General features: G+C 38.1%; 1 non-coding gene and 1 pseudogene across 1 annotated transcript; both read left to right on the top strand.

The window, feature by feature from the left end:
* Positions 1 to 11,618: 11,618 nt before the first annotated feature.
* On the top strand, positions 11,619 to 11,690 carry TRNAD-AUC (transfer RNA aspartic acid (anticodon AUC)). The gene has a single exon. It is a non-coding gene; the product is annotated as a tRNA-Asp (tRNA).
* Positions 11,691 to 57,022: 45,332 nt separating this feature from the next.
* On the top strand, positions 57,023 to 59,030 carry LOC781256 (UV excision repair protein RAD23 homolog B-like; annotated as a pseudogene).
* Positions 59,031 to 72,089: the final 13,059 nt, after the last annotated feature.

Genomic DNA, 72,089 nt, shown 5'->3' with positions numbered 1-72,089 from the left:
AGAAAATGAACCTCCCCTATGTGTTAGTCTGTTCATTAAAAATGGAATAGCAAAAGGAGAAAATAAATTGCAAGGAGTCCCTTAGCCGCCCTCGATATTCACAACATTCAGAGTTGGCTATTGAAATATGAAAAGGCAAACGTGGAAGAGCTGAAAATGAACAGAATCACAGCCCCCAGGTCTCCACTGGTCTGTTCCAGCAGCAGCTGCAGCTCCCCAATCCCAATAATTTAATGTTATGATCACTCTCTCATTATTAGTAATTTTATGCACTATGAACTTCCATGCTTTTCTCATCTACTGATCATTTATACCAGATTCATTCCCCAAATTCATCTGCTGTATTCCTCATCAGGCCTTCTCTGAAGTCATTTTCCTCTTCACTAAATTATCAAAGTGATTCCTTTCATTTCACCTATCATCTCTCTGTTTTATGGTTATTTACATATCTTATCTCCATGTTAAATCATTAGATTCTTAAGAACAGAAATCCCAGCTTACTTTGTTTCATATCCTTCATAACATCTAATCATATTTTTAAAGTTTTTTTATCTGTATGATTTTTTTTTTTTTGTAAAAAGGGATTCAGTTAGAGGCTGACATGAAGCTAAAATAAATGGTAATTATCAAAACATGTTTCAATTCTGGAATTCTGTAAGCGTAATCAAGGGTACCACCTCAGTTTTCCCTATGTTCATCCTTGTTCTTACTCTTGGTTGCATGCAGAATATATGGTATGTATTCCAAAAGATATTAGCAAGGGAGCTAATGAGACCCACATAATACACTTTTGATGAGTTAGACTCTGTACCACACATAAACCACAATGAAATGTATAAACTTCATAGCAACAATTTCTCACATTCTCAAATTGCAGAAAGCAGAGATGACGGGAAATGTCATAAAATTAAGAACAATAAAAAAATGCAGGAAAAAAATCACCCAAGGGTTTTACAATCCTCTCTCCATTCAGCAAAAATACTCAATCCTTTTCAGTGAAGGTAGTGAATATCATTTTGCATTTTACATATATCATATGGCTAATTACTTTTTAAATATGGAATTGACAGGATAGTTTGGGGTGAGACAATACTAATCTCATTTTCTGGGAAGTTCTAGAAGAATTTTTATAATCTATTATCAGCAACTTTTCAGTTGAACAGACCGAGTAAAATTTTCAAAATATCTCAGGCTTTTTACTTTGTATGGTATCACCTTTTCATTAATATATCAATAGTGGTGTGTCGTTCTTTCACAGCTTGAAAAATTGGTGCCTAATCTCAAAAAAACTTTTTTCCCCTGCCCTGCCAACAACCATAAGGGTTTTCTTCAATGGATTAAAATACTACTGCTTTATACTAAAGGGAAGTAAGGGAAAAGGGAAGTCGCTCAGTCGTGTCCAACTCTTAGCGAGCCCATGGACTGCAGCCTACCAAGCTCTTCTGTCCATGGGATTTTCCAGGCAAGAGTACTGGAGTGGGGTGCCATCGCCTTCTCTGATGAATGAGTCTACCTATTTGTAAAAATGTGACTGATGAAAACAGTGCAATCACTAGGTTATCACACTGTGCGAGTTCAGTTGTCAAGAGGGAGCAACTCAAAGGACATCACACAATCTATAAACCAGCTGGAAGGAGCCATCCAGACTTTGCCCTGCCGAACCCTTTCTGGGCGATGATACTAAGTAACATTTAAATTAAACTGGGACACAATATACCTCTTTTCTTTGAGATATGTTTATAAATACATAATTGGCATGACATTTCCCACATAGAAGCCTTCCCTGGTGGCTCAGGAATCTGCCTGTAATGCAGAAGACTCTGGTTAGAGCCTCAGGGCTTTCACTTTTTTTCCCCTAAATAGAACATATTAAATAAAATTTACAACATTCACTTTTCAATATATGGCACATTTGTCCTAAAAGTGTTTTTAAAATAACTTATCTGACAGGGGCAAAAGAAGGCCCTGATAATTATCTGATAAATGGCCCAAATTAGGAAATCCATGGACTGTAGCCCTCCAGGCTCCTCTGTCCATGGAATTCTCCAGGCAAGGATACTGGAGTGGGTAGCCATTCCCTTCTCCAGGGGATCTTTCCAACCCAGGGATCGAACACAGGTCTCCCGCATTGCAGGCAAATTCTTTACCATCTGAGCCACCAGAGAAGCCCATACAGCAAATAGAATCATAGAATCAGAGTGGACTTTCTTATAAGACAATCAAAACTGGCAATTACAGAGTAATTTAAAATATAATTTATAAGTATGTGTATAAATATATATTTATAAAAATGCTTTAAGTATAATTTTAAAATATGTCTCTCTTCAACCACAAACACAAATAGTCTATTTGCTTAAATCTGATTCTTATGTATAAAATTTCTAGCCTCAAAGTGTGATGTGTTCACTGGTCCATTGAAAAATATGATAAACATCTGAGAGGTGGGAAAAACCAAAATGACTTAAAATGCTATAGCCGCTACTTCCCTCCATTGTTTTCAGTCAGATAGTATAAATTAACTTGGTATAATTAGGGAAGTTAAGTCTAAGATTGTGATAGCCAAAAAAGATTGTTATGAGCCAAATCTAACTGAAATATTTTAATTATTACTTGGAAAAAGTTAACATATGAGTTTTATCAATAAAAACTAATCTGGAATAGCAATCTTAACTACTTTAGCAGGAAGCAAGGGGGAAATAGATTCATCCTTTTCAAATTACTTTCTGATCTGTGACCATCATGGAGGCTTTGAAATGAGCAGAGTAACATAATCTACCTCTTTGCCAAAAGCATTACATCAACCTGTCTCTATCTACATGGGTGAATCTTATGCTTGGGAACATTAATAAAATTATTAAGACAACCATCCTGAAACAATGGGCAAACCTGATTATCTTTTATGAACACCAATTTTAAATGCCATAACAAGAATCTGGTCTTCTCTTTCTTATATCCAACCATACTCCGGAAAGAGATTTCAGAATGGAAATCTTTCTATTTTTGTTTGCACAGCCTGAACAGGCATTTGTTCCCACAGATGTTCCACATTTACACACAGGAAAGAATGTTTGAAATCCACCTCCATCATTTACAAAATGATGATGATACTGACTTCCCATTGGGGCTTTGTTAAATGGTTCCAGATATTTATCATCTGTGACCATTGGGACTATCTGGCCTAGATTTGTCTTTTGTAGGTCCTCCTCAAAGCTCTCCCACCCTCTTCTCTAGGACAAAAGTGTTCTGCTTGGTGTAAGAAAATTGCTAATTATATGAGGACATTTCCTGGCTAATCATTAAAGGAGGTTTGTTAATGATGTTCTTAAAGAGGCTTACAAATCATTTAAAGGTAAATGAAATTATTTAACTGACAGCTTATGCATCCAAAAATTATTACTCTTTGTAAAATAGTAATGTTCAGGCATGATAAAATGGTATCTAACTGCACAGTTACTTTATTGTTTAGTACTTAGTGGCAGAAAAAAAGTTAATTGAAATATGAAAAATGTTTAGTAAGGATTGGTAGTAATTTACCAAATAATGTTGACTCCAGTCACTTTTACAACTTGAATTTGCTGAAACACCTAGCAATTATTTATACACAGTAAAAAATTGTTGGGTTGGCTAATCAATAAAACATTCACCCCTTCTAGAAGCACTTTTTAAACCCCAAGCAAAAACCAAAAAGGCTGTGAACACAACTGCACTGTTTTATTTCTACTGAATATACAAATCCCATCAAGCATTTAGATCTAAAAGTTTATAGACTCTAACACTCACCAGAAGCAATATAAGATCAGTGTTTTTCTACTTGGGCCCCTGCTGAGGTGAAGACCCTTTTAACTTGTTTGAAAATATTAGTATGTCTTAAAGGGCTCAAACTCTATTAGCTTGTTCATTAACACACACACCAACTGAGTCATAACTAAATGAGCAGTGGATTTAAAACATACCTTATAAAAAGTAAAGTGTAGGAGTACCTAAATGGTGATTTAAATGAATATGCTTCTGTAAAAGGAACTTTATTTTATTTTTAATTAATTTTTATTGGAGTATAGTTGCTTTATAACATTGTATTAGTTTTTGCTATACAGCAAAGTGGATCAGTTAGTGGAGGTGATGGAATTCCAGTTGAGCTATTTCAAATTCTGAGAGATGATGCTGTGAAAGTGCTGCACTCAATATGCCAGCAAATTTGGAAAACTCAGCAGTGGTCACAGGACTGGAAAAGGTCAGTTTTTATTCCAATCCCAAAGAAAGGCCATGCCAAAGAATGCTCAAACTACTGCACAATTGCATTCATCTCACATGCTAGTAAAGTAATGCTCAAAATTCTCCAAGCCAGGCTTCAACAGTATGTGAACCATGAACTTCCAGATGTTCACGCCGGATTTAGAAAAGGCAGAGGAACCAGAGATCAAATTGCCAATACCTACTGTATCATTGAAAAAGAAAGAGAGTTCCAGAAAAACATCTGCTTCTGCTTTATTGACTATGCCAAAGACTCTGACTGTGTGATCACAACAAACTGTGTAAAATTCTGAAAGAGATGGGAATACCAGACCACCTAACCTGCCTCTTGAGAAACCTACATGCAGGTCAGGAAGCAACAGTTAGAACTGGACATGGAACAACAGACTGGTTCCAAATAGGAGTATGTCAAGGCTGTATATTGTCACCCTGCTTATTTCACTTATATGCAGCGTACATCATGAGAAACGCTGGACTGGATGAAGCACAAGCTGGAATCAGGATTGCTGGGAGAAATATCAATAATTTCAGATATGCACGTGATACTACCCTTATGGCAGAAAGCGAAGAAAAACTAAAGAGCCTCTTGATGAAAGTGAAAGAGGAGAGTGTTTTAAAAAGCTGGCTTAAATTTCAACATTCAGAAAACTAAGATCATTGTATGTGTCCCATCATTTCATGGCAAATAGATGGGGAGACAATGGAAACCATGACAGACTTTATTTTTTGGGGCTTCAAAATCAGTGCAGATGGTGACTGCAGCCATGAAATTAAAAGATGCTTGCTCCTTGGAAGAAACGCTGTGATGAACCTAGACAGCATATTCAAAAGCAGAGACATTACTTTGCCAACAAAGGTCCGTCTAGTCAAAGCTATGGCTTTTCCAGTCTTCATGTATGGATGTAAGAGTTGAACTATAAAGAAGGCTGAGTGCCGAAGAATTGATGCTTTTGAACTGTGGTGTTGGAGAAGACTCTTGAGAGTCCTTTAGACTGTAAGGAGATCCAACCAGTCCATCCTAAAGGAAATCAGTCCTGAGAGTTCATTGGAAGGACTGATGCTGAAGTTGAAACTCCAATACTTTGGCCACCTGATGTTATAACTGACTCATTGGAAAAGACTCTGATGCTGGGAAAGATTGAAGGTGAGAGGAAAAGGGGACGACAGAGGATGAGATGGTTGGATGGTATCACCACTCAACGGACATGAGTTTGAGTAAACTCCAGGAGTTGGTGATGGACAGGAAGGCCTGTCATGATGCAGTCCATGGGGTCGCAAAGAGTCAGACATGACTGAGTGACTGAACTGAACTGAACTGATACATATGTTCCTTATTTTTGTATTTCCTTACCATTTAGGTCACCACAAAGCATTGAGTAGAGCTCCCTGTGCTCTACAATAGGTTCTCATTAGTTATCTATTTTATCTATTTTATATATAGTAGTTGATCCCTATATATATATATATATATATATGTTGATCACAATCTCCCAATGCATCCCATACCTCCCTTCCCCCTTTGGTATCCATAAATTTATTCTCTACATCTGTGACTCTATTTCTACTTTGTAAATAAGTTTATCTGTACCGTATTTCTAGATTCTACATATAAGTGATAATATATTATCTGACTTATTTCACTCTCTGTGAAAGTCTCCAGGTCCATCAATCCCTCTGCAAATGGCACAATTTTGTTCCTTTTTACGGCTGACTAATATTCCATTTTATATATGTACCACATCTTCTCTATCCATTCTTCTGTTGATTGACTTTTAGATTGCTTCCATGTCTTGGGTATTGTAACGTAAAAGGAATTTTAAAAGATTTGTTTTATATTAAATATTGTGGCTCATCTGATTTAGCATCTCCCTATTATTGTGTTTTTATTTACTGTCATTCTTATCACCAGTCTTGCTCTAGTATATGATTTTTTTAAAGAAAAAAGTACAAATCTTATGTTACTTTACAATGAACACTATTGTACAATGAGCTATTTACAATGAACACTATTAAAACTTACATGTTTCAGTTGACAAAGGAAAAAATTCTTTTAGATCTCCCAACAGGATAGACGTATTCTATGAGAATAAAAACTGGCATATTAAAATAAATTTATAGAAAAGTTGAATAAAGCTTAGGAAAAAATTCTGGAGAAAAGCTGCTTTTATTTAAGGGATTTTTTATGGTAACTTTTCAGTGATTTTTATTGTTTGTTATTTTTGACATTTCCTCAGTAGGGGAGTACATTTAGCCACATTTTACAAAGAAAGGAAAGTTGTGGGTGTTTATGTGTTTTGTCAGGAGTAGAGTTAGTGATCCATCACTTCAACTATCAAACCACTCATTAAAATTCTTCTTTTGCTGTCTCTCTTCTTTACTGTCTAATCCTTCATCCACAGTTACAAATTAGACTATAAAGATATGTCCAGTCTGCTTATTCCACTAGCTCTTTCGTCTGTTATATCTACTCCTTAGATCACTCCGAATATTCTCAAATACTGTGAGAATATTTCTAAAACTTATCTCATCCCATTTCAGTTCTCCAGGAAAATTTCCAACTCTTCTTTTATAGTTCTTATGACCTTTCCAACTATGAGGATAGAAGTTTAAGAATATGCACACCTTACTCTAGCAAAAATTACTTATAGTCCCTATACTAGCGATTCAAAGCCTTGGTGGGAAAAAGCTACGCTTGATTTACCATTATTATTATTTCTCAAGAACCCTTTGATTTTATTCTCAAGAAGAAAGATTTGACAGTAATTTCGAGAAAAAGTTGAGACTAATTTAGGAAACCTGGTTCCAAGGAGATTGTGGGACTCACTCTACATGAAGTACCTTAAATTGGAGGAAATTGTGTGTGTGTGTGTGTGTGTGTGCGCGCGCGCGCACGCATAGGGGACAGGATAGAGAGGGGAGAGGAGAAGGAGAAGGGAAAGAAGGAGGAGGAGTAGGTGTAAATAAACAGAAGTGATACGAGAATAAAAAGACACTATCTGTTTCCAGACAAGATTCCTCTTAAAAGTCATATGAAGGTGAACAAGGCAGAAGCCATAGTCTAAGTCATAAGTTTAGACTTGATGAAGATGAACCTTTTACTACCAGATTCCAACAAGCACATATTGATAAAAGTACATGTACTTTGAAACAGTCATTTATTCTTTGCATATTTTAAGTCTATTTTTTTTTTTACCCTTTTTCTCACTTCAATGATACCTATTTTAGGATGTGAGTTCTGCAAGGACAAGAAATTCATCTGTTATGCTTTCTTGGCACAGCACTGAGCACAGTAAATGGGAGTATTAAATAAATATTAGTGGAAGAGGGAAAAATGGAGGAGGAACAGTAAAGATTGGCTAATCCCACTTCCCCCTTTTATTGGTCATGCTATGAGGCTTGCAGGATCTTAGCTCCTCATCCAAGGAGTTAACCTGGGCCCTTGGCAGTGTAAGCACAGAGTCCTAAACACTGACTGCCAGAGAATTTCCTAATTTCACCTTTTGACCTATTCTTTATCCTGTGAAACTTTTCTTTTATGAGACTAAGTATAACCATATTTGTTTATCTTATATAAATTCCTGAAACTGATTCACTATACAAACGAATATTCTGAGTTCTTTCTTCCTAGATACTGCATAGGGCATTGAAACACTGATATTTTAGGAGTATCCTTTGCCTTGTAGAAAATTAGAATTCTGAATGACTTTGACAAGCTGAAGAAATAAATAAAATGAAGCTCCCAGGGAATAAATGGAAGATAATTTTATTTGTGAAGAAAAAAACCTGCAGAAGAGAATGCAAAGCATTTGTCACACAAAGATATCCATTAAAATTGTTTCACTGGAGAAAATCATAAAACTGTGAGACAATAAAGATCTTCTAGTCCAGTTCCTACCATCAATATATATGTACACTGGAATGCAGATAATTTGGATGACTTAACACAAATCAGAAAAGCTAATAAGCAGGAAAGGGGGACTGTGTTTTTGTTCTTGTGCTCTGCTGCTGCTAAGTCACTTCAGTCGTGTCCGACTCTGTGCGACCCCATAGACGGCAGCCCACCAGGCTCCCCCGTCCCTGGGATTCTCCAAGCAAGAACACTGGAGTGGGTTGCCATTTCCTTCTCCAATGCATGAAAGTGAAAAGGGAAAGTGAAATCGCTCAGTTGTGTCCGACTCTTAGCAACCCCATGGACTGCAGCCTACCAGGCTCCTCCGTCCACGGGATTTTCCAGGCAAGAGTACTGGAGTGAGGTGCCATTGCCTTCTCCGTTCTTGTGCCCAGTTGCGTCCAACTCTGTGGCCCCATGGACTATAACCCACCAGGCCCCTCTATCCATGAAATTTTCTATGCAAGAATACTAGAGTAGGTAGCCATTTTCTACTACAGGGGATCTTCCCAACCCAAGGATAGAACCTGAGTCTTTTGCATCTCCTGTATTGGCAGGGAGATTCTTTACCATTAGCACCACCTGGGAAGCAGGAAAGGCAGAAATAGATGCTAAATCTCCTGACTCCTAGACCAGTGCTCGCAAGATGGAGTGGTATGATGATAGAGATCCTTTAATAATAAATTATGGGATATGTCCAGTTTGGATCTCAACAATTTTAAGACTTGTGAAAAAATAAGGAGAACTTGGAATATTTATTTGTGGTTGCACTGGGTCTTTGTTGCTGTTGCATAATGAAGTAACTGATTACAGGTTTAGAAGTTTAGAAAGGGAGTTTCGAGAATCATAGTTATTAAATCTTCAGGGGAAACTTAATTACAAACTTCAAATATATGATGTTATTATATAGAGAATGGCAAGCAGATGTTTTCTCTTCACGAAAGTCAGAAAAAGAGGACACAGAATTGATGAAACTTACTATTAATAGTTAAGTATAAGGTGGTTTCCTGTCTAATCATGTGAGAATCAGTTGTTCTGGGGATATAAAATTCTATGAAAAATTTTGAACAGAAAAACAAATCTGAAAATCAATGGCATTGTGTCATTGATGGCATCAAATTTTTAAATAGTTAAGGTTTGTTTGATGCCATTTCTAGACTTTTAAAGAAGATCTTTGATTAATACACCTAAAAATTATAGCATCAAAATGGTAGTAAATCTATTTTGCTTTAGGAAAAGAGATTTTTTTTACCATAATAGTATAAAAGAAACATGTAAAGGTCTCAGTGTAATGCCATTCCCAAGTCCTGTGTTATATTACTCAGTTAGGTGCAATAACTCATTTTTCCTATAGGAAAGATTTACATTATCTTGAAATTAATCCAAGTTTTGTTTCTAGTAAATGGAAATTGTGACAAAGAAGTGTGGAAAAATACTTTCTTAAATGTCTCCATGTATTTTATATGACAAATGAATGGTATTTTTTGTAACAGAACTGATGCTTCAATATAACACTACACACAGAAAAAAACACTCACTTCACTATATCATCAATTCTAATAACAATTTAAGTTGGCTGATACACATACATTGTGAGCTACTCATTGACATGAAGACAAAATAGCATTCATGGCACAAACCATACATCAAACTCTGAAAATTAGTTTCATTTTCCAAGAGTCATAATTCTAGGTTTATATAATTCAGTAAAAAAAAAAAAAATTGTGTAAGAAAATATTTTATGAGTTTTTCCAAAGCAAAATTGTGTAAGCAACAAAAATCTTATGAGTTGCAAGAAGGGAAACATATATTCTGAAAATATTCTTCAACTATAGAAGGAATTAAAAATTGATCAAGGAAATAATCTTGATATTCTAAGAAATTTATGTTCAAAATTTTTTTTACCATTACCCTTAGTAAGAATTGTATTTTTATCCTGACAGGCACATTATTGTATATAAATGAATATCCACTTCACACACACCTGCATATGGATGACTGAAATAAGTTTCATGTATCAGTTATTTCTCTTACTTTTCCTAGCTGAAAAGTGAAAGTTGCTCAGTCATGTCCGACTCTTTGCAACCCCATGGACTATACAGTTCATGGAATTCTCGGGCTAGAATACTGGAGTGGGTAGCCTTTCCCCTCTCCAGGGGATCTTCCCAACCCAGGGATTGAACCCAGGTCTCCCACATTGCAGGCTGATTCTTTACCAGCTGAGCCACAAGGGAAGCCCAATAATACTGGCGTGGGCAGCCTATTTCTTCTCCAGTGTATCTTTCCAACCCAGGAATTGAAATGGGGTTTCCTGCATTGTAGGTGGATTCTTTACCAACTGAGTTATGAGAGAAGCTCTGTACATACATAATGACCATTAAAATTAAAATGTTAAAAGAACATAGGACTTTTATCTGTATCATTACCTTTCATATTTGGTCAATAAATTAAAATGCACTACAAGATAAGGTCTAATTTTTGTTTTGTTGTTTTCTTCTGATGTCTCTGTCTAGTTTTTATCTCAGATCAATGCTGGCTTCATAGAATAAGTTGGGAAATAGTCCCTAGTTTTCAGTTTCTGGAAGAATATATGTAGACTTGGTATTATTTCTTCCTTAAACATTTGGTAGAATTCACTCCAGAAGCCATCTGGGCCTGGGATGTTTATGGATATTTTGACCACATCTTATATTTATGTCTCTTAACTTTCTTTAGCTTCTTTTTTTATGATACAGTACTTTTAGTGCCCCTAGTAGCCGTGACTATAAATCTATTTTAAACTGCTTGAGACCCATTAACAACCATTTTCATATTCTAAACCATACTCGTGCCAAAACATGATTTAATAAGGTACTTATGACTACTCCCAATAGTACCTTATTGTCTTTTGACATAATACATTTTCAGAAAATAAATAGCCCTGACTTGTTACCTATTTGAAAATGTATTAGTTATTAGAAAGTAATAGTCTTTACAGTCCAATGCTAATATTGTTCAAACAATTTCATGAATCAGAGCTTGCATAGTAAATTTGATCCCTGTTTTACTTTGTCATAAAACTGATAAGAATTAAATACAAGCTCATTCAAAAACAAGGGAAGGCTCAGCTCGTAAAACTAAAGTGACAATTCCATAATAGCCCAGACATTCAGATTAACCATGCAGAATGGGATGGCAATAGCCTTTGTGTCCTGAAAATGTTTTAGAGGTGAAATTAGGACAATGCAAGTAAAGTGGCAAGTGTTCAGACTAGGAGGACAGTGTGCATTATTAGTATTCTCAGGTGCAATGTCGTCCAGGCTTCTCCCTGAGAAAAATATCAGTTCTAATTTTCCTTCTTTTTTATAAGAAGATTTTATAGAGAATGAGTGAGGTTAGGTTAGGTTTATCTACTATATTAGTCAGAGTTCTGTAGAGAAATAGAATTAATAAGATGTATAGTACACTATATATATATAATGGATATATATAACGGACTTCCCTGGTGGCTCAGACGGTAAAGCGTCTGCCTATCATGCAGGAGACCTGGGTTCAATCCCTGGTTGGGAAGATCTCTTGGAGAAGGAAATGGCAACCCGATCCAGTATTCTTACCTGGAAAATCCCAAGGATGGGGGAACCTGGTAGGCTACAGTCCAGGGGTCGCAAAGAGTCAGACACGACTGAGCAACTTCACTTTCACTTTCATATATATATATATAACATCCAGTAGGATGTATGTAAGCATGAGTGTGTGTATGAGTGTATATTTTTGAATATATATACTGAGAGAGAGAGAGCAAGAGCAAGAGAAATTTATTTCAAGGAACTGACTCACACAATTGTAGGGGATGGCAAGTCCACAATCAAAAAGGCAGGCCACCAGGCTGGAGACCCAGGGAAGAGTTGATGCTGTAGTCTCAAGTTCAAAGACAGTAAGAATGCAGAATTACTTTGTCTTCAGGAGACTTCAGTCTTTTAAGTCTTTCCATTGATAGGAGCACCACCCATCCCCCCCACCCCCAATATTTGGCTGCTTTACTTAAAGTTTGCTCATTTAAATGTTAATCATATTTGAAAAATACCTTCACAGCAACACCTAACTGGTGTTTGATCAAAGAACTGGGCAACATGGCCTATCCAGGTTGACATATAATATTAACTGTCATATCCATCTAGATTAGATACTTCTATTAGTCACTACTGTCATACCTGCCTTGATATGCTGGATAAGGTGGGTAGATATAACCCAAGTTAGATACTTTCATATTCTTTCAGAAACCTATCTGGGGTTATATTGGCATTTTTATACTCTCATACATCTGTTCTCTTTGGTTGTGTGTGCTAAGTTGCTTCAGTTGTGTCCAACTGTTTGCAACACTATGGGCTGTAGCCTGCCAGGTTCCTCTGTCCCTGGGACTCTCCTCCAGGCAAGAATATTGGAGAAGGTTGCCATGTCCTCCTTCAGAGGATCTTCCTGACCCAGGGATTGAACCAGCATCTTTTATGTCTCCTGCATCGGCAGATGGGTTCTTTGCCACTGGTGCCACATGGGAAGCCCTCCCTTTAGTTAAGACCCTGGAAAATAGAGGGAATAGATCTTTCCTCTAGCTCCTGAATAACCCTTATTTTATATCATCCTCTTTTAAAGACTCTTATTCTTACTATTTTAAAAGATTTCCTATTTTCTCTTCCTGTTAGAAGCTTCCTACACACACTATGTTTTCCCTTATCTCTACAGCACAGCTCTTTGATCTGAGTTAGCCAGGCTTGTTTTGTTATATAACAGAATAGTTTTGAAATTTAGAAAATCTTTTACTTTCTTAATAAAGTTAGACTAAGAGAAATTGGGCTTTACATATTTATTTTGGGTGTCAAAAGCAGAAGGTACAGATTCTGTATTTCTGCTATAAAAATTTTAATTCTCCTTTGGGCAATGGGTTAAAAGAGAAAAAGATCACACACAAGGACGTTAGCAAAAGAAAACACTCTAATCTGTTTAAAAATACATTTTCCTGTTACACAACAATTATGTACTGGGTTTTGGAAGATTTGAGAGAGTTTTATAGAAGAGTTGGGGAAGTACTGCAAGATGATTAACACTGGATTCGTCAAAAAGTTCATTCAGATTTCCTGTAACATCTTACAGAAAGACCTGAAGGAACATTTTGGCCAACCCAATGGGAATATGAGGGCTTCCCAGGAGGTGCTACAGGTAAAGAACTCTCCTGCCAATGAAGGGGACATAAAGAGACATAGGTTCGATCCCCGGTTGGGAAAGATCCCCTGGAGAACGAAACAGCAACCCACTCCAGTATTCTTGCCTGGAGAATCCCATGGACAGAGAAGACTGGTGGGGTGCAGTCAATAGTGTCACAAAAGAGTCAGACATGACTGGAGCAACTTCAGTTCAGTTCAGTCGCTCAGTCTTGTCTGACTCTTTGCAACCCACGGACTGCAGCATATCAGGCTTCCCTGTCCATCACCAACTCCTGGAGTTTTCTCAAACTCATGTCCATTGAGTCAGTGATGCCATTCAACCATCTCATCCTCTGTCGTCCCCTTCTCTTCCTGCCTTTAATCTTTCCCAGCATCAGGGTCTTTTCAAATGAGTCAGCTCTTCGCATCAGGTGGCCAAAGCATTGGAACTTCAGCTTCAGCATCAGTTCTTCCAATGAACATTCAGGACTGATTTCCTTTAGGATAGACTGGTTGGATCTCCTTGCAGTCCAAGGGACTCTCAAGAGTCTTCTCCAACACCACAGTTCAAAAGCACCAATTCTTCAGTGCTCAGCTTTCTTTATGGTCCAACTCTCACATCCATACATGACTACTGGAAAAACCATGGCTTTGACTAGATGGACCTTTGTTAGCAAAGTAATGTCTCTGCTTTTTAATATGCTGTCTAGGTTGGTCATAGCTTTTCTTTCAAGGAGCAAGCATCTTTTAATTTCATGGCTGCAGTCACCATCTGCAGTGATATTGGAGCCCAAGAAAATAAAGTCTGTCATGGTTTCCATTGTTTCCTCATTTATTTGCCATGAAGTGATGGGACTGGATGCCATAATCTTAGTTTTTTGATTGTTGAGTTTTAAATTAGCTTTTTCACTCTGCTCTTTCACTTTCATCAAGAGGCTCTTTAGTTCTTCTTTGCTTTCTGTCATAAGAGTGGCATCATCTGCATATCTGAGGTTACTGATATTTCTCCCAGAAATCTTGATTCCAGCTTGTGCTTCATCCAGCTGGGGCATTTCACATGATGTACTCAGTATATAAGTTAAATAAGCAGGGTGACAATACACAGCCTTGATGTATTACTTTCCCAGTTTGGAACCAGTCCCTTGTTCTATACTCGGTTCTAACTGTTGTTTCTTGACCTGCATACAGATTTCTCAGGAGGCAGGTAAGGTGGTCTGGTACCCATCTCTTTCAGAATTTTCCACACTTTGTTGTGATCCACACAGTCAAAGGCTTTGGCATAGTCAATAAAGCAGAAGTACTAGTCTTCCTGGAACCCTCTTGCTTTTCCTATGATCCAATGGATGTTGTCAATTTGATCTCTGGTTCCTCTGCCTTTTCTAAACCCAGCTTGAACATCTGGAAGTTCTTGGTTCACGTAGTGTCAAAGCCTGGCTTGGAAAATTTTGAGCATTACATTGCTAGCATGTGAGACGAGTGCTGTGCGGTAGTTTGCACATTCTTTGGCATATCCTTTCTTTGGAATTAGAATGAAAACTGACGTTTTCCAGTCCTGTAGTCACTGCTCAGTTTTCCAAAGTTGCTGGTGTATTGAGTGGAGCACTTTCACAGCATCATCTCTTAGGACTTGAAATAGCTCAGGAGGAATTCCATCACCCCCACTAGCTTTGCGCCTAGAATGTCTGGCTCTAGATGAGTGATCACTCCATTGTGGTTATCTGGGTCTTTAACATCTTTTTTGTTCAGTTCTTCTGCATATTCTTGTCACCTCTTAATATCTTCTGCTTCTGTTAGGTCCATGCCATTTCTGTCCTTTCCTGTGCCCATCTTTTCATGAAATATTCCCTTGGTATCTCTAATTTTCTTGAAGAGATCTCTAGTTTTTCCCGTTCTATTGTTTTCCTCTATTTCTTTGCATTGATCACTGACGAAGGCTTTCTTATCTCTCCTCGCTATTCTTTGGAGCTCTGCATTCTAATGGGTGTATCTTTCCTTTTCTCCTTAGTCTTTCACGTCTTTTCACAGCTATTTGTAAGGCCTCCTCTGACAAGAATTTTGCCTTTTTTTTTTTTTAAATTTTTAATTTATTGCCAAATATCAAAATGAATCCACCACAGGCATACATGTGTTCCCCATCCTGAACCCTCCTCCCTCCTCCCTCCCCATACCATCCCTCCGGGTCGTCCCAGTGCACCAGCCCCAAGCATCCAGCATCGTGCATTGAACCTGGACTGGCATCTCATTTCATATTTGACATTTCACATGTTTCAATGCCATTCTCCCAAATCTTCCCACCCTCTCCCTCTCCCACAGAGTTTCCATTTCTTTTTCTTGGGGATGGCCTTGTTCCCTGCCTCCTGTACAATGTGATTAATCTCTGTTCATTGTTCTTCAGGCACTCTATCAGATCTAATGTCTTGAATCTATTTGTCACTTCCACTGTATAATTTTAAGGGATTTGATGTATTTCATACCTGAAAGGCCTAGTGGTTTTCCCTACTTTCTTCAATTTAAGTCTGAATTTGGTAATAAGGAGTTCATGACCTGAGGCACAGTCAGCTTCTGGTTTTGTTTTTGCTGACTGTATAGAGCTTCTCCATCTTTGGCTGCAAAGAATATAATCAATCTGATTTCGATATTGACCATCTGGTGATGTCCATGTGTAGAGTTGTCTCTTGTGTTTTTGGAAAGGGTGATTGCTGTGACCAGTGTATTCTCTTGGCAAAACTCTGTTAGCCTTGCCCTGCTTCATTTTGTACTCCAAGGCCAAAATTGCCTGTTATTTCAGGTATCTCTTGACTTCCTACTTTTGCATTCCAGTCCCCTATGATGAAAAGGACATCTTTTTTGGGTGTTAGTTCTAGAAGGTCTTGTAAGTCTTCATAAAGCCATTCAACTTCAGCTTCTTTGGCATTAGTGTTTGGCTTGGATTACTGTGATATTGCATGATTTGCCTTGGAAGCGAACAGAGATGATTCTGTCATGTTTGAGACTACACCTAAGTTCTGCATTTTGGGGTCTTTTGTTGCCTATGAGGGCTACTCCATTTCTTCTAAGGGATTCTTGCCCACAGTAGTAGATATAATGGTCATTGGAATTGAATTCACCCATTCCAGTTTTGTCAGAACTCTTCAGTATGACAAAATGTGAAGTGACTTAGCACATAGCAATATAAAGACGTATAAGCTCGGGGGAAAATAGACTGAACAGTAGTTCAGAGGAAGAAGCAGTAACAAAAGCACTTTTCCCTGGCCCTGTTATAAGTTCAGTCACTAAGTCATGTCTGACTATTTGCGATCAGTGGACTGCAGCATGCCAGGCTTCCCTGTCCATCACCAACTCTCGAGCTTACTTAAACACATGTCCATCGATGCCATCCAACCATCTCATCCTCTGTCATCCCCTTCTCCAGCCTTCAATCTTTCCCAGCATCAGGGTCTTTTCTAGTGAGTCAGTTTGCATCATGCGGCCAAAGCATTGGAGTTTCAGCTTCAGCATCAGTCCTTCCAATGAATATTCAGGACTGATTTCCTTTAGGATAGACTGGCTGGATCTCCTTGCAGTCCAAGGGACTCACAAGAGTCTTCTCCAACACCACAGTTCAGAAGCATCAATTCTTCAGTGCTCAGCTATAACACAGGCCTATAACTATAGGCTATAATACAGGCTATAACACAGCTATAACGGAGGCCCTATTATAAGACTATGTAAAACCATGAGTGATATTTTGCACCAGATTTTCAGTAGGGGTTGGCAGGACTGTAAATGCATCTCTTGGATCCTCAACTCTAATTCTGTGGCTTTTCACCATGTGCAGGCTTGTCCTGACCTGGATCATCAGTTTCCCTACATTGGTTCCAGCTAACCTGAAGTTCACTATAAGGATAGCACTGTTTCTGCTTGGGGTTCATCTTGCTTACCTGATCAATAGGGGAAAATCTTCTTTCCTAGTTGTGCCCAAATGACCCCTTTACTTTGGCCTTAGGCTTCCCTATACTGATCTTTTATTGGTAACCTTTGTAAGCCTGAGAATGTGACAATGCACATCCATTTTGAATTAGAATGATAATTCTTTTAGGACTTATTATTAAACCACAAAATAAAGCCAGAGGGTTTTCACCTTTCTCCATTTACTTTGTTACTTTAAAAATGCAAGAAGGAAGAAAATCCAAATAGTAAAATAATTGTTGCCAACATTTTACATTGCTGTGCACACTAATTTTGATGCATACAGTAAGTTACTCATCTTGTGTCTATCTAATCATTTTTTTGGAAAATCTAACTTATTAATTTATACTTTTAATACAATTTTTACAATTTGGGTGTTATATAAACATATGTAAGATGAAATTATCTGCAGGGCTATTTTTATTCTGTACTCTTCTCTCTGTCAGAGATTTTTAAATAGTCAAGTTAAGCATTTCTCGGTCTGTAAGCAGAAAAGATTACCCTGAATGAGATGAGAAGGCGATAATCTTTCTATCTTAAGTAGGTAGTGCTGTGTACTTAGTCACTCAGTTGTGTTCAACTCTTTGAGACCCCATGGATTATAGCCCGCCAGGCTTCTCTGTGCACCGGGATTCTCCAGGCAAGAGTACTGAAGTGGGATGCCATGTACTCCTCTAGGGGATCTTCCCAATCCTGGGATTGAACCCAGGTCTCCTGCATTGTAGGCAGATTCTTTACCAGCTGAGCCACAAGGGAAGCCCAAGAATACTGGAGTGGGTAGTCCATCCCTTCTCCAGCAGATCTTCCCAACCCAGGTATTGAACCGTGGTCTCCTGCATTGCAGGCTGATGCTTTACCAACTGAGCTAGGTTAGCTGCGCCCTTCTGTCCTCTTCCTTGCTCAGTCCACTTACTTGATTGTCAGTTAGTTCATCAGTTTCCCCAGATGATTTCATGGCTTTTCAGATACAAGAAGTGCTCTCTTTCCAAAATCCCAGTGCTTCCCCTTAAATAATTCTATTAAAGTGCTAGAAGTCCATCTATTCAGCAGCACTAGAGCCTGAGTATTTAGATTCTTTCTTCAGACAGAACATAATAGTTATGACAACATGAGTGATACAGCTGCTATATTCATACAGCCACTAACATATTAGCAGAGATTAATCTGTTGCTTCCTTAATAATTTTTCAGTCTGAACACAGCTCAACTTCTCTTTATCTCCTGCTGATGTTGTTCTTGCCCGGAAGCTCACCATTCATTATATTGTACTTTCTTTTCCTCACTGAGGAATCCCATTACTGGCTGTTCCCATCAGTACATTTATATAAGATTCTTCTGAAAAATTACAAGGAAAGGGAGCCAATGACATTTGTCCTGTTGGCATGAATTTCTACCCACTTTAGTAGTCACGTCAGGACTATTGTGTATAAGGTCCTTCTTAAATAACTGCTTGGACATAGTATGATTTCTGGAAAAAACAACAACAAAACCAACTCTTATATACTTATTGTACAGCAGAAACTAACACAATATTGTAAAGCAATTATATTCAAATAATAAAATTTTTAAAGTAAAATAGAAAAAATAACAAAGAAGCAAAAGACCCCCCATTTCTTGCTGCTAATCTCCACAAAACAGAAAATTATATTCTGTGCAAACACATCACCGTGTAGCTGATTTCTCAATATTCTAACACCCTTTCAGTTTTCAGAAAATCCTCTTTCATGAGAAGATAGGATGATCAAAAATGTCACTCAGAAAATGCAATTAGTGATTTTCCCACCTCAGCAGCTTTAAGATTATACACTAGCCTGGACTTGTTTCCTCAGCATATTTTACAAGCTTTTTGGCTGCTCCTGACCAATCCATAATTTGATAGTTGTGGAGTCTATGTGATAGGCAAGTCCTAAATGGAATTACTTAAGACAATCTTATTTTGCTTCTGATGCCTTCCCTAGGTTATCTCCTTACGGGTACACATCCATCAGATTTTTTACTGTGCTACTTCCTATGAAATTATAGCCCTCAGCACATAGCTTTCTGATGGTTCTGATCAGTGCACTAAAACTGTAAGAAAGAACACTGGAAAAAAAATGCATAAAGTTCACAGTCTTCCTTTCATATAAACATAATAGGATGAAATTACCTGCAGGGTCATTTTTATTCTATATTCTCCCACTGTGTCAAATTCAGCTATATTGGACTTGGAAAGCTAAAGGTATGAAATGGTGACTATTTTTCTAAAAGCCATTTCTCTGGGCATCTCAGTGGTAGTCTCCAAGGTATATAGCAATCCTTTTCTGTTGAAAGGTCATTTCTCTTTCCTTTTTCATCTAATAATTTAACTGGTCATTTATTTGCTTGAAAATTGTAAAAGGCAGAACTAAAAGGTCCATGGATTCCACCATATTGAGTAAATACTATCTTATTTATGTGTGCACATATTTATTCACATATATACATATATATGTAATAATCCCGTAAGTATTAAAAGCTTCAAAGTACTTTTAACTTCCATATAATCCTCACAACAAAGAAGGTGGACATTATATAAATGTGTCAATTGTTAAAATTGAAGATAAGAAAGGTTAAGTGAGTTGTGAAACTAGGTCTTTTAGTATATTATTTAGTACATTCCTTGCCCCCACCCCCCCCCCACAATATCACTTCAATTCACAGCATCAGGATAACTTACTCATGTTAATATAGAAGCTCTAGATGACAATTAAGAAGATTCATAAATGTACTTGAAATGAACTTTACTATCATTCACAAATGTATGTATAAGAATTTGTTCAAGTCCTTGACAGAAAACTGAGATCAGAGGATATGGTAAAATGGATAGCCAAGTTTTGTTGTTGGGATTAGAGAAGCTTGGGGTAAAATGTCATAGATCGCATATGGAATTTGACAGTCAAGGAGAGATAATAAGAAAATGCCCTAGATGAAGAGTGAAATATAAAAAATGGATTTTCCTCATGCTTTGCCCTGGTAAGAGCATGCTTTTGCTATATTTATAGGGAATTAATTTTGATTATTTTTTCTAAAGTAGCATTCATGGCTCCAGTTTATATACATGTTATATAATCAAAACCTAAAAATAATTAAATGATCTGTTTAAATATCATCCTTTTTAAGAAAAAATCTTGTTGGACTATTTGTATTGAAATTCTCTCCACATGATGGAGAAAGAGGGGTTCAAGCCTCATCCTATTTTTATAAGGGCACTAATACCACCAGTATTAGTATTCATCTATGGATGTGAGAGTTAGACCATTAAGAAGGCTGAGTGCTGAAAAAATGATGCTTTTGAACTGTAGTGTTGGCAAAGACACTTGAGAGTCCCTTGGACTGCAAGGAGATCAAAGCAGTCAAGTCTAAAGGAAATCAACCCTGAATATTCATTGGAAGCACTGATTTCGAAGCTGAAGTTACAATCTTTTGGCCTCTTGATGTGAAGAGCTGACTCACTGTAAAAGACCCCGATGCTGGGAAAGACTGAAGGCAGGAAGAGAAGGGGATGACAGAGGATGAGATGGTTGGATGGCATCACTGATTCAAGGAACATGAGTTTGAGCAAACTCCAGGAGATTGTGAAGGACAGGGAAGCCTGGTGTACTGCAGCCCATGGAGTCATAAAGAGTCGGACACAACTGAGCAACTGAACAACAATACCATCAGAAAGGCCCCACCCCCATGACCCTGTCTAAATCTAGTTACTCCCCTAAAGCCCCTAGTGTTGTCACATCAGGGATTAGGTCTTCAACATATGAATTTGGGGGATAAGAGGACACAAACATTCAGTTATAGAAGGTAATACAAATTTTAAAAATCTAATGAATACAAAATAATGATTACAAATTTAATGATTTGAGGCAGGGGTGGTTTCTTATTTCCTTTTCTTTCAGACATGTTCACTACTTACTTGTTCAAAGATGAAAGTCTTAATGCTCATGCCTACCTTTTAAATACTGGAGAACCACAAACATGCTATACCAGAAAAGTACAGAAAATGCATTTAAGATGAAAAAAAGTAGAGTTATTTTTTAAACAGGATGGTGAATATCCTTGGGTAGGCAGAAATATGCAGGTTGTCTTAAAGAGTTTAAGATGCATTTTCTAAGGCTGACATGGTGGCACTGTAATTAGAAACAGGTGCATATAAATTAGAAAATGGAGAAGACTAATTGTTACTAATGAACCTTTTAAAGTAAAAACTTTACTTAATGAAATGTATAATTAAGCATTAATGGCCAAAAAAGATGGGTAATTTTTCACTCACACTAAATTGTGGCTTAAGGTGAAGCCTAATTTTTTACTAAATGCTAACAGCATCACTTCTCCTTTATGTTTATAGAAACAAGTAAAACAGTGATATCATTTTAGAATGCTGATTTTAATATGCATTGAAAAAAGTGACCATTTCTTGATATGAAAGTGATAGAGGGAGATGATAAGAACATTGTACCCAGGCTGTATTGTCAGACAGCAGTTACAGGATTTCTATAAGCAAAATGGATATCCCTCTATTTTAGAGCTAAAAAGATCTATGCACACAGCGTTCAAATCTTTTTGGATAGTTCTAGACATCAATTATTGCAATGCTTGTCACCCTTGGAGTCACACTGATTACCTGGAGAAATTAAAAAAAAATTTATACTCAGCTTCACCTGAGTGTTATTGATCTGAATGTTTGTTTGTAGGGGTGGGGTTCACCCAGGCCTGAATATTTTTAAAGCCCCTAAAAATATACTGAGTTCTGGGAAAGGACTTTTGCAGAGTTTTCTAATGTATAATATAGTATTATTTGCTTTTCCCTTTGCCAGGGATTCATTTGCCCATCTTCTACCCAGAGTTATTTATCCTTCACAGCCCAGTCCAGCTGTCATTCTGCTGGGGAGCTCTCCCACAAATTAATCACCTGAACATCACCTCTGTGCTACCTCTACTGTAGCTTGTAAATAATTATTGTCTTTAGCATACTCTTCCAGAATTTGTAAATTAATCCTGTCTTTTGTCAACCCTTTAAAAATTCACAGGTTAGTAGAAAAGGTAGACTAAGGAAACCAATTCAGCTTTGTATTCCCAGCAGCTAGTGGAGTGCTTGACCCAATATATGATTGTCGAATTGTTTGATGGAATATCCTCGATGACTCCTGCTTGTCGACAAGTTCACTTGATATATTCTTGTGATGTGTTTATGTATTCAGTAATTTTGCATACATGAATTCAAAATTTATGCCATTTCTATGTTGGCAGAGGCAATGGAGATGTGTTATGAAAAATGTGAACTTGTTTGACTAAACACTTTTAGTTTTCAAATTTGTCATATATTTTAGAAAGTTCTTATCACCATCAAAATTTATAAGGAATGGTAGTGTTTATGACCTTAAACCTATAATTTATTGCTTATTTTCTTGTGTTCTATAACCTACAGAGTAAAATCTATATTTCAATTCATGTCAAAGGAGAAACATTAACCACAAACTTCACTTTTTTAAACAAAAGTGTAATTCATTTTTTACATTGTGGACATATATATTTTTACATGAGAGTCAGCCATTTTGTGCTTGAAAGAGGACTGTTCCTAGAAAAGTACAGATTTAATTTTATTTCAATGAGAAATAAAGTGTCACAGGCTAAAATTTTTAAAATCTCTTTAGGAATAATAAACTACTTACAAGATTATTTAAATATTATTTTTCAATTATTAAAAAATAGCCCTCCAGTTGAATGATGGTACATCTATAAAATAGAGCTGTCTAAAAATGTTTGGAGTAATCTTCAAAATATATCATTAATTAAAAATACAATGAGCAGAAGAATGTGTACTGTAAGTTTCTTCTCAAGTAAGAAGTATTGGCTTGTGTGGTGAATATGTATGTGTCTGTGTGTGTGTGTACTGCTAATGTTTTCAAAAAGAAACAGAGCCCAAAAGTAATAAAATGATTACTTACAGGAATGTGGAGAAAAGTGGGAAAGAGACAGGGATGGAAGCTAGACCTCTACTAAGCTGCTTTGTTGCATAGTTTTGGCTTGGGAATCATGTAAGTATTTCATGTAGTTAAAAACATGATTAATTTTAAAGTTAATTTTAAAATCAACCTGTAAACTAGAAAACAAACAGAAGTTAAAGAACTTAATTGTATGTCACAGAAAACTATGCAAAGAATGATTTTCAGTGCTTTTTGAACATAGTATTTTAACTTTACATGACTAGTGGGATATACTGTAAAGACAAAGGAAACACAAAGAAATATTAAACTGCATTCAGTGGTACTACTGCTGGTGATACTGGCATTGTTAATCTAAAACTATTATTAATAGACACATAGATACTGAAAAGCAAATAAGTAATTATGTTAACATTAGGAACTAGGATATTCAGAGTAAGAGAAAAAAAAAAAGAGAAAATATCAAATTAAAAAGTTAAGTAAAAATCCTGGGTTAACTTGAATCGGAGATGCATATACTTATTTCTTCTTCTCTATCTGAAAAAATATATTTTCTAGCTTTGTACACTGAAAAACACTAGTGGCAATAACCACATAGTCACAATGACTATTCTAGAACTCAGACAGAAGCTTCTAAGTCCCATTTTCCACTAAAAGAAACCAAGGCTCTTTAGAGAAATGACTGATTGGAAGTCAGGGCAGGAACTGTACAAGATGAGCCTGGGACATCTTGTCAGGCAGATAAAGGAAGCTATCCAAGCATATTATGATCATGTCAAAATTACACAGCAGCAAACCCGAAGGGCTCCCACTGCTCAAGGATGGGAGAAAAGAATAATGACCACAATACCGTGAAACACTTAATGATACTCAAAGTAAAATCAAAAAAGCGTAAAAGCAAAAACACAAACCTCTTGAACACTTTTGGAAGTAGCTAGGGCATCAACTCATTTTTTTGGACAATCAATAAAAGGGAGAATTCAGTTATTTCTTCTGTCTTTTCTGTACAGACATATTTCAGAAAATCTAATAGTTTATGAGAGAATCTCTTATTTATGGAAAAATCATTGCTATTAGATGCATGGAAAATGATAAATATTACCATTTTGTAAGACCTAATAAAATAATGGATCAGGACAACAATCATAAATGACTACTGGAAGCATTAAGTGAAAGGTTGATGGGGAACTTGATAATGGATAGGCTGTTGGAGAAGACTCTTGAGAATTCCTTGGGCTGCAAGGAGATCCAACCAGTCCACCCTAAAGGAAATCAGTCCTGAATATTCACTGGGAGGACTGATGCTGAAGCTGAAACTCCAATACTTCGGCCACCTAATGGGAAGAACTGCCTCATTTGAAAAGACCCTGATGCCAGGAAAGATTCAAGGAGGGAGAAGAAGTGGATGACAGAGGATGAGATGGTTGGATGGCATCACCGACTCAATGGGCATGAGTTTGAGTAAACTTCGAGAGTTGGTGATGGACAGGGATGTGTGGCATGATGCAGTCCATGGGGTCACAGACTGAGCGACTGAACTGAACTGTTTTTTTTTTTCTTTTTTTTTGAACTGAACTATTTTGACCCTTACTGATAGCAAAAATTTTTTTCAATCAAAAAACTAAAATAATTTAATTGATGAATTATTATCATTCATTTATTTTATTAACAAGAAGAAGAAAATGAGTTGGATTGAGCATTCCATAAACATACTTGTACTCTCATCTCAGTGTTTTTTTCTTCATATATATAAAATGCTAATGAGATCCATGCATACAGCTTATTGTCGTTGGGAAAGAATTAAACTAATTGGAAATAATAGGATTCAAAGCAACCATTTTGGACTTACTATGATTGAACCTTATTCTAATCTAAATCAAATGTTCATATGCACTCATGAATTGATCATTTAAAATCACCAAATTATGAGACATAATACACTTGTAGAACTTAAGAACTTTCGAAGAATGAAGTAAAAACACCAAGAAACCATAAGAGCTTATTCTGAGGAAGTGATAATTTTGTTGTAAGTCAAGACTTCTTGATTCTTCCAAAATCATGCTTTGCGGAAGGATGATGACTTCAATTAATTGAAAAAAATACAAGCAGTTTGATTGACATAAAAATGCATCAACTCTGGGGACATGAAGCCTGATAATAGGCAAAGTAAAACTTTAGATGGAGAAGGCAATGGTATCCCACTCCAGTACTTTTGCCTGGTGGGCTGCAGTCCATGGGGTCGCTAAGAGTCGGGCACGACTGAGCGACTTCACTTTCACTTTTTGCTTTCATGCATTGGAGAAAGAAATGGCAACCCACTCCAATGTTCTTGCCTGGAGAATCCCAGGGACAGGGGAGCCTGGTGGGCTGCCGTCTCTGGGGTCGCACAGAGTCGGACACGACTGAAGTGACTTAGCAGCAGCAGCAAGACTTCAGAGGCAAGGCTATTTTATTTCTAATTCCAGTTCTGTTATATATCTGCTTTATAAATTCTTAGTTGAGTTGCAACTTGGATTGTTTTGATTGTTTACAAAATGCAGTGACAAATTATATAACTTATAATTGTCTCCAGAATGTTTTATGCGTAAGAAAGTACTTTCAAGTACTTTGATTTTGGGGAGTGTGCTGAAAATTATATATCTTTAAAATTAACCACTCAAAAGTAAATGAAGAGGGAAAACAAGATGGCAGAGGAGTAGGTGGACATGGAGTACATTTCTCTCCATGGATACATCAGGAATACACCTTCAGACACAGAAGTGCATGCAGAACACCAGCTGAGAGCAGACAGAAGTACCTGACCAGTGGAAAAGAATATATAGACCCGCACAAAACTTGGTAGGACAAAGCAACAAGGGGGAAAAACAGGAGTGTTAGTAAGACTGGACCTGCCCTGGGCTGGTGGGGGAACTGAAGCAGGGGTCTGAGCCCCACATCGGGCCAATTCTGAGTCAGAGGAGAAACATTTAAGGCTGAGAGTGAAACAGCTGATCTGTGGCAGCCTAAATGGAATGAGAATCAGACAGTCCTTGGCGCAGCCATACATACCCCGGACAGGGATGCAGATCCGCTGGAAGGAGCAGTGGCTGGGAGCTGGAGTTCAGGGATGTGGAGCAATCCCAGGAAGAGGGCTGATGTTGACTGCGGAGAGATGGATGGAGGAAATGTGAGGAAGGAGACTGTGGGGGAAAATGCCTGTGGAGAAAAGCCGGAGAGCCATGGAAGCAAGGCGATACTGCTGAGTCACGCATAGTGGATGTGGCCATCACCATAGCCACTCTCTCCCCACATGCCAGCATTGGCAGCAGAACAATAGAGAGGCTGGCCCATCAAACGCCTGATGCACTGAACTACAGAGTAGGACCCCACCAAGGAGGCCCCTTTATGTGCCTGATGTGCCCAACAACAGAGAAGGACCCCAGGCAAGGGAGCCCACTAAGTGCCTGAATGGGCAGAGCTCCAGAGAGACTGGCCAAAGAGGTCTTCTGATCGCCAGCTACAAGAGGCTCAAAAAAAGACTGATAGGGCCATAACACCTGCAGCAGAGGCAGTCTGGGTCCCTGCAAAATTGGCACCACTAGGGTCCTGGCAAGCCAAGCAGCTGCACCACCTTCACGCTCAACTCTCACTGGGGCAGAGCTGCTACAGGCAAAAAAAGTCTCGTGTCTATGCGTGCAGGGTTGCATCGGTAGCGTCTGACTCTTTGCAACCTGTAGACTGTAGCTTTGGGGAAGGCAATGGCACCCCACTCCAGTACTCTTGTCTGGAAAATCCCATGGATGGAGGAGCTTGGTAGGCTGCAGTCCATCGGGTCTCGAAGAGTCGGACACGACTGAGCGACTTCACTTTCACTTTTCACTTTCATGCATTGGAGAAGGAAATGGCAACCTACTCCAGTATTCTTGCCTGGAGAATCCCAGGGATGGGGGAGCCTGGTGGGCTGCCGTTTATGGGGTCGCACAGAGTTGGACACGACTGAAGCGACTTAGCAGCAGCAGCAGCCTGTAGCTTGCTGGGCTTCTCTGTCAGGGAAGGGGTGGGGTTCTCCAGGCAAGAATACTGGCATGTATTGGCCAATACTGGTTACCATACCCATCTAGAGCACTGTATCTCCTGCCGCCCTAGCCGCCAACTCCCCTGAGTACCTGGTGTTGCCAGAACCCCTGCAACCCAAGCAGCTGTACCGTCTCCACATCTGGCCATCACAGGGGCAAACCCGAGTCTTCCAGGGCAGCCTCAGGAGCAAACCCCAGTGCATGACCCACATACAGAGGTGGAAATAAAACCACAATTGAAACCCAGGGGCAGTGTGGCTAAGGAAAAAGACCCAAAACCTTCCCACCAGCTGTACAAGCTGCAGATTAAATCTACATGATCAACTAGGCAGACTCTGTGTCTGTGGAATATATAAAAGGTCATTAAGAGCTCCCACAAAAGAAAACACACTAGTTCTGGTAGCTGTGGACATTGGAGGGAAGAAAACATAAGGGAAAGACCAGATTAGAATCTGAGCAGCTCCCACAACAAGTCCAGAGATCAGCACAGTGTTGGAGGGCATCTTAAGGAGGTGAGTTGGACTGTGACTCCCAGCAACGGAAAGGACTCTGACAGCAGTGACTCAAGTAAAACATTTATTATTCTGATGTTTTGACTTGTTCTGTAGATTCTTTTGGATTTTTTCTTTTTCTTTTTTTTGTGGGTGGCAAGGGGCTCATGTTCACTACAGATGGGAGGCCAGTTGAAGAGAAGGTGGCAGGTGGCACAGTCACCTTATACAACATGTCATACTGGTCCACCGTCAGACCAGTGATGGCCTCGGCTCCATCACCCCCCAGGCTGACTCTGGCTCCTGCCTGGCTCTGTCTGGTCACCACAACCCCTTGGGACCATTCAGAGGCATCACTGGAAGGTGTGTGGTTAGTTGAGCAGCTGGTGGTCCTCCCCATATCCTTGCTGGTCACAGGGAGGTCTCATTTCTCTGGTGGAAGGCATTCCTGACTCCTCTCATGAACAGGTTTCATATTGCTTTGTGGTGTTTCCGGAGGCTGGAACGGCTCGGCTTGTTCCTTGGGGCATCAGAAGGGGCTACTTTGTGGGCCCCCTGTACACCTCTGTACTTCCCTGGTGGCTCAGATGGTAAAAGCATCTGCCTACAATGCAGGAAACACGGGTTCGACCCCCAGGTCGGGAAGATCCCCTGGAGAAAGAAATAGCAACTCACACCAGTATTCTTGCCTGGGAAATCCAATGGATAGAGAAGCCTGATGGGCTACAATCCATGGGGTCGCAAAGAGTCGGACACGACTGAGCGACTTCACTTTTCTTTCTTTCTGTACTCCTCTGTACTGTTGGCTGGGGCGCCCATATCTGAGCTTCCAGTGGTGCTTCTGAGAAGCTGTAATAAAAAACAGTGTCCTCCCCTCTGTTGGGAGCAGGCCCATCTCACAGCGCTCCCCAGGCTCCTCCCACTGGTCCTGGAGCCGCCTCAACAGTGGCTGGCGCCATCCCCAGCCCTGGAGCTGCCCCACACCCAGCGTGCCCCCCAAACCGGGTGCCCAGGGATGGATTTTTTTCCTTTTATTTTTTTCCTTTCTCCCCCGTCCTCTGTCGTAGTTGTCAACTTAATTGGCACTATGAAATCTAATTAAGCTTTTGAGCTTTTTTTCTCAGTCACATTTTTTATTGTTGTTATAAACCTCTACCGCTATGTTGGACTTTTGCAGTTCTGTGGAGTTTTCCTTTTTTTTTTTTCTTTTATCTTTTTTCAATTTTAATTTTTAATATTTTAAACCTATTATTATTTTCTCTACAATATCTCTTTGTTTGCTTTTCCTACTGTTCTTTGCCCCCTGCAGTCAATCTTTGATATATATAAATCTTCTTTATCTATCTCTATTTAGCTTTTCATATCTGTTCTTTCTTTTCTTTCCTCTCAATGTATTTGCTAGTTTTGTTTTCATTGCTTTATTCCCCACTTGGCACCTTGCTTTAGTTTTGTTTTCCAGTTTGTGCTTTAGTTAATTTTGTTCTTAACTGGTAAATATAATTTTTGATTTCTTTGTTCACCAGATCAATCTATTGTACCTTATTTTTGTTGGACTGTTTTGACTTTGCTCATGGGTGTATATGTATATTCCATTATTTTTAACTATTATTTGCCTGCTTTTGTAACTGTCATTTGTCTGAGGTTCATCTTTGGTTTCTCATTTTTGGATATTTATTTTAATCTCACTTAATGCCATAACCAACCATTAGTGGAATCTATGTTCCTGACCAAAGACCAAGCCCTGAGCCTTCAGAGTGGGAGCACTGACTCTAAGACCCTAGACTACCAGAGAACTAACCCTAGGGGGTATTGAATAGTGAGAACTTACACAAAGGAAACCAGTTAAATACAAGACTCAGCATCACCTAACCATCAGCAGCACTCTGTGCTTGATGCGTCATCTAAACAATGAACAAAACAAAAACACAAACCCAATCATCAGCAGACAGGATTACCACCTCCCTCAGTCTTACCCATCAGAGGAAAAAACAAACAAACAAACAAAAACTCAGCACAAAACTCAACCTATACAAAGCTTACACAAACCACTGGATCAAACTTAGGAGGGCAGAAACCAAAAGGAAGAAAGAATCCAAACTTGAAGCCTGGGTAAAAGAGACCTCAAACATAGTAAGTTAAAAAAAAAAAAAATAATGAAAGGGCAGAGAAATACTACACAAATGAAGGAACAAATCAGAAACACAGAAGTCCAAATACATGAAGAAGAAATGGGCAAACTACCTGAAAAAGAATTCAGAATAATGATAGTAAAGATGATAAAAAACCTTGAAAACAAAATGGAGAAAATGCAGGAATCAATTAACAAAGACCTAGAAGAATTAAAGAATAAACATACAGAGACAAACAACACCATTACTGAAATTAAAAACACTCTTGAAGGAATCAATAACACAATATCTGAAGCAGAAGAACGAATCAGTGAGCTGGAAGGTAAAATGGTGGCTATAACTTCTGAGAAGTTATAACTTTGGAAAGGGAGATAGCAACCCACTTCAGTATTATTGCCTGGAGAATCCCATGGACAGAGGAGTCTGGCAGGCTACAGTCTATGGGGTCGCAAGAGTCAGACATGACTTAGTGACTAAACCACCATTACTTTTGAGTTCAGTTCAGTTCAGTCGCTCATACATGTCCGACTCTTTGTGACCCCATCAACCGTAGCATGCCAGGCCTCCCTGCCCATCACCAACTGCTGGAGTCTACCCAAAACCATGTCCATTGAGTCGGTGATGCCATCCAACCATCTCATCTTCTGTCATCCCCTTCTCCTCCTGCCCTCAATCTTTTCCACATCAGGGTCTTTTCAAATGAGTCAGCTCTTCTCATCAAGTGGCCAAAGTAATTACTTCTGAAGAGCAGAATAAAGTAAAAAGAATGAAAAGAACTGAGAATGTCTCACAGACCTCTGACACAATATCAAATGTAGCAACATTCGAATTATAGGGGTCCCAGAAGAAGAAGAGAAAAAGAAAGTGTATGAGAAAAATTTTGAAGAGATTATAGTTGAAAATTTCCCCCCAAATGAAAAGGAAATAGTCAATCAAGTCCAAGACACACGAAGAGTCCCATATAGTATAAATCTAAGGAGAAAGATGCCACGACACATACTAATCAAACTAACAAAGACTAAACACAAAGAAACAATATTAAAAGTATCAAGGGAGAAGCAACAAGCAACATACAAGGAAAACCCCATATGCTTAACAGCTGATCTCACAGCAGAAACTCTGTGGCCAAAAGGGAATGGCAGGATATATTTAAAGTACTAAAAGGGAAAAATCTACAACCAAGATTACTATACCCATCAAGGATTTCATTCAAAATTGATAGAGAAATAAAAAGCTTTTCATACAAGAAAAAGTTAAGAGGATTAAGTACCACCAAACCAGCTTTGCAATAAATGTTAAAGGGACTTATATAGTCAAGAAATAAAACAGAAGAAAAAAGATCTACAAAATAAACCCCAAACAACTATGAAATGGCAATAGGAACATATATCAATAATTACTTTAAATGTAAATGGATTAAATGCCCCAACCAAATGACATGAGCTGGCTGAATGGATACAAAAACAAGACCCATATATGTGCTGTCTATAGAAACCCACTTCAGACTTAAAGACACATATAGACTGAAAGTGAGAGGATAGAAACATGTATTCCATGTAAATGGGAAGCAGAAGAAATCTGGAGTAGCAATCCTCATATCAGACAAAATAGACCTTAAAGTAAAGAAGATTACAAGAGATAAGGAAGGACACTACATAATGACCAAGAGATCAATCCAAGAGGAAGACATAACAGTCATAAATATCTATGCACCTAACATAGAAGCATCTCAATACATAAGACAAACACTAACAGACATAAAAGGAGAAATTGACAGGAACACAATAATAGTAGACTTAAACACCCCACTAACACCAATGGACAGATCATCAAAACATAAAAGTAATAAGCAAACACAAGTCTTAAATGATACATTAGATGCGATGGATCTCATTGACATCTTCAGGCCATTCCATCCAAATGCAGAAGAATACACTTCTTAAGTGCACATGGAACATTCTCCAGGATAGACCACATCTTGGGTCACAAATCAAACCTCAGTAAAGTTAAGAAAATTGAAATTGTATCAAACATCTTCTCCAACCACAATGCTATGAGACTAGACATCAATTACAAGAAAAAAACTGTAAGAAACACAAACACATGGAGATTAAACAATACATTTCCAAATAACCAACAGCTCACTGAAGAAATCAAAAGGGAAATCAAAACATTTCTAGAAGCAAATTACAATGAAAACATAACAACTCAAAACCTATGGGATGCAGCAAAAGCAGTAAGAGGGAAGTTTATAGCAATATAATCCAACCTCAAAAAACAAGAAAAACATTGAATAGACAACCTAAATTTACAACTAAAACAACAGGAAAAAGAACAAGAACAACAACAACCAAAAACCCCATAATTAGTAGAAGGAAAGAAATCATAAAGATCCGAGCAGAAACAAATGAAAAAGAAATGAAAGAAACAACAGTAAAGATTAATAAAACTAAAAGCTGGTTCTTTGAGAAGATAAACAAAACTGAGAAATCTTTAGCTAGAGTCACAAAGAAAAAAAGAGAAGAATCAAATCAACAAAGTTAGAAATGAAACATGAGAGGTTATAACAGACACTGCAGAAATACCAAGGATTATAAGAGACTATTCAGTTCAGTCGCTCAGTTGTGTCTGACTCTTTGCAACCCCATGAATTTCAGCAGCCAGGCCTCCCTGTCCATCACCAACTCCCAGAGTTCACTCAGGCTCATGTCCATTGAGTCAGTGATGCCATCCAGCCATCTCATCCTCTGTCGTCCCCCTTTCCTCCTGCCCCAAGTCCCTTCCAGCATCAGAGTCTTTTCCAATGAGTCAACTCTTCGCATGAGGTGGCCAAAGTATTGGAGATTCAGCTTCAATATCAGTCCTTCCAAAGAACACCCAGGACCGATCTCCTTTAGGATGGACTGGTTGGATCTCCTTGCAGTCCAAGGGACTCTCAAGAGTCTTCTCCAACACCACACTTCAAAAGCATCAATTCTTCGGCACTCAGCCTTCTTCACAGTCCAACTCTCACATCCATACATGACCACAGGAAAAACCATAGCCTTGACTAGACGGACCTTTGTTGGCAAACTAATGTCTCTGCTTTTCAATATGCTATCTAGGTTGGTCGTAACTTTCCTTCCAAGGAGTAAGCGTCTTTTAATTTCATGGCTGCAGTCACCATCTGCAGTGATTTTAGAGCCCCCCAAAATAAAGTCTGACACTGTTTCCACTGTTTCCCCATATATTTCCCATGAAGTGATGGGACCAGATTCCATGATCTTCGTTTTCTGAATGTTGAGCTTTCAGCCAACTTTTTCACTCTCCTCTTTCACCTTCATCAAGAGGCTTTTTAGTTCCTCTTCACTTTCTGCCATAAGGGTGGTGTCATCTGCATATCTGAGGTTATTGACATTTCTCCCGGAAATCTTGACTCCAGCCTGTGCTTCTTCCAGCCCGGCGTTTCTCATGATGTACTCTGCATAAAAGTTAAATAAGCAGAGTGACAATATACAGCCTTGACGTACTCCTTTTCCTATTTGGAGCTAGTCTGTTGTTCCATGTCCAGTTCTAACTGTTGCTTCCTGACCTGCATACAGGTTTCTCAAGAGGCAGGTCAGGTGGTCTGGTATTCCCATCTCTTTCAGAATTTTCCACAGTTTATTGTGATCCACACAGTCAAAGTCTTTGGCACAGACAATAAAGCAGAAATAGATGTTTTTCTGGAACTCTCTTGCTTTTTCGATGATCCAGTGGATGTTGGCAATTTGATCTCTGGTTCCTTTGCCTTTTCTAAAACCAGTTTGAACATCTGGAAGTTCATGGTTCACGTATTGCTGAAGCCTGGCTTGGAGAATTTTGAGTATTACTTTACTAGCATGTGAGATGAGTGCAATTGTGCAATAGTTTGAGCATTCTTTGGTATTGCCTTTCTTTGGGATTGGAATGAAAAGAGACTACTATGAACAACTATATAGCAATAAAATGGATAACCTGGAACAAATGGACAGATTCCTAGAAAAGCTCAATCTTCCAACAATGAACCAGGAAGAAGTAGAAATTATGAATAACCCAATTAAAAGCACTGAAATTGAAGCTGTGATAAAAAAAACAAAAAACAAAAAACAAAAAACCTCCCCAAAAACAAAAGCCTGGGACCAGATGGCTTCACAGAAGAACTCTATCAAACATTTAGAGAAAAGCTAATGCCTATCCTTCTGAAACCCTTTAAAAAAATTGCATAGGAAGGCACACTTCCAAACTCATTTTATGAGGCCACCATCACCCTGATACCAAAATCAGACAAAGACAACACAAAAAAAGAAAACTACATGCCAATGTCACTGATGAACATAGACATAAAAATCCTCAACAAAATTTTAGCAAAAAGAATTCAGCAACACATTGAAGAGCTCATACACCATGATCAAGCTGGGTTTATTTCAGGAATGCAAGGATTCTTCAATATATGCAAATCAATCAATGTGATACACTATGTTAACAAATTGAAAGATAAAAACTACAGGATCCTCTCAATAGATGCAGAAAAAACCTTTGACAAAATTCAGCACCCATTTATGATTAAAACTCCAAAAAACTGGTATAAAAGGAACCTACCTCAATATAGTAAAGACCATATAAGACAAGCCTACAGCAAACATTATTCTCAATGGTGAAAACCTGAAAGCATTCAGCCTATGATCAGGAACAAGACAAGGGTGTCCACTTTCACCACTATTATTCAACAAAGTTCTGGAAATTCTAGATACAGCAATCAGAGAAGAAAAAGAAATAAAAGGAAGCCAGATCATAAAAGAAGAAGTAAAGCTTTCACTGTTTGCACATGGCATGACACTGTACATAGAAAACCCTTAATATAGTATCAGAAAACTGCTAGAGCTAATCAGTGAGTTTAGCAAATTTGCAGGGTACAAAATCAATACACAGAAATCACTTGCATTTTTATATACTAACAATGAAAAATCAGAAAGAGAAATGAAGGAATTAATCCCATTCACTACTGCAACAAAAAAGAACTAACTGTGAATAAGGCTGAGTGACAAAGAATTGATGATTTTGAACTGTGGTGTTGGAGAAGACTCTTGAGAGTCCCTTGGACTGCAAGGAGATCCAACCAGTCCATTCTGAAGGAGATCAGCCCTGGGATTTCTTTGGAAGGAATGATGCTAATGCTGAAACTCCAGGACTTTGGCCACCTCATGCGAAGAGTTGACTCATTAGAAAAGACTCTGATGCTGGGAGGGATTGGGGGCAGGAGGAGAAGGGGACGACAGAGGATGAGATGTCTGGATGGCATCACTGACTCGATGGACGTGAGTCTGAGTGAACTCTGGGAGTTGGTGATGGACAGGGAGGCCTGACGTGCTGCGATTCATGGGGTCACAAAGAGTTGGACACGACTAAGTGACTGAACTGAACTGAACTGACCTAAGAAGAAAAAAGAACTATATACAGAACATTATGAGACACTGATGAAAGAAATCAATGAGAACGTAAACTGTTGGAGAGATATTCCATGTTCCTGGGTAGGAAGAATCAATATTGTGAAAATGACTATACTACCAAATGCAACCTACAGGTTCAATGCAATCCCTATCAAATTACCAATGACATTTTTCACAGAGGGTGAACAAAAAATTTTACAATGTATATGGAAACACAAAAGACCCTGAATAGCCAAAGCAGTCTTGAGAAAGAAGAATGGAGCTGAAGGAATCAACCTTCCTGACTTCAGATTATACTACAAAGCTACAGTCATCAAGACAGTATGTTACTGGCACAAAAACAGAAATATAGACCAATGGAACAAGATAGACAGCCCAGACATAAACCCATGCACCTATGGGTACCTTATTTTGACAAAGGAGGCAAGAATATACAATGTGGCAAAGACCCTTTCAATAAATGGTGCTGGGAAAACTGGACATCTACATGTAAAATAATGAAATTAGAAAACTTCCTAACACCATACACAAATATAAACTCCAAATGGCTTAAAGACCTAAATGTAAGACCAGAAACTATAGAATTTATTTACAGGGTAGTTATGGAGAAACAGACATAGAGAATAGACTATGGACATGCAGGGAAGGGTAGAGAGGGTGAGATATATGCAAAGAGTAACATGTAAACTTACAGTATGATATGTAAAATAGATAGCCTATGGGAATTTGCTGTATGGCTTAGGAAACTCAAACAACTCTGTATCAACCTAGAGGGGTGGGATGGGGAGGGAGGTTCAAAAGGGATGGGATATATATATGTATATATATACATATATATATACCTATGGATGATTCATGTTGAGGTTTGACAGAAGACAGCAAAATTCTGTAAAGCAAAATCTTTCAATAAAAAAGAAAAACAAAAAATGAAATGCAGAAAAAAAAAAAAAAAAGAGAGGGAGAAATGAAAGATTAAGTGTGACCAGGAGGTGGTTTTAGGTGTGTACATCTCTCAAGGCCCATTTATCTTTGATGGGTTTTGGTATCACGATTTTAGATAATGTTTATTTTCAATGCAATGTGTAAAATCATATCCATACTCTTTTGTGATCATTTCTCTCATTTTGGATAAACATGATTGGAATTGCTCAAAATGGTTGGACTATACCTATTTCTTATCTTCTATAGAACACAGAGAAACAATTCAATTTCAATCATCTCTACAGCTACCTCTTGGGTTTTAAATAATTAAAAACAACAAATATTCTTTTATCATTGTTTCTTTACTTGTGAACTACTGTAAAAATCAACTCAATGATTGCCCAAATTACTCCCAAAGGATCATACCTTCATCCTGTGTCTTATTTTTCCAACTAAAACTACATTTTATACATCAGAGATTTTAAGAGTTTGTACAATATATAATTCATGAATTGATTCCCCATAGCTAAACTTACTTAATTCTAGTATCATAATTGTAGGACTAATCCTAGAAGACCAAATGATGATGTTGTAGTAGGTGAAAGAAAGGAATCAGTATTTTTGAGTATTCGTTCAGTGCTAGAAATTTGATAGAGCATTGTCTATCTCAAATAATCTTGTGATAATCTTATGAAAAGGATATAAATATTTCTACTTTCTTCTTTAAGTGAGCAGAAATGGAGGCTTATGAGATGAAGCCATTTAAAGTTTATACAGCTAACAAAAAGGAAGTCTAATCTTAGCTGTGATTCCAAAACTATCTCCTCAGCTCTATCAATTTCCTTACATGAACATTGACACTGTTTTCTACTTTCCAATGGCCAATATTGACAGACCCTCTTCCTCATTTCAGTTTCTTAAATGAAATATTACTAGATGGATCCTCCAGGGACCCTTACTTTAAGATATTTTGGGAAATTTGTACTCAATTGGAGATATATGATTTGGCTAGAGAGATATTTTTTACAGACAATAGTATGAGTTTCCACCATTACTCAATTTTATCCTAGAAGGAGTTTCTTTATTTTGATTTGAACACCCAGAATTATTCAAGTACTTGCTTATCATTCTCCTGGTTCATCAAGTTCTTAATAATTTGTATCATGTACTATTTTAGCTTTTCTTGGGTATCGTGAACACAGTATTTCAAATAATATAAAATATCAAGAGTAATACATTGACTATATTTTTCTCATCCTCCATCAAAGAAAAAACACAAAGGGGATGCTAATGTTCACTTCTTGTGCTGTGCTGTGCTGTGCTTAGTCACTCAGTCATGTCTGACTCCTTGTGATCCCTTGGACTATAGGCCATCAAGCTCCTCTGTCCATGGAGATTCTCCAGGCGAGAATAATGGAGTGGGTTGCCATGTCCTCCTCCATGGGATCTTCCAAAGCCAGGGACCAAACCCAGGTCTCCCACATTTCAGACAGATTATTTACCATCTGGGCTACCAGGGAAGTCCAAGAATACAGGAGTGGGCAGCCTATCCCTTCTCTAGGGGATCTTCCTAACCCAGGAATCGAACCAGGGTCTTCTGCATCTCAGGCATATTCTTTACCAGCTGAGCTACCAGAGAAGCCTGTTCAGCTCATATTTAGGGTTATTTTGCAGACAATAACTACTATTTTATCTAATGGGAACAAAATAATGAGCTAGGTAGGAATAGAAGAATGTCTCTAATAATGACTGTCTCCCTTATCAACATCTGATTCCTCCATAGTCTACAGCATATTGATACAGTTTATTGAATAATTTCTGAGTGAGTTAAGGATTAACATTCACCAAATGCTTGTTCAAGTCACTTGGGAAAGGCAGAAAGAGGTCAAGTGATTTCCAGTTACTACTTCATAAATAATATGGTTCAGTTCAGTCGCTCAGTTGTGTCTGACTCTTTGCAACCCCATGAATCGAAGCACGCCAGGCCTCCCTGTCCATCACCAACTCCCGGAGTTCACTCAGACTCACGTCCATCGAGTCAGTGATGCCATCCAGCCATCTCATCCTCTGTCGCCCCCTTCTCCTCCTGCTCCCAATTCCTCCCAGCATCAGAGTCTTTTCCAATGAGTCAACTCTTCGCATGAGGTGGCCAAAATATTGGAGTTTCAGCTTCAGCATCATTCCTTCCAAAGAAATCCCAGGGCTCATCTCCTTTAGAATGGACTGTTTGGATCTCCTTGCAGTCCAAGGGACTCTCAAGAGTCTTCTCCAACACCACACTTCAAAAGCATCAATTCTTCGGCACTCAGCCTTCTTCACAGTCCAACTCTCACATCCATACATGACCACTGGAAAAACCATAGCCTTGAGTAGATGGACCTTTGTTGGCAAAGTAATGTCTCTGCTTTTGAATATGCTATCTAGGTTGGTCATAACTTTCCTTCCAAGGAGTAAGCGTCTTTTAATTTCATGGCTGCAGTCACCATCTGCAGTGATTTTGGAGCCCCCCAAAATAAAGTCTGACACTGTTTCCACTGTTTCCCCATATATTTCCCATGAAGTGATGGGACCAGATTCCATGATCTTCGTTTTCTGAATGTTGAGTTTTAAGCCAACTTTTTCACTCTCCTCTTTCACCTTCATCAAGAGGCTTTTTAGTTCCTCTTCACTTTCAGCCATAAGGATGGTGTCATCTGCATATCTGAGGTTACTGATATTTCTCTTGGCAATCTTGATTCCAGCTTGTGCTTTTTCCAGCCCAGCATACCTCATGATGTACTCTGCATATAAGTTAAACAAGCAGGGTGCCAATATACAGCCTTGACGTACTCCTTTTCCTATTTGGAACTAGTCTGTTGTTCCATGTCCAGTTCTAACTGTTGCTTTCTGACCTGCATACAGATTTCTCAAGAGGTAGATCAGGTGGTCTGGCACTCCGATCTCTTTCAGAATTTTCCACAGTTTATTGTGATCCACACAGTCAAAGGCTTTGGCATAGTCAATAAAGCAGAAATAGATGTTTTTCTGGAACTCTCTTGCTTTTTCCATGATCCAGCAGATGTTGGCAATTTGGTCTCTGGTTCCTCTGCCTTTTCTAAAACCAGCTTGAACATCTGGAAGTTCATGGTTCACATATTGCTGAAGTCTGGCTTGGAGAATTTAGAGCATTACTTTACTAGCGTGTGAGATGAGTGCAATTATGTGGTAGTTTGAGCATTCTTTGGCATTGTCTTTCTTTGGGACTGGAATAAAAACTGACATTTTCCAGTCCTGTGGCCACTGTTGAGTTTTCCAAATTTGCTGACATGTTGAGTGCAGCACTTTCACAGCATCATCTTTCAGGATTTGAAATAGCTCAATTGGAATTCCATCACCTCCACTAGCTTTGTTTGTAATGATGCTTTCTAAGGCCCACTTGACTTCACATTCCAGGCTGTCTGGTTCAAGGTCAGTGATCACACCATCGTGATTATCTGGGTCACAGCCATGAAATTAAAAGACGCTTATTCCTTGGAAGGAAAGTTATGACTAACCTAGATAGCATATTCAAAAGCAGAGACATTACTTTGCCAACAAAGGTCCATCTAGTCAAGGCTATGGTTTTTCCTGTGGTCATGTATAGATGTGAGAGTTGGACTGTGAAGAAGGCTGAGCACTGAAGAATTGATGCTTTTAAACTGTGGTGTTGGAGAAGACTCTTGAGAGTCCCTTGGACTGCATGGAGATCCAACCAGTCCATTCTGAAGGAGATCAGCCCTGGGATTTCTTTGGAAGGAAAGATGCTAAAGCTTAAACTCCAGTACTTTGGCCACCTCATGCGAGAGTTGACTCATTGGAAAAGACTCTGATGCTGGGAGGGATTGGGGGCAAGAGGAGAAGGGGACGACAGAGGATGAGATGGCTGGATGGCATCACTGACTCGATGGACGTGAGTCTGGGTGAACTCCGGAAGTTGGTGATGGACAGGGAGGCCTGGCGTGCTGCGATTCATGGAGTCACAAAGAGTCAGACATGACTGAGCGACTGAACTGAACTGAAGATCTTTTTTGTACAGTTCTTTTGTGTATTCTTGCCACCTCTTCTTAATATCTTCTGCTTCTGTTAGGTCCATACCATTTCTGTCCTTTATCGAGCCCATCTTTGCATGAAATGTTCCCTTTTATCTCTAATTTTCTTGAAGAGATGTCTAGTCTTTTCCCATTCTGTTGTTTTCCTCTATTTCTTTGCATTGATCGCTGAGGAAGGCTTTCTTATCTCTTCTTGCTATTCTTTGGAACTCTGCATTCAGATGCTTATATCTTTCCTTTTCTCCTTTGCTTTTCTCTTCTCTTCTTTTCACAGCTATTTGTAAGGCCTCCCCAGACAGCCATTTTGCTTTTTTGCATTTCTTTTCCATGGGGATGGTCTTGATCCCTGTCTCCTGTACAATGTCACAAACCTCATTCCATAGTTCATCAGGCACTCTATCTATCAGATCTAGTCCCTTAAATCTATTTCTCACTTCCACCATATAATCATAAGGGTACCTAGATTGATATTTTATATTTTAGACTATTTGTAATTCATTTATAAAATTTACTATGGCCTATTAAGGGGAAAAGAATATTTTTCACTTTGAAGGGATTAATACCTTTTTAGAAATGTAAATATCTGATATTTATTTTAACTTGGGTTAGGAAGATTTTAATACCCTTCACAGGAATTAGGTTATGAAGGAATTTCCCTAGAATCTAGAAATATAGCTGAGTTCTAAATATCTAGTTCAGTGTTTTGGTTGTCATGGTCTGATTTCTCAGTAACTTTCTGAGTCACCATGATGCACTGATAAATGCAAGCCACTACAATTGCAAACGAATTATTTTGGAACCCTGGTGCTAATTTCACTGTGTTTCTCAACTCTGTCATCCTTGGCTGCCATTTACAGAATACCTATTTTTCACATGGTGGTGGTTTAATCGCTAAATCATGTCCGACTCTTCTGACCCCATGGACTGTAGCCTGCCAGGCTCCTCTGTCCATGGGATTCTCCAGGCAAGAAGACTGGAATGGGTTGCCATTTCCTTATCCGATTTTCTCACATATTTTAAGTTTTGCATTGCCTTGTTCATCCTCTCCTGTTGGCTTACCCTCTTGCTACTAATTTCTTTCTCAACCCTTTCCACTGTGACCTGTGGAACTCTGCTTTCTAAACAAATTTCCTTGAATCTTGCTTATACATTTAACTCAGGAAAGCCACTTCTTGGCCTTTTAGGATCAAACCTACAAGAATCAGTTAGCCTAATAACTGGTTCTCATCTTGCCTTCCTCTGCTCCTAGTAAATACTAAACATTCAATTATAAGCTTATTAGAAATATATTAATAAACTAATTTCTCCATTAAAAGTCTCTGTGGGATAGACATAACTGACATATTTTATGGCATATACCATGCTTATTTTATCTCCTCTTAAATTTTCCCATTCTATGTGCATATACAGTAAACTCATTTCAGAATAGTTTCTCATCAACGAACCGCCCTGTTCTGATAGTTGTCCACCTTTCCGTGCTTTTGAAACTCTAACATTATTTAAGACCCAGTGAAAATTTCACTTTCTTCAAGAAGCCTTCTTAAATACAACTAATTTGAACCAGACATTCTTTCCACAGTACTGTGAATGTATTTTGTACTCTTTTATACAATCTGTCATATCATATGTCATATGTGCCTATATTTGTTTTCTACCTGGTTGCAAGACTTTTAGGAACAAGACTCTCCTTAAGTCATCTTTGAACCCTTGGAATGATAGTTCAGAGCTGGAATCACAGCAGGCCACTTGAACAAGAATATCTTTCTGGCAGGGAACAGAAAAGCCTTGAAAAGAACTCAACAAGAAGGTTATTGTAAGGACAAATGGTGAAATCACACAGACATCTAAATACAAGCACGAGGGTATGTATCAGACTCTTGGGAAATGGAACTGGGAAAACATTAGAAACTAAGGATTTTGTTTTTATCTCTCTCTCTCCCTCAGGGGATGCATGGCCTCTCTCATTTCTGTCTCATGTTCTCCCTGTCAGATCAGCTTCCTCTAAATCTGATGGCACAATGCCCACACTGTTCTAGCATCGACTGTACATGACTTCATCTTTTGGCTTTTATCACTATCTAGCAATTTTCTCCATAGTTTCTTAGTTCAGATTTCCAAGGGAGGATTCTTTTAGTTCCTATTTTATATCAAAGGCCATAATTTGTTATGGGTTCCTGGGTAGACTAAAGATTGGCAACTCTTGAGCCAGGTGTATACCCTGATTTAAAGACCTCAGTAAGGAGAGGAAGAAGGGTGGGAGCAAAGAGACAGAAAACATGACAATGAGTGCCACAGGGCCTGGTGGAGGGACTGATTCTTGAATCAGTCTCTGGAGAATTCTTAGCACAGTAGCTCTTCTAAGGAGTTATTGAATCAAATAAATATAAACCTAATGTGAACAAAATTTGGTTCAACTGTCACCACAATAATTCTTTTTCTCCTCAAAGAGTATGTTTAGAATAAGATACTTCATTAAGTACGTATTCATTCAAAGTTAATTACACTATTTAATCATTTTCTATTTATGAAATCAATTTATTCACATACAGTTTTGAGATTGCATGTTGGATACATCAAGATTTGTGAATGATAGTTCTTTAAGATGGCAATTTGATATTTTAAGCTCTATTTAAAAATATAACAATTTTTGTCTATACTTTCTTTCTCAATATCACCATCAGGTTTTTCTACTGGTTCCCATTGTATGGGTGGTGTCATTTAGTTTACAGCTTTGTACCTAGATTTAGAGAATTACTATGGAATTTCCGCATCCAGAGAAGCTTTGCTGTCAGAGCAAGAGAAACAATGATGATAATAATAATAATGCTTAAATTTCCAAAGACTTGAAAGTTGAATGAAATAATGTTTACATGGAACACAGAAGTTTTTTGATAAGTGACATTATTTTAAAACATATAGTTATCAGGTCAGTTTCCCTACCACTTTCTTCATTTTGCTCTCTTGAGGCTCTCTTTCTGCTCTCATATTTTCTAACTGATCTCTTGCAAAATTCTCCACTTGTCTCCCCACCCTCTTTATTATATTCTTCCAAGACATTGCAGTTTACTCTGTGCCTTAGTTTATTTTCTCTTTTGGAATGCTCTGCATTCTCTTAATTTTGACAAATTCTATACTTGTTTAAGGGCCAGTTCAAATCCTACCATTCTCAGGAGAGATAGTTCAGTACAATGGAGTGAGTCTAGATTCTCAGGCCAGAACACTTGGGTTTGAATTCTTACTTATGAGTTATGTGACCCTGAACAAATTGAATAATCTCACTTTACTTATCTGTGAAATGGGGATTAAAAATGTTAAAATGGAATCTTTTACATATATACTAGACTACAGGGATATTTTCCTTTCTGGTTTTTTCCCCTTGGTCTGTACATGTAATGGTATGACAGCTTGGGTATTTCTTATCTTGTCTTTAGGCTGGCCCAGTCTCTTATGAAAACTATGGCTCTGTGTTTTAAAATAATATATTAATATTAAAATGTTCTGTGTTTTTAGAAGACTAGATTTTAACAGTTGGAGCTTTAATAGCAAGCAGGTGACTATTGTTTAGTGGTTAGCAAGGCTTGATTAAATTTCAGGACTTAGAGAATTGTTCTCATTCTGTGATCATAAATCCTTAAGGTAGTCTTGACTTCCCCAGAGAGGCATTTTTCTATTTCACGGCAAGTCCACCCTGGATAATTGCCCTGATCTTCTCTTTGAGTTTAGTTTAAGGAAAACACTTGCAAGTAAAAAAAAAGAAAGAAAAAGTGGCCTTTGCTCCCACTGTTGTAGCGTGAATTATTTGCCTGGATAATTAGAGTCTAAATGCTGTCATTATAGAGATTAAAGGCTGCTATAACATTTCCTAAGGCTGCCTCCTAGTTTAAGTACCAGCTGCCTCTAGGAGTAGTGAGGCAAGTTGCTGAAGATGGTGGTTTTGTGGGCTTCCAAGTGAGGGTAGGATATGCTGCCTGATTTAAGTAATAGCAGCTGAAACAAAGTCTATTTAGGCTGTGAGAATGCCATAAATGTGCATGAATTACTGTGGGGACAAAGTCTTGATCTTTATCACAGCATTGTTGTTCAAAGTTAATGTTTCTTTTGTATGAATAAAAAGATTTTTTCTTTTTATCTTGTAGGTGGCTGAATAGAATATTTATTGCTCTAAGTCCCATTTCCTTAAAGAGATCCTGGTTTCTCTTACATGTGTCCTAATAAAAAGCTTACCATCTACTTTAGTGACTTTTCTATGTTGCAGCCAGGTGTCGCACAGGTGTGATTAAGCATCTACTCCATCGCCTGCCTCTGGCCACATTCCTGCTTTGGCTACCATTTATGAAAGGCAGAAGGGCACTGTGACTAAATGTGTAGACTCTGTGGCCAGAATTTAACTCCACCACCTATCAGGTGTGATGTTGAATCTGGTATATAATCTCTCTCAGTTTTTCAGTTTTCTGCTCTGTAATCCCTCAAAGGGTTCATAAGAAAATTAAATCAGTTAATACTTTAAATAAAGTGCTTAACAGATAACAAACACTCAATACTTACTGCTTTTAATATTCTTATTATTATTGAGCACATATAGAACTTGGATTTTAATCCATGTAGATGGCTTCTAGTCAAGGCTACGGTTTTTCCAGTGGTCATGTATGGATGTGAGAGTTGGACTGTGAAGAAAGTTGAGTGCCAAAGAATTGATGCTTTTGAACTGTGGTGTTGGAGAAGACTCTTGAGAGTCCCATGGACTACAAGGAGATCCAACCAGTCCATTCTAAAGGAGATCAGTCCTGGGTGTTCTTTGGAAAGAATGATGCTAAAGCTGAAACTCCAGTACTTTGGCCACCTCATGCGAAGAGTTGACTCATTGGAAAAGACTCTGATGCTGGGAGGGATTGGGGGCAGGAGGAGAAGAGGACGACAGAGGATGAGATGGCTGGATGGCATCATTGACTCGATGGACGTGAGTTTGAGTGAACTCCGGGAGTTGGTGATGGACAGGGAGGCCTGGCGTGTTGCGATTCATGGGGTCGCAAAGAGTCGGACACAACTGAGCGACTGAATTGAACTGAACTGAGACGGTTTCTGGGAAGTAGACTTACCACAAATAAATAGATATAGAAATTCTGGTTTAGCAACTTAGTAAATATATAATCTGCTTTGAGATTGTATTTTCAAATTTTGAACACAGAAGTTACATGGAGTGGAGGCACAGCCACAACTGTATTTAGAAACGATGATCTAATGAGTTCCAAGCAGCTCTGAATACCCTAGAAGCTATGGCAGACTATTTACAATAGTTAAGACAAGGAAGCAACCTAAATGTCCACTAACAGATGAATAAAGAAGATACAGTGTGTATACACACAATGGAATATTAGTCATAAAAAAGGATGACATACTGCCATTTGCAGCAATGTGGATAGACCTAGAGATCATCATATTTAAGGGAAGTAAAACAGGCAGAGAAAGACATACACCATTTACATGTGGAATCTAAAAAAAGAGATAAACTTATTTACAAAACAGGAACAGACTCACAGACAAAGAAAAACTTACAGTTACCAAAGGGGAAGCTAGGAAGGAATAAATTAAGAGTTTGGATTCCGTTCAGTCACGCAGTCATGTCCGACTCTTTGCCATCCCATAGACTGCGGTGTGCCAGGCCTCCCTGTCCATCACCAACTCCAGGAGCCTACTCAAACTCATGTCCATTGAGTCGGTGATGCCATCCAACCTCATCCTCTCATCCTCTCTCATTCCCTTCTCTTCCCACCTTCAATCTGTCCCAGCATCAGGGTCTTTTCAAATGAGTCAGTTCTTCACATCAGGTGGCCAAAGTATTGGAGTTTCAGCTTCAGTATCAGTCTTTCCAATGAATATTCAGACTGATTTCATTTAGGATGGACTGGTTGGATCTCTTTGCAGTCCAAGGGACTCTCAAGAGTCTTTCCAACACCACAGTTCAAAAGCATCAATTCTTTGGTGCTCAGCTTTTTATAGTCCAACTCTCACATCCATACATGACTACTGGAAAAACCATAGTTTTGACTAGACAGACCTTTGTTGATAAATTGATGTCTCTGCTTTTTAATATGCTGTCTAGTTTGGTGATAGCTTTTCTTTAAGGAGCAAGTGTCTTTTAATTTCATGGCTGCAATCACCATCTGCAGTGACTTTGGAGCCCAAGAAAATCAAGACTCTCACTGTTTCCATTGTTACCCCATCTACTTGAAATGAAGTGACGGGACCAAATGCCATGATCTTAGTTTCCTGAATGTTGAGTTTTAAGTCAACTTTTTCACTCTCCTCTTTCACTTTCATCAAGAGGCTCTTTAGTTCATCTTTGCTTTCTGCCATAAGGGTGGTGTCATCTCCATATCGGAGGTTATTGATATTTTTCCCGGCAATCTTGATTCCAGCTTGTGCTTCATCCAGTCCAGTGTTTCTTGTGATGTACTCTGCGTATCAGTTAAATAAGCAGGGTGACAATATACAGCCTTGACATACTCCTTTCATGATTTGGAACCAGTCCATTTTTTCCATGTCTGATTCTAACTGTTGCTTCTTGACCTGCGTACACATTTCTCAGGAGACAGGTAAGGTGGTCTGGTATTCCCATCTCTTGAAGAACTTTCTACAGTTTGTTGTGATCCACACAGTCAAAGAATTTGGTGTAGTCAATAAAACAGAGGTAGATGTTTTTCTGGAACTCTCTTGCTTTTTCAGTGATCCAGCAGATGTTGGCAATTTGATCTCTGGTTCCTCTGCCTTTTCTAAATCCAGCTTGAACATCTGGAAGTTCATGTTTCATGTACTGTTGAAGCTTGGCTTGGAGAATTTTGAGCATTACTTTACTAGCATGTGAGATGAGTGCAACTGTGTGGTAGTTTGAGGATTCTTTGGCATTGCCCTTCTTTGGGATTGGAGTGAAAACTGACCTTTTCCAGTCCTGTGGTCACCACTGAGTTTTCCACATTTGCTGGCAGATTGAGAGCAGCACTTTCACAGCATTGTCTTTTAGGATTTGAAATAGTGCCACTGGAATTCCATCATCTCCACTAGCTTTGTTCATAGTGATGCTTCCTAAGGCCCACTTGACTTCACATTTCAGGATGTCTGGCTCTAGGTGAGTGATCATAACCATCTGGGTTATGAAGATATTTTTGTATAGTTCTACTGTGTATCAGTTTGGGATTAGCTGATACAAACTATTATATATAAAATATACAACAAGGTCCTACAGGAAATTATATTCAACATCTTATGATAAACTATGAGAAAGGCAGTGCCAAAGAATGATCAAACTATTGCACAATTGCACTCATCTCACACGCTAGTAAAGTAATGCTCAAAATTCTCCAAGCCAGGCTTCAGCAATATGTGAACCGTGAACTTCCAGATGTTCAAGCTGGTTTTAGAAAAGGCAGAGGAACCAGAGATCAAATTGCCAACATCTGCTGGATCATGGAAAAAGCAAGAGAGTTCCAGAAAAACATCTATTTCTGCTTTATTGACTATGCCATAGCCTTTGGCTGTGTGGATCACAATAAACTGTGGAAAATTCTGAAAGAGATGGGAATACCAGACCACCTGATCTGCCTCTTGAGAAACCTATATGCAGGTCAGAAAGCAACAGTTAGAACTGGACATGGAACAACAGACTGGTTCCAAATAGGAAAAGGAGTACATCAAAGCTGTATATTGTCACCCTGCTTATTTAACTTCTATGCAGAGTACATCATGAGAAACGCTGGGCTGGAAGAAGCACAAACTGGAATCAAGATTTCCAGGAAAAATATCAATAACCTCAGATATGGAGATGACACCACCCTTATGGCAGAAAGTGAAGAGGAACTAAAAAGCCGCTTGAAGAAAGTGAAAGTGGAGAGTGAAAAAATTGGCTTAAAGCTCAACATTCAGAAAACGAAGATCACGGCATCTGGTCCCATCACTTCATGGGAAATAGATGGGGAAACAGTGGAGACAGTGTGAGATTTATTTTTGGGGGCTCCAAAATCACTGCAGATGGTGATTGCAGCCATGAAATTAAAAGATGCTTACTCCTGGGAAGGAAAGTTATGACCAACCTAGATAGCATATTGAAAAGCAGAGACATTACTTAGCCAACAATGGTCTGTCTAGTCAAGGCTATGGTTTTTCCAGTAGTCATGTATGGATGTGAGATTTGGACTGTGAAGAAAGCTGAGCACCGAAGAAATGATGCTTTTGAAGTGTGCTTTTGTAGAAGACTCTTGAGAGTCCCTTGGACTGCAAGGAGATCCAACCAGTCCATTCTGAAAGAGATCAGCCCTGGGATTTCTTTGGAAGGAATGATGCTAAAGCTGAAACTCCAGTACTTTGGCCACCTCATGCGAAGAGTTGACTCATTGGAAAAGACTCTGATGCTGGGAGGGATTGGGGACAGGAGGAGAAGGGGACAACAGAGGATGAGATGGCTGGATGGCATCACAGCCTCGATGGACGTGAGTTTGAGTGAACTCTGGGAGTTGGTGATGGACAGGGAGGCCTCATGTGCTGCAATTCATTGGGTCGCAAAGAGTCGGACACGACTGAGTGACTGAACTGAACTGAACTGAACTGATGATAATCTGTAATGGAAAACAATTTGAAAAGTATATAGATATATGATGAAGGGAAATGATGTTCATTTAATACAGAATATTCTTTAGGTGTTTTGTTTATTTATTTATTTGTTAATCCTCAGAACCTGGAAAATTGGGGGGTGGGAGTGTATTATCCTTGTAGATGTCAATACTAAAACCCAGGAAAGTTAAATGACTTGCCCAAGATCTCAGAGGTAGCAAACATTCAAGTCAGATTTAAGTCCATGTCTTATTGACTCTGCTCTATCAATCATGCCTTTCTTCTTGACTTTTCCCTCAAGTTAGTATCTAATGAGCAAATATTTCTATTAGTACTTTTCAAGATACAAAGAATATTTCTACACACACTACTGTTTAATATTCATAATAATTTTAATGAAATAGTATTATCAGATTAATTTTAAAGAGAAAACTGAGACTCATAAAGATGAAATGAAATTGGAAAGTTGCATATTCTCAAGTCTTTGACTCAAAAGTCTCTGCCCTTTTCAATAAGCTAGAGGTCAGTCAGAAGTGACATTACTTGGTTTTACAAAACCAGAATTTAAATCCCAGTTCCAGTTATTTTACTTTGGGATTTTAAGTACTCTAAGTCTCATTTTTCTCCTGTGTAAAATGGGGATAATGATAATATTTAACTTATTATAAGGATTGAATGAGACAACAAATCTAAAGCACTTAGAACAGTGCCTGGTACACAGTCAGTGTAAAATAAAACTTAGCTGTTAATATAATGTTGGGGAGAAGAAAGCAGTCTATAATTATAAGTCACATGTGGTACCCTATAATTAAATGTTAAGAGATGTGGTTTTGATAATAATTACAGCAGAAGTTCAGAGCAAAGATATGACCTACACATGCACATGGATGTCTAGATTCCCAGGAATACATCAGAGTTTTCAAAGCCCCATGTGGATGTCTCCTTCCCCAGCTTTTCCTTTTCAATTTTTTGGTTAGATTGCTTGCCCCAACTCTAATTCACCACCTCAGGCAACTGTGATGTTAAACAATTTCCTCTGATTATTTTTCACTAATGCTCCCAGGGAAAAGACTGTACAAGGTAAGCTCTGAGTCAGGGAACCAGTGAATAGGTCAGATAATGTGGTTCTCTGGAAATGGGGCTTTGTATAGTAAAAGCTTCAACCCATTCTGCCCTATCAACTTTTAGGTGGCTGGATTTTTTTCTCTTCCATGATTATTGTGAGCTGTTGGTTTTGAAGGCTTACTGAATAGCTGGGGAAAGGGGAGTAGAATACAGCAAGTTCAAATGCCACAAAACTTGTTCTTATCAAAATTAAATTAAATTTAAAAAAAGACTCCTTAAATTGAGACAAGCATTTAATTTTCAGAGTTCTAGAAAAGTTTATTCCAACGAATTATCTTCAGCATTCGCACTTGCCTTGATGGAGAAAAGGATTTTCAGAGGTTCTTACTCCACCATTGTTAATATTTAATTAAGTAACATAATTACAATAGTGATTTGAGAGTAAATAGCAGACTTTGGGCAAAGCTGTGAGCTGTGACTCAATTGGTGGGACTAGAAGTGCCCAGGATTATATGAGAGAACTACAGACTTTGAACTCTCAGCACACCATGGGCGGGTCATTGTGGTTTAGGAAGTGAATGGATGGTTTTGTTTTGTTTTTGCAACTAGCTAAATAGATTATGTCAAAAAAGCTTCTATTGCACATGCTTATAAAGACTTAAAATGTTTTACTGTCATCCAGTTTCTAAGCACAAATCATTTCTGAATTTACTGAACTATTCTTAAATTTGAGATCAGTCTAATATTCTAATAGCATTTTGAGGGGTCATAATATTTTGGGTTCTAAGTTTAAAGTAGGGGAAACAGTTGAATGGCAGGCTCCGTATTCAATCTGTAAGAGAAACTGAGCCTGGCAAAGTCATGAACACTTTTAAAACACCTGGGAGACTTCCTTGCCAGTCCAGTGCTTAGGAGTCTACACTTCTACTGCCGTGGGCCTGAGTTTGATCCCTAGTCAGGGAACTAAGATCTTGCTAGCTCTGTGGTGCAGAAAACAAAACACCTGAGAATGTTCTTCTCAAGCCAGTCTCATCTGACACTCGCTGTTTGAGTATGTCTCCTTCATTTTTCTTCATGCACAGCCTGACTGTTTCTGGGTGAGCTGCAGGGTAAATTCCGTCTTCTACTTGTTACTTAGTGTTTCCATTGTTACTGTCATTTTATTGGAGTGGAAATCACATACAGAATATCTTGTGTAGCTATAACAGTGATCAGGTCACTGTCCAATATTTTTTTCAGTTGGAAGGAGCTTGTCTACATTTCAGATTGATTTGAATATATTATGGAGTACAATGTAAAATACATTATCAGATGTTCTTAACTGCTATCCTACCTACTTCCTTGTCAATTAAAGATGTATTTCCCTTTCTTTGCTTTTAAAAACAACTGTATTGACATATATGTTCCATATCATAGAATTTATCCATTTCAGTCATATAATTCAATGATCTTCATAAATTTTTACTGAGTGGTACAACTATCACCATAAATCAATTTTAGAACATTTTCATCTCCCTGATAAGATCCCTCATGTCTATTTACATGTCCCCTTTCCCGACACTCAGCCTCAAGCAACCACCTGCTTGACTTTTTGTCTTTATAAATTTGCCCTTTTTTTGACATTTCATGTAAATGGAACCATTCAATACGTATCTTTTAATGTCTGAATTTTTCACTTTGCACAATGTTTTTGAGGTTCATGTCTGATACAGCAAATCCCAGTAGTTTGTTCTTTTACATTTTTGAAGAATATCCCACTGTATGGATCTCCATATTTTGCCTATCCTTTCCTCAGCTGATGGCCATTTAGTTATCTCTAGTTTTTGGCTGTTATGAATAGTGTTACTATAAACACTCATGTGCAAGTCTTTGTAGGAATGGAATAACCTGGTTGAACAGACAATGCTCTCCCCAGGGAGTTGACTTGACACTTTTTCAGAAATCAATTAACTAGAAACATGAGTTTATTTATGGACTTAATTCCACTTTGTTGGCCTACCTATGTCTATCCTTATATTTGTATCACACCTTCTCGATGACCATAACTTTACAGTTAGTTTCAAAATTAGAAAGTAAAAGACCTCCAACTTTATTCTTTTTCAAAATTCTTTTGAATAGTCTAGTTTTCCATTTCTGTATAAATTTAAGAATCTGTTTACCAAATGCTACAAAAATACCTGTAGGCATTTTCATAAGGTTATATTGAATCTATAGCACAATGTGGGGAGAATTACAATCTTAATAATAAGGAGTCTTCTAATCCACAAATGTGGAGTGTCCCCATTTATTTCCCTCAACAAAGTTTTGTAACTTTCTCTATACCAGTAATGTAATGTAAAAAATGTATGTGTGTGTGCTTAATCATGCCTGACTCTTTGTGACCCATGGACTGTAGCCTGCCAGACTCCTCTGTCCATGGAATTTCCCAGGCAAGAATACTGGAGTGGGTTGCCATTTCCCATTCCAGGGGATCTTTCTGACCCAGGGATCAAACCCGTGTCTCTTGCATCTCCTGCACTGGCAGGCAGATTCTTTACCACTTGATTGTACTTTTGTTAAATTTATTCCTAAACTTTTTATTTTGGGGGTGCTGTTATGAATGGATTGTAGTCTTAATTTTACTTTTAGATTGTTCACTGCTCATATTTAGAGCTCAACAGATCTCATTTATTTTTATGCCTACAAGAAAAATTTATGTGATAGTAGAGTCCTGGCTGATTTAAAGTGACGCTATAAATTCTTAAGGTGATTATAAACCTTTCATGGATAAAATCATATCTTATTCATTGGAGTATACCTAAAGCCCTTAGAATAGGTCTTGCACATGATGGGAGTTCATCATATTACTACTGAATAAACACATGCATCTTGGAACATTATTCTTTCAGTTTAAAGCACCTTGGTTATAGATATACACTGGTCAGTTGTGTTGATGGAATCCTTATCTGTATCTATAATGTGAGTCGAAAATTTACCATAAGCTGTTAGAAAGTTAGGAATTAAGGGTGTTACCACTGGCCCATTCCAGCATAGCAGACAGGGCCTTTGTTGATAAAATTGTACTGTGACACAAAATGAGAAAAGCTAAATCTTCTGATGTCAGCTAGAGGTGGAAGGTAACCTCTTGAGGTACAAGCCAATTAAGCTGTGGCACATGCTATGGCTTGTGAAATTCATGAAGTTATTATCAGTCATTGGGGTCAGAAGGGAATGAGAATTTTAGATTAAATGAATATAAAAAATCTATATGGAGAAATAGAAGCTGAGCTGTCCTGCTCTATGGGGTACAGAGATCTAATTACAGTGGAATTGCCATTTACTATTTAGTTATAAATCTAAACCTACTTATACATGTTGGCAATTGGTAACATTTTTAATGTTTAATAGCTCTCAAAAGTCAAAAAGGCATTAAATATGATGAACTAAGTAGTAAATTTGTGATGCTTAAGTATAACTCATACAGAATGTTTGTGGACATTTAGCAGCCAACATGCAAGGCACATGCAGAGCAACATAACTGACCCTGAAAACATGAAGGTATAAAACTGAACCATCTACTTCAAATATTAATAGTTCATATAAGGACATTATGCTTGAAGACCACAATTTAACATGTGAATCTGTAGAATGTGCCTTTAAATATCACTCTGGGAAATATGACATTTAATTTTTATCAAATGACTACTCTTGTAAATTAGTTTTGTCCCTTTTCAATTGAATTTTATTGTACACCAATGACACAATTCTTTCTATGTGTCAGTTTTAATAGTAGACATTTGGAATCAGTTAAAAATGTCAGTTTTATATCCTGTCATCAGATACTTCAAATAAAATATTTTTTTTTTTTTATATTTTTATGTAATTCATAGAAGCTGAAGTAAAATTTTGGAAATTTATTCTATCGGAGCTGAAACAAGTGACATTATTCTGAATCTTACCAGAAATTCAGTTAAAAAATTTAACATTATTGGTAAAATCATTTGTTTTTAAAGTAATATGTATATGAATTTTGGTGGAACAAAAGGATATGGCAGAAATAATGTTCTCATTAAATTAAAATTTGACCACAGGATTACTTGCAGTACAGCATTCTGTATAATAAAAGCTGAAATTCTATAAATTTGTGTAACTTGTTACACAAACCTATAAATATCTTAATATATAAATAGGGAACTACAAATTTTTTTGTGACACAGTTAATGTTAAATGTTCAATAAATACTGTAACCTGGTGGCATGTAGTTTTTCTTTTTGCTATCCCTTATCAAATGGATTTTAAGAACATTTAAACCTTTGATTAATTTCTTTGTAAATTAACTTCAGTTTAACTGTAATGATATACAAATTTTAACTGAACAAGTTTTCAGTTTTTATTTCATCTTTGTCAAAATAAAAATGCGTTTTTATAAAAATAAATGGAATATTTTAATCAATGTAGTTAATGAACATAGTTCCCAAAATGTCAGCATTTAAAACTCTCAGCAAGCCTCAATCATTGCAAAAACTTATGACATAGAGCTTTTTCCAATAACAAAACTGACCTTATGATTTCAAATGGTGTATAAGATTTAAATTTGAAATTCTTTAACTGCATACTGAAGTATCTTGACTTGCAAGAAGACTCTTTTGATGAAGTTTCTATTTTTAATTAGATAAATTTATATTCTCTTCCAGAACGAAATGAAACTGAGAAGGACTGTGATTTTGCAGCATCTAAGTCTGGCAAAGCAATAAAAAGAACCATAAAAAGAGATGATTTATTTGATGAGATGAATCTTGTAAAAATATTTTTTAAAGATAACATTTTGAATGGAAGCAAAAAACCTATACTTGTGAAAATATTTGGGTTGAAATTGACACATTTCAGTTTAAAATTATTATTGATAAATTCCTTTATAATAGATATTGCTAGAAGTTTACTAAGCATCTCAGCACCCATACAGAGAGATCTTATATTAAAGTGTTGTGACCTATAAGAAGTATCAATTGAGGAAGTCAATAATTTCAGAATGTTGAGGAAAACTGCAAGCAGTTTTATGAAAGAGAATAAGATTATACAGAAAAACCAACTCTTCAGAAAAGTACTAGGGCATAGCATTAGAGCAAAATATTATTTTAAAACTGATTAAAATGAGAATAACTTTTTGCTTTTATTATTTATTAATGTTCATATTCTCAACACAGGTTTTTAAAATTTTGTTTAATGTTCTAGATGTGCTATTTTTAGTTTTGGGAAAATTTTATTTTCAAAAATAGTATTTGGATAGTATCTATTTAAAGTATAGGAAAAGATCAGTTTTCATTCCAATCCCAAACAAAGGCAGTGCCAAAGAATGTTCAAACTACTGCACAATTGCAGTCATCTCACACACTAGTAAAGTAATGCTCAAAATTCTCCAATCTAGGCTTCAACAGTACATGAACTGAGAACTTCCAGATGTTCAAGCTGGATTTAGAAAAGTCAGAGGAACCAGAAATCAAATTGCCAACACCTGTTGGGTCATAGAAAAAGAGAGTTCTAGAAAAACATCTATTTCTGCTTTATTGACTATGCCAAAGTCTTTGACTGTATGGATCACAACAAACTGTGGAAAATTCTTCAAGAGATGGGAATACCAGACCACCTTCCCTGCCTTCTGAGAAACCTGTATGCAGGTCAAGAAGTAACAGTTAGAACTGGACATGGAACAATGGACAGGTTCCAAATCAGGAAAGGAGTACGTCAAGGCTTATTTAACTTCTATTCAGAGTATATCATGAGAAACATTGGACTGGATTAACCACAAGCTGGAATCAAGAATGCTGGGAGAAATATCAATAACCTCAGATATTCAGATGACACTACCCTTATGGCAGAAAGCAAAGAAGAACTAAAGAGCTTCTTGATGAAAGTGAAAGAGGAGAGTGAAAAAGTTGGTTTAAAACTCCACATTCAGAAAACTAAGATAAATGGCATCTGGTCCCATCACTTCATGGCAAATAGAAGGGGAAACAATGGAAACAGTGAGAAACTTGATTTTTTTGGGCTCCAAAATCACTGCAGATGGTGACTGTACCATGAAATTAAAAGACGCTTACTCCTTGGAAGAAAAGCTATGACCAACCTAGACAGCATATTAAAAAGCAGAGACATTAATTTATCAACAAAGGTCTGTCTAGTCAAAGCTATGCTTTTTCCAGCATACTCACATCCAGTATATATGGATGTGAGAGTTGGATCATAAAGAAAGCTGAGCACCGCAGAATTGATGCTTTTGAACTGTAGTCTTGGAGAAGACTCTTGAGAATCCCTTTGGACTGCAAGGAGGTCACACCAGTTACTCCTAAAGGAAATCAATCCTGAATATTTATTGGAAGGACTGATGCTGAAGCTGAAACTCCAATACTTTGGCCACCTGATGTGAAGAGCTGACTCATTTGAAAAGACCCTGATGCTGTGAAAGATTGAAGGCAGGAGGAGAAAGGCATGACAGAGGCTGAACTGGTTGGATGGCATCACTGACTGGATGCACATGAGTTTGAGCAAGCTCCAGGAGTTGGTAATGGACAGGGATGCCTGATGTGCTGCAGTCCATGGGGTCACAAAGAGTCAGACATGATTGAGTGGCTGAACAGCAACAATAATTTAAAGTAGTAAACAATCCAATAATATATTACAAATAATTTGTTGGTCAATAATATTTCAAAAAATCATATAATTTAAATTATTTTTATCCCTTATTTAACTTTGAGAAGTCCCACCTTGGATTATGGTCACTCTGTGTGTAAGGGATATTATAGCCAGAAATACATGTTGAGATTCATTCTGGACCACTTGTACTTAGCACTCAAGTGGCTTCTACCAACTCCATGCTTCAGTTCAGTTCAGTCGCTCAGTCCTGTCTGACTCTTTGTGACCCCATGAACCGCAGCACACAAAGTCTCTCTGTCCATCACCAACTCCTGGCCTCTTTCAGTATCCTATCATTTTGCCTTTTCATACTGTTCATGGGGTTCTCAAGGCAAGAATACTGAAGTGGTCGGCGAGTCACGATGATGGCGGCCACCAGCCTGTGATGAGCTAGCGGATTCTCTGCTGCTTTCGCAGAGCCCCTCGCGCTTCCGACAGACCCACTGGCTGGTAACCGGGCATGTGAGGAAGCACGGTGGTCCGAGCTCGCGAGGAAGGCCGCAGTCGCGGAGGCAGCTGCGCGGCCGGGGGCCAGGGCTGGGGGAGAGGCCACTCTGCAGGGCGAATGTGACAAGCCCCCACCCCCACCGCCTTCCTCCCAAGTACGCGAGGAGCGCGGGCGACCCCGGGGCCCCGCCAGGCCACAGACCCCGCCCAGCGGCCAGCACCCGGAGCAGGCCCGGCAGCGGAGCTGCGCGACGGCACCATGCTGGTCACCCTGAAGACCCTCCAGCAGCAGACCTTCAAGATCGACATCGACCCCGATGAGACGGTGAGAGCACTGAAAGAGAAGATTGAATCCGAAAAGGGTAAAGATGCCTTTCCTGTAGCAGGTCAAAAGTTAATTTATGCAGGCAAAATCCTCAATGATGATACTGCTCTAAAAGAATATAAAATTGATGAGAAAAACTTCATGGTGGTTATGGTGACAAAACCTAAAGCAGTGACAACACCAGCATCAGCTACAACTCAGCAAATTCTGCCGCCACCACCACAGTTAGTTCCTCCACAGTGCCAGCTGTGACTCAGGCCCCAGCCCCTGCCCCCACTTCGGCTCCCACTTCCACACCTGCGTCTGTCACTCCAGCACCGACGACAGCATCTTCTGAGCCTGCACCTGCTAGTGCAGCGAAGCAGGAGAAGCCTGCAGAGAGGCCAGTGGAAACCCCAGTGGCCACCACCCCAACGTCAACCGACAGTACATCAGGTGATTCTTCTCGGTCAAACCTTTTTGAAGATGCAACAAGTGCACTTGTGACAGGTCAGTCTTACGAGAATATGGTAACTGAGATCATGTCAATGGGCGATGAACGAGAGCAAGTAATTGCAGCCCTGAGAGCCAGTTTCAACAACCCTGACAGAGCAGTGGTGTATCTCTTAATGTGAATTCCTGGAGATTGAGAAAGTCAGGCTGTGGTTGACCCCCCTCCAGCAGCTAGTACTGGGGCTCCTCAGTCTTCAGTGGCTGCAGCCGCAGCAACTACGACAGCAACAACTACAACAAGTTCTGGAGGACACCCTCTTGAATTTTTACGGAATCAGCCTCAGTTTCAACAGATGAGGCAAATTATTCAACAGAATCCTTCCCTGCTTCCAGCATTGCTACAACAGATAGGTCGAGAAAATCCTCAGTTACTTCAGCAAATTAGCCAACATCAGGAGCACTTTATTCAGATGTTAAATGAACCAGTTCAAGAAGCTGGTGGTCAAGGAGGAGGGGGAGGAGGTGGCAGTGGAGGAATCGCAGAAGCTGGAAGTGGTCATATGAACTACATTCAAGTAACGCCTCAGGAAAAAGAAGCTATAGAAAGGTTAAAGGCATCAGGATTTCCTGAAGGACTTGTGATACATGCATATTTTGCTTGTGAGAAGGAGAACTTGGCTGCCAATTTTCTTCTACAGCAAAACTTTGATGAAGATTGAAAGGGACTTTTTTTTAAAATCTCACACTTCACACCAGTGTATTACACTAACTTTGTTCACTGGATTGTCTGGGATGACTTGGGCTCATATCCACAATACTTGGTATAAGGTAGTAGATTGTTGGGGGTGGGGAGGGAGGGATCTAGGATATAGGGCAGGGATAAATACAGTGCATGTCTGCTTCAGTTAGCAAAGGCCGCAAATCCACACAGTGTGTAAAATATTATACAACCAAAAATCAGCTTTTGCAGGTCTTTATTTCTTCTATAAAACAGTAGGTAACTTTTCCTAGGTTTCACTCTTTTTAGTGTACTAGATCCAGAAATTTAGTGTAATGCCCTGCTTTATATTTCTTTGACTTAACATTGGTTTCAGAAAGAATCTTTGCTACCTAGAATCTACAGTCCCTATTTTATGGCAACACTGGATAATGGCTTTGTGAAATTGGGGAAAAAAAATGGGAGTGACTGTAAACAGAAATGCCAAATTATTGATGGTTATTGTTGCTGCTTCAAATAAGTATAAAATTAATGTGTAAGAAAGCCCATTCTTTCATGATAAATACTTGGGGTTGAAGGGGGGAGATGAGGGAACATTTTCTTAAGATGAAAATAATTAACTGCTATTTTAAATTTCTTGATCATTGAATGTGAGACCCTTCTAACATGATTTGCGAAGCTGTACAAGTATAGGCAGAGTTATTTTTCTGTTTACATTTTTTTTTGGTTTATTTTGGGGGGTAAATTGGTAGTCGCCTAATTACTGTTTACTTCATTGTTATATTGCAGTAAAAAGTTATAAAAACCACGGTTGCATGTTTGCTTTTGATGTATCCCTTTGTGGAGTTAGCACTTTGGGGCCAATGAAGAAATGCAGCATTCACTCTCCCTGTCTTCCCCTTCCCTCAGCAGAAATGTGTTTGTCAGCAAGTCATGAATTCCAACTGCTGCCTTTTTTAAAACCCACAAAATGCTGATTCAGTTCAAGATTAATGCAAATGTCTCAAAACTGGGTTTCTGATATTTGTAAATGTTTTTTCCTTATTAGATAAGAAAGTATGACCATTTAAGTTGTTAGGATTATTTTGCTTTTGAAAAGAGAAGGTGGACAGAACTACAATCCAGCATCTTTTATTGCATTGGAAAGACTGGCAAAATCTTTTGGAAGGGTTGGGAGATGTAGCTGGAATAGTACTTTGGAAAATATACAATCAAGATATCTCATGGCATATTAAAAGAAAAATCTTAATAGCAAAAAAAAAAAAAAAAAAAGAATACTGAAGTGGTTTGCCATTCCCTTCTCCAGTGGACCACATTCTGTCAGACCTCTCCACCATGACCAGCCCATCTAGGGTGGCTCCACACTTAACCTGGGGTATTTTGCTTATTTCCCATTCTTTCCTCCCCTACATCCACCCCTGACTTTTGGGTCTCAGTAGTTTTAAATATGGCTATGTCTCTTGCATCAATATGTAGGCAGAAATAGTGATATGATTCCTTTGTTTTCGTTTTAGAAAACTTTCTTGACAATTCCTCTCTCAAAGTCCCATTTAAGAATGTTTCTGCCTGGGCCTCAGTTTTGGTCCTTTCGAGTTCTGTATTGAGCAGTATTGTTGATTGTCAACCTTTAGTTTTCATCATTTTCACCTGTTAAATTTGTTTTATTTTTGCCTCCAAGAGAATGTATTCAATATTTCAGACTCCTACCTTAGGGACAAGGTTTAATTCACTTATATTTTAGTCTGAATTATCTAAATCAGATAACCAGATATTCAGATCAATGTCTATTAACAGGACTACTTATTTATATTTTAGCTTAGTAATTATTTTAAATCATGAAACTGCTATCTCTTATTTTTCTGACCATCTGAATTTTAGGACAAACTCTTTATAAAGGCAACAATTTGCTGAATTCAGCAGGGCCACCACTGTATCAAGAAAGTTAATTAATTTGAGTTTTGTCACCCTTCTGTAATACCAAGGAGCTTTCTATCTATTAGAATATTCCACTAAAAATAATACCATCAGCAATTACAATAAGGTTCACCCATGGAAATTAATTTCTGATTATCCCACAATTAATAACCTTATCTGTAAAAATTATAATATGCAGGTTGATAATATTCAGCTACTAGTTTTGTGGAGAAAAAAGCAAAACTAGTTATAATGATAAAAATTTTTTTCCTAGCATTATTTTAATCCTTATAAATATGACACAAATACCCCCTATAAAGGATAACAGCTTTTCTGTAATCCACAGAATACAAAATATTCCTGATGGCACCATATCACAAGAAATAACTAATAAGACCTTTTTACTGGACAAATCAATCAAGGAAATAAATTTTGCATTACTTGGGTTAAACTTTTTCTATTGTAACCTAAGATACTCAAGATGCATACTAACAAAAACTTACCAAAATTTCAGGCTGTGTGCATGTGCCTTGGTATATTTATATGGTGGTAATATAAAATCATGGGCTTCCCAGGTGGCACAGTGGTAAAGAATCCACCTGCCAATGTAGGAGATGCAAGAGACACAGGTTTGATACCTGGATCAGGAAGATCCCCTGGAGTAGGAAATGACAACCCACTACCGTATTCTTGCCTGAAAAATTCCAGGAACAGGGGAGTCTAGTGGGCTACAGTACATGGAGCTGCAAAGAGTCAGACACAACTGGGGGACTGAGCACACACACACTATCAACTCACACTGGGAACTTGAAGAGAGGTAGGAGGATGCCATCTGGGAAGGATTTACATGTGATGTTTCTATACTGGTAGTATCTAAAATAAATTGTTCTTTCATCTAACTATTGACATTCAAATCTACCAGTAGAGGATAGAGATACTCATTTCCGTTGCTCTGAGCACAGGTTTCTCCCTTGGCTTTAGGTCCTTAAATGCTATATTTGAAACTAGTTTTACAATTGCAATAATAGCAAATGATACTGTGTAGACTGTGTATGCTATACAAACACAACAAAAAAGCTTCAGACTTGCTTGTCTAGAGGTGTTAGGCCACAGAATCACTTTAGGTATTTTAGTCATTAAAAAGGTGACATTTGTGTGCTGCTTAATAACTCCTATTGCATTTGGATCCTTAAGTAAAATTCAGTAGTAATCCAGTTGGACGCCCAACATGGGAAAAACCAATCCATTGGATATTGCTTCTGTTTAGGACTTGTCCAAATAGAAAATTGTTTAAGAGATGCTTTATAAACATTTGTTATGTCATTTTTACTTGTTGCTACGTCAGTTCAGTTCAGTTGCTCAGCAGTGTCCGACTCTTTCCACACCACGAACTGCAGCATGTCAGGCCTCCCTGTTCATTACCAACTCCCAGAGCTTGCTCAAATTCATGTCCATTGTGTTGGTGATGCCAGCCAACCATCTCATTCTCTGTCATCCCCTTCTCTTCATGCCTTCAATCTTTCCCAGTATCAGAGTCTTTTCCAAGGAGTCAGATGTTTGCATCAGGTGGTCGAAGTATTGGAGTTTCAGCTTCAACATCAGTCCTTCCAATGAATATTCAGGACTGATTTCCTTCAGGAATGTATCAATTCTTTAGCGCTCTTTGTTAAGAGGACCTTAAATTCCTTTGAGAAGCAATCATCCTGTAGACTCATATACCAGATAACTTTACATAAAAAAACTTGAATAATCTGAATAAATTGATGACATTTTGTGATAATGATGCTCAAAACCAATATAGTGATATAGACCCTAAAATCTGAGAATTTATTTATCCTTTGTGTGCTCATCTTATTGCTTCAAGGTAAAGGAATAGAAGCGGAGAAGGCAATGGCACCCCACTCCAGTACTCCTGCCTGGAAAATCCCATGGACGGAGGAGCCTGGTAGGCTGCAGTCCATGGGGTCGCTGAGGGTCGGACACGACTGAGCGACTTCACTTTCACTTTTCACTTTCATGCATTGGAGAAGGAAATGGCAACCCACTCCAGTGTTCTTGCCTGGAGAATCCCAAGGACGGGGAGCCTGGTGGGCTGCTGTCTATGGGGTCACACAGAGTTGGACACGATTGAAGTGACTTAGCAGCAAAGGAATAGAAGAGGGACTAGAAAAAGATTTTTTTTTTCTTTTTTTAACCTTACAACAGAACTTTCTCAGGATATATGAAAGCTGAATGCTGGGCTTCATTAAAGTTTATTCCCATCAACTAAAGCTGATAAATGACCATGAACTTAGAGGATCTTCAGTAAACCAGACCTCTATTAGATCTAAATGAAGACTCTTGATGAATGAGTAATGGAATTTTTTTCCTCCTCTAACTGAGGATTTCATTAAAAAATATGATCATGTCAAAAGTCTTTGTGTATGTGTGTGTGATGTGTGTGTATGTGTGTAGGTCCATGAGTTTAACCTTTGCATAGATTTGTGCTATCACCACCATAACCAATTGTTGTTCAGTCACTCAGTCATGTTTGACTCTTTGTGACCCCATGGACTGCAGCATACCAGGCTTTCCTGTTCTTCACCATCTCCTGGAGTTTGCTCAAACTCATGTCCATTGAGCGGTGATGCCACCCAACCATCTCATCCTCTGTCATCCCCTTCTCCTCCTGCCTTCAATCTTTCCCAGGATCAGGGCCTTTTCTAACAAGTCAGCTCTTCACATCAGGTGGTCAAATATTGGACACAAAACAATTCCATCATACACTAAATTCTTCTCCTACTGCCTTTTTGTAGTCAAATATTCTTTCACCCAATCTTTGGTACTGACCTGTTCTCTGTTTCATAATTTTGCTTTTTATAGGATATTATATATATGATCATCTATATGTAATCATAGCATATGGGGCCTTTGGAACTAACTTCCTTCATTCAGCACAATCCTTTAAGATCCATGTTGTTACACTTTTCATAATCTGTTTTTTTAATTGATGAACTGTAGCCCATTGTGTGAGTATAATACAATTTATTGTCCATTTACCTATTGAAGGATATTTGTTTTTTCTCTCCAGTTTTTGGAGATTATAAATACAGCCATTTTAACTATTCATGTACATATTTTTGGAAGAAATAAGTTTTAATTTCCCTAGGATAAATACCTAGGAGTAGGAATGTTGGGTAGATAACAGACATACGTTTAATTACTTAAGAAACTGCCAAACTGTTTTCCAAAATACCTGTACTATTTTACATTCCCATCAACAATGTTTTGAGTTCTGGTTTCTCTGCATACTCATCAGCAGTTTGCACTGCTAATTTTTAAAAAATTATCTGTAATGTTTGTAGAGATAATTCATTACTGTTTTAATTTGCATTTCTACAAAGGCTAGTGAGCATGGTATTATGTGGTTATTTTCCATCTGTATATTTTCTTTGTAAAAGTCCATCTAGTCAAAGCTATGGTTTTTCCAGTAGCCATGTACAGATGTGAGAATTGGACCATAAAGAAAGCTGAGCATCAAAGAACTGATGCTTTTCAACTGTGGTATTGGAGAGGACTCTTGAGAGTCCTGTGGACTGCAAGGAGATCAAACCAGTCAATTCTGAAGGAAATTAGTCCTGAATAGTCATTGGAAGGACTGATGCTGAAGCTGAAACTCCAATACTTTGGCCACCTGATGTGAAGAACTAACTCATTGGAAAAGACCCTGATGCTGGGAAAGATTGAAGGCAGGAGGAGAAGGGGATGACAGAGGATAAGATGGTTGGATGACATCACCAACTTGATGGACATGAGTTTGAGCAAGCTCTGGGAGTTGGTAATGGACAGGGAAGCCTGGCATACTGCAGTCCATGGGGTCACAAAGAATTGAACATGACTGAGCAACTGAACTGAACTGAACTGAAAGTGTTAGCTCAAATATTTTGCCTAATTTTAAAAAAGTGGATTGCTATTAATGAGTTTTGAGACTTTTTAGAAAAATATAAATTCTGGATACAAGTACTTTGGGAAAATTGGAATCTGCTTTAAGAAACTATGTACTGACAATATGTATTTATTTGATTTTTATCCAGAGGGTTAATTTTCAATGCTTAACTAGAATAAACATTGTGAACTCCTTCCTTCTTTTCAGCAATTAAATCCCCAACTTTTCCCTCTCATCTGACCTATGTTCCATTGCTTGCCAAGTCAATAGATTTGGATTTAATAACAACAACAACAACAACAGTCTAGTGGTCTTTGACAATTTTTTGACAGTTTTAATTCAGAATGTGTTATCTCCCAACCAGACTGCCTTGGACATGTTACTTAACTTTACAGGGACTCATTTATTTCACTGTAAAATAAAGATGTGTCTTATAATTTTTGTGAAGATTAAATAAAGTAATGTGTATAAAGTGTTCAATTAGAGCCTGGCACTTGGAAGTTCAATAAATATATCTTTCTGCTCTATCAATAGTATTAGTTTTGGCAGCTTTAAGCATATAATTTAATATTGCAAGGTATCAAAAGCACAGGGAACAAGGTTTAGACAACCTGGCAGCAAAGTAAGATTCTCAATAAAGGAGATTTTTCAGATTTCTAGTATTTTCTGCCAGGTACTGTGGTTTTGTGACTAGCTATTTAGGAAGTAGGAAAATTGGCCTGTCAATCTTATTATGGACAATTGCATAATTTACTTACTTAGTAAACTCAATTAGAGCTACAGCCATAGATGGGAGGAGGCCAAAAAAAAGTGATTAGAGCTCATAAAGGCATTAGCAGTCCAATAATTGCATAATGAAGAGCAAGCAAGTGCTTCCACAATCATGGAAGAAATGTAAGGTGCTTAGTTAAACAGTTTTTTGATGTTAATCAAAGACTATTTTCTGACAATAAATTGATAGCTGTGATTTTATTTACCCAGAGTAATCAGATTCTCTTAGATTTTCCTAACGTAAATGTAAAGATTTTAAGGAATGATTATAGAAGCTATTTTAAAAGTATCCAAGCATAACATTTAATTTTGGAAGATAATTCAAATAGGGATAAACTATAGAAAAACAGACAATCCATAGAAAGAGACAGAGAGAATGAGAGGGAGAGAGTCCATCATTGTTAGTCTCCATCACTGGTCTGCTGCACATTGGGCTCACCTAGGGAAAGATCTTTAAAAGATATTGGATATTGATGCTTGGTTACCAGCCCCAGATATTCTAATTTAATTGGTATGTTGGGAATATATTTCCCAATTTAATTGGTATCCTGGATCCTAGGAATTTAAAAACTGTATCAGGTGATTCTAGTGTACAACAAAATTTAAGAGCCACTGAATTAGGTGTAAATGAAAAAAAAAGTCTGGTTAAAGGTCACTCTTGACTGACAGCTGTGTGGGAATGAAATAGTATCCCATAACATTAAATTAAGCTGCATCAGAAATTTGCTTAAACATTTTGCCTGAGCTATTCATTTCTTCCCCAAATGAGGAAAAGATTGGCTTCCATACGAAGTTCAAAACAGTAGGAACCAAGAAACTGGATTCTTGGCCTACCTTGGTTCTCACTGCCTCACTCAACTAGCTGTGTTATATTGGGAACTTGTTAACTTGGCTATCTTTTAGCTCCTTTACAGTAAATAATGTTACAGGACTAGATATATTTTATGATGTTTTATAGTTCTAAATTTCTATAATTTTATAAATTAATAAAAATAATGACTACTAAATGTGGATAGGATAAAAATGGAAAAAATAAGATAGTAAAGTTTATTAAACACGTACCTTTAATATACTGAAATGACCAAAGTTCAGGTTTATTGGTAACATTGTACAGAAAAACTCAAACTTTTTGGCCACCCAATATGTAATGTGAATAAGCTGAGCCATCTTGGTGGTGGCAGCAGCATGGGATTGTGTTTAAAACACACATATGCATACAGTCACACACACACACTGAGGACTGCCATGGTGGCCACTCTCCCTTTCTAATTGGCTTTAGTAACCATGACAATTCAAGTCTGTGGTAAATCTGGACTGTCCATTCCTTTGACACTGATCTAGCTCAGCTGCTTCTGGTTATCCAAATTGTGCTGCACAATTGACCTTGTTGATTCATATTCTGACCTCCTTTTTAGGAAAAGGCACAATTTGTTTCTCTCTGAGATTAGCTCTGATACAGTACATAAGCAAAAGAGTGTTAAGTTTTTAACATCTTGGATTTTTGAATACTCACCAAAACCATAGTCCCCCAAAGTTAGACTTTTCAGAATTATCTAAGTTCTTTAAACTTTCATTATTATATTAAGATGTAGGTCTGGTGAGCTTGACCATCAAGGACTCTATAAGCCAGGAGCAAAGAAAATTTTCTGCTATGCAGGAAGGGAGGATGGTCTTCCCTTTATAAACTTGAGAGAGTGAAGGGAGGGAAGATCAGTCAGTCAGTCAGTCGGTCAGTTCAGTTGCTCAGTAGTGCCTGACTCTTTGTTACCCATGGATTGCGGCACGTCAGGCATCTCTGTCCATCACCAACTCTCAGAGCTTGCTCAAACTTCTGTCCATTGAGTTGGTGATGCTGAATGGTGATGCCAACTGGTGATGCCAACCATCTCATTCTCTGTCATCCCCTTTTCCTGCTGCCTTCAATCTTTCCCAGCATCAGCATCTTTTCCAAGGAGTCAGTTCTTCTCATCAGGTGGCCAAAGTATTGGAGTTTCAGCTTCAGCATCAGTCCTTTCAATGAATTTATTCAGGACTGATTTCCTTTATGATGGACTGGTTGGATCTCCTTGCAGTCCAAGGGACTCTCAAGAGTCTTCTCCAACACCACAGTTCAAAACCATCAATTCTTTGGCACTCAACTTTCTTTATATTCCAACTCTCACATCCATAGATGACTACTGGAAAAACCATAGCTTTGACTACTCAGACCTTTGTCGGCAAAGTAATGTCTCTGCTTTTTAATATGCTGCCTAGGTTGGCCATAGCTTTTCTCCCAAGGAGAAAGCGTCTTTTAATTTCATGGCTCCAGTCATCATCTGCAGTGATTTTGGAGCCCAAGAAAATTAAGTCTCTCACTGTTTCCATTATTTCCCTTTCTATTTTCCATGAAGTGATGGGACCATCTGCCATGATCTTTGTTTTTTAAAGGTTGAATTTAAGCCAGCTTTTAAAAACACTCTCCTCTTTCACTTTCATCAAGAAGCTCTTCAGTTCCTCTTCACTTTCTGCCATAAGGGTGGTGCCATCTGCATATCAGAGGTTATTAATATTTCTCCCAGCAATCTTGATTCCAGCTTGTGCTTCTTCCAGCCTGGCATTTCTCATGATGTACTCTACATATAAGTTAAATAAGCAGGGTGACAATATGCAGCCTTGATGTACTCCTTTCCCAATTTGGAACCAGCCTGTTCCTTGTGCAGATCTAATTGTTCCTTCTTGACCTGCATACAGATTTCTCAGGAGGCCAGTAAGGTTGTCTGGTATTCCCATCTCTTGAAAAATTTTCTACCATTTGTTGTGACATACACAGTCAAAGGCTTTGGCATAATTAATAAAGTAGATGTTTTTTATGGAATTCTGTTTCTTTTTCTATGACCCAACGGATGTTGGCAATTTGATCTCTGGTTCTTCTGCCTTTTCCAAATCCAGCTTGAACGTCTGGCAGTTCATGGTTCACGTACAGTTGAATCCTGGCTTGGAGAATTTTGAACATTACTTTACTAGCATGTGAGATGAGTGCAATTGTGTGGTAGTTTAAACATTCTTTGACATTGCCCTTCTTTGGGATTGAAATAAAAACTGACCTCTTCCAGTCCTGTGGCCACTGTTGAGTTTTCCAAATTTGCTGGCATATTGAGTGCAACACTTTCACAGCATCATCTTTTAGGATTTGAAATAGCTCAACTGGAATTCCATCACCTCCACTAGCTTTGTTCACAGTGATGCTTTCTAAGGCCCACTTGGCATCACATTTCAGGATGTCTTGCTCTAGGTGAATGACAAACCATCGTGGTTATCTGGGTCATGAAAATCCTTTTTATATAGTTCTTCGGTGTATTCTAGCCACCTCTTCTTAATATCTTGTGCTTCTGTTAGGTCCATGCCATTTCTGTCCTTTATTGTGCCCATATTTGCATGAAATATTCCCTTGAGAGAGATAAACTGAGAAGTTAGATTTGGAGGGTGGTGGAGTGTGGCTAATGGGCACCTGGGAGAAACTCCAGAGTAGACTTGGACTCTGTCTCGGGTAGCTAGTGCAGACTTGGTATGAGGTGGGTAGTTAGTTAAGCCTAAATCAGAGCTCCTATCTCCATGATCTGTGTGTGGAGGCTGGGACCCTGAATCTCTGTATCCTGAGGACAATGGACAAAGAGCTGTAATGTAGAGGTGCTGAAAGAATTTGTAGGGCTAGTGAAGACAGGAGTGGATGTAAGGGTATGATAATTTTATGAACAAAGGTAGATGGCTGGATCCATAAAATTCAGTCTAGAACAAACAGATTAGCCACACTTCAGGAAAGCAGGCCTCGGCCAGCAACTCTGCAGCAGAGACCAACGGTGGACTTGAGGATGGATTAGATGTGTTTACATCTCGAGGACTCCTCCTGTGTCACCATGAAGTCAAGTAAGCCCTACCACAAAGCCACATGCCATGATGGTAGAAGTAGGGGAAAAAAGAGAATCTCCAAAAGACAAAGTATTTATCTAAAAGATGAATTATTCCAAACAATTTAAAATCTACAAGAACCTGAAATAATGTATACTGACACGATGTTCCCTACAACCTGTACTCTGCCAACTTCTCCACTATTCAATGGGAGCTTATAAAAAAGTGAAATCAGTTCTGAAAAATAACAGAGCTATATTTCCTTTTCGCATTTAATAGTTAAATGCACCTTATCATCCCTCCTATGCATGAATTCTAACAATTCTCCACCTTGGAGTATACTCTTTCTGGACAGCTAGACAGTTGATACAAAAACAGGTGTCTTTGTGTCTGTGGGTCCAGACAAAATTCCTAATTTTAGATCTTTCAACTTTTACTCAGACTCAGGGATTTTTCAGTGATAAGGGCTGCCATCTTTGTACTGTTCTGGTGGCATCTGTCAGTTGTTCATCCACATTTATTCACTCAACAAACATTTACTGAATTCTACAAGGTATCAGAAAAATACCCCAGCTCTCAGGGATATTATGTATTATAGGTGAGAGATAGGCAGTAAGTAAGAAAGAAAAGTAAATGTATTCCTGGGTCCAAGACTAGAATGTATGTCAGATCTGTGTTTCTGAGTCTAACACAGTTATTCCTGGAAGCAAGCAGTCTTTCCCCAAGGATCCAGGTGGGCTCTGGCAGCAACTTGGCCACCAGGTCTTTGCCAGAAGAATAGAGCAAGGGCTCTGAACCCCTCCAATCTTCTCTGTCACTGTCCTCTTTTATTCAGAAAGGATTCTAGATAAGAAATTGGATGTTTATGCAGATAGACTCCCCAGCCTGGAATATTACATAGAGATTTCTTTGATTTCCTCAATTTGGTGAACTCTCATAATACATTGTAATTATATAAATCAGCCATTCTGCAGCCTGGTGTGCCAATGTGGCAAAGGCCCAAGCTGAGGATTTTCTCAAACAGCAAGTGATCTCTTCTGCTTGGATGGCAAGAAGAGCAAAGACAGGCATGTTATTAGTTACTTTAATATTTTGTCCCTGTCACATATTCATATTTTTACTTTTGTCATTTCAAAGCGGATCATTTTCAATTTAGTCAATCGCTTTCTCTTGTCCTCATATACTTATATAAGGACAAGAGAAGGTGTTTATATGCATATTCAATTAATTTCCTCAGTAACTTTGGAATGAGGTCAAGTATATAAATCTGGAAGGAGGTCAAGTATATATACATCAATAAGAAAACAGAATTAAAAGCCTAATACTTTAAACAAGATATTGTCATTCTGATAAAGGTAAATCCATCCACCACAAAGATTTTTCCCTTTGCCTATAACTGTATAATTTTTCTTTAGAGCCTCTTTTCCCCTACAGAGTAATGTAGACACTTCCTTCTGTATCCCCCTGAATGTTCTAATGCTATAAATTGTTAGAATTCTTTAAAGGGGAACATGTATAATTTTGCCTATAAATTGAATCCTGTACTTTAAAGTATTTGAAAACCCCACCATAGTAAAATATACAGAAGTCTTTCATCAGAGTTGGATTTATTGTAATTTCACATGACTTTATTTTTAATTTAGTTCAGTGAGGCATCACTTTTGAAGGCTAATGAGCTAAATTTGCCATTAGGAGAGATGATTTTTCATTATAAAATATTTCTATATTCTATGAGAAGTATTTTATAAAGTGCATGTCCTCAAGTGTTCTCAAGTTCAGGCCATTGCCCCACTCAGGATGACCTTCTTGACCCAATTCTCTCCTGGATTCCTGCATGTACTCTATTCCCTAATCCTTTCTTGTTATGGGTAATAACAGCTCTTCCACTACTAGCCCTGGGTTACTTTTTATCCCTTAGATATTCCTTTATTTCCATAATTTTGTGAGCATCCCCTTTGCCAAAAGTATAGTGATGGATCCAAAGTTTTTTTTTTTTTCTTTTTTTGGTGTAGGTTTGCTTTTGTTTGTGTAAGGCATCCAGCCTAGATGGGTTAACTTCAGAGTTAATTTCTTAAATCAGGGACTCTTAGGTCACTTGGTAGTGTACATTAAAATTCTAAATGTATAGTTTTCTCCAGATACATGTCTAGAAGTAGGATTTCAGAATCATATGGTGACTCTGGTTTTAGTTTTTTAAGGAAACTTAAAACTGTTTTCCATAGTAGCTGCACCAGTTTACATTCTCATCAACAGTGTAGGTGGGTTTCCTTTTCTCCACACTGTTCCCAACATTTATTATTTATAGACTTTTTGATGATGGCCATTCTGACTGAAGTGAGGTGATATCTCGTTGTAGTTTTGATTTGCATTTCTCTAATGATAACAATGCTGAACATTTTCTTCTGTGCCTTTTGGCAATTTCTGTGTCTTTTTTTTGAGAAATGTCTATATTTGGAGAAAACTATAATTTGAGATGATCATAACCCCAATGTTCATAGCAGCCTTATTTACAGTAGTCAAGACATGAAAGCAATCTAAATGTCCATCAACAGATGAATGCCTAAAGAAGATGTGGTATATGATATATAATATATATTTGATGGAATATTACATATATGATGGAATAATATAAATATGTGATGGAATATTACTCACTCATAAAAAATGAAATGATGCCATTTGCAGCAACATGCATGGACCTAGAGATGATCATACTAAGTGAAGTAAGACAGAGAAGGCAAATATATGATACCACTTATACTGGGAATCTAAAACATAAATGCTAAATAAACTTATTTAGTAAACAGAAACAGATGCACAGACATAAAAAGCAAATTTATGGTTACCAAAGGGGAAAGGGAAAAGGGACAAATTAGGAGTTTGGGATTAACAGATACATACTACCATATATAAAATAAACAACAAGGACCTATTGTATAGCACAGGAACTATATTCAGTATCTTATAATAACCTATAATAGAAAAGAATTTGAAAAATAATATATAACT

The sequence above is a fragment of the Bos taurus genome, chromosome 2 (genome assembly GCF_002263795.3).
Source record: "Bos taurus isolate L1 Dominette 01449 registration number 42190680 breed Hereford chromosome 2, ARS-UCD2.0, whole genome shotgun sequence".
NCBI lineage: Eukaryota > Metazoa > Chordata > Mammalia > Artiodactyla > Bovidae > Bos > Bos taurus.
Note: the sequence above shows the minus strand (reverse complement) of the source record. Positions and strands in the feature narration are given on the sequence as shown.